At 40.1% G+C, this 72,089-nt stretch overlaps 1 protein-coding gene and 1 pseudogene across 1 annotated transcript; one reads left to right on the forward strand and one right to left on the reverse strand.

The window, feature by feature from the left end:
• The first annotated feature begins 12,580 nt into the window (after positions 1-12,580).
• Positions 12,581-21,574, forward strand: LOC124993625 (receptor-transporting protein 4-like). Its single transcript, XM_047565473.1, has 3 exons — positions 12,581-12,889; positions 17,873-17,993; positions 21,515-21,574. The coding sequence occupies exons 1-3, from the start codon at positions 12,735-12,737 to the stop codon at positions 21,572-21,574; spliced, it is 336 nt and encodes a 111-aa protein (XP_047421429.1). The 5' UTR covers positions 12,581-12,734.
• A 21,328-nt stretch (positions 21,575-42,902) lies between these two features.
• Positions 42,903-43,357, reverse strand: LOC124992496 (ubiquitin-40S ribosomal protein S27a-like; annotated as a pseudogene).
• Positions 43,358-72,089: the final 28,732 nt, after the last annotated feature.

A 72,089-nucleotide genomic window follows, 5' to 3' on the forward strand; every position in this document is an offset into this window, starting at 1 on the left:
TATTGTGGGGGTGGGAGTGACAATTTCTAAATTCCTTGTAAGTCAGACTGGAAACTCCCTTTTTCCTCCATAAAAAGGAAATAAAGAAAAACAAAATAAGTTGCTCTTTCTTGGTTACGGTTCTTTTAAGGGCAGAGTCTATGACAAGTAGTCTTGGTACAAGTAGTTTGAGAGGCAATCTTTGGCTGCAGAGTAAGCAGTTGACAGAGTGAGCCAGGGACAGAAGAAAGCTCGTTAAAGGGTATATTTGGCCTGCTTGTTTCCAAACACTGGCCTGGAATTGAGGTGATTACAGACCCTGCTCCTTTGCCGGGCATATGTTCACCACAGCCTTGGAACAGAGTTCAAAGAGTTCTGACTCTGGCTTTTTAGATCAGCTGTGCTGAAAAGGAGAAAGTGGCTATCATGAACAAACTTCAAGGCTCTAATTGCAGTGGCTGTTATGGTTTGGATCTGGAATGTCCACCAAAGTCTCATGTGTTAAAGCTTTAATCCCCAAGACAGCAACCTTCAGGAGTGGGGCTTTGGGGAAGTGATTGGATCACAAGGGCTGTGACCTCATCAGTGGATTAATCCACTGTAGTTTTAATAATTTAATGGGAGCAGCTTTCCTAATGCACACCCTTCCACCATGATGTTCTGCCTTGCCTCAGGCTGACCCAAAGTAGTGGAGCCAGCTGACCATGAACTGAAATCTTTGAAACTATGAACCAAAATAATTTTTCCTCTTTTAAGTTGTTTATGTTCAGTATTTTGGTCAAAGTGACAAAAAGCTAACACAGAAGCCTCAGTCAGCTGGGCATCTCTGGATTGGCCATCTCTGCTCTCTGGGTCTCAGCTTTATTCAGATGCATGGAAGATTTTTCTACCAATATCCACATGGTTGTCTATTGGGTAGACCCCAGAATCCCAGTGATGGATCTCAAGAGGCCTGAAACTCAAGTAGGTTTTTGTAGAAAATATGAAACAAATTGTCCCTCTGAAATAGTATAAATTCTTATCTTAATTCTTTTGCATAGGTTTATTTTAGGATGATATTTGCTTTCTTGTTTTATTTATTTATTTATTTATTTATTTATTTATTTATTTATTTTTGCATACTTAACCTCAGGGCCTGAGCAGTACTGGCTCTAGATGTCACACCTCCTTTCCCTTCTTCACTCCTCACAGTGTGTTTGGCCTTTGTTAAGGGTCACTGGCTCAGTTGTGGCTCGCAGGTAGCTCCCAGAAAAAACGCTCGCAGATAGGAGATCTCACGCAAAAGACGTTATTTATGGGAACGGATAAGGTCCGCTGGGGTGGAAAAAAGAAAAAAGAAGAAAGAAATGGCTTACGGCTTCTCCCAGATATTGGAACTTCACGGGCTGGGAGGAACCAATGGCGGAGGAGAATTCTTGCAGACTGACTGACGGACCAATAACATGTTAGGACATAATGTGGGAGGCAGGAAGATGACGGCAGCATAAGCCGGAAATTCCTGTAATGTAAGAGGCGGGCAGAACACAGATTGACAGGTGGTGGGGAGGCCGGAAATTCCTGTAACGGAAGAGACGGGTGGCTTTATACCTTACAGCCTTGAAAACAGGAGTTGAGCATGTGTCCTGGAGAAGGAACTGGCCTTGCCCAAGGAGGTGCACAGAGCTGGGCAGGGGTAGAAAACATGGGATGATAGGAATATATCCGCTCAGTCCGAATTCCTAAGGAATATTGGGCTTTCTGAATACTAAGCATATTACACTTTTTTTCTTCCCACACTCTAATTTTTAAAATATGCATCCATAATTTTATCTTGTATTTTCAATGTGTTTAAGAAAGATGTTATGGTAACTTCACAGAAGCATGTAATATAGCAACAAGAAGAACAAACACTTCTATTTGCTTGTGCTGGCAGCTACTTCTAAATCACTCAATCCTCATAGCAGCCCCATGAGGTAGGTAAGATTTTTATCCCCATTTTTATATAGGGAAACTGAGTCACAGAACAGTTCATGGTCGTGGCCAAGGCCACCAAGGTGGTAAGTGGTGTAAGTAGGACTCAGCCCAGGTAGTCTGGCTCTAGATCTGTGCTCCTAACTCATGGAATAAACTCACGACAAAGTGACAGGGGGAAAATGAGAGACAGCTGGAAAGGAAGAAGAATCCCTAAGGGAAGAAAAGCACTGATAAGCTCTGAAAGAGGGAGTAGAGAGATTGATTCTCAGAAGTTCAGAGTTGAAATGGCATGTGCCCAGTGACCCCAGAGAGTGAAATCCATGGAGGAGCAGTGTAAAGATGCCCACTCAGATTCAAAATGTAAATAATATGGTTCCTGCCTTACAGAGCCCCTCTCTCATTTTTGTTTCTTTCTTAACCAAGCTGAATCTCTCCATGCCTTTCTACTCCCAAACTAGAAGAACTTTAGAAACAAATGATCACGTAGATAAGTGCCATAAGCAGGGCCCCCATTTCCTCTTTCAGTCTGATCTCCATCAAACCTTATCATTCATGTCTGTTCTCCTCTCTTCCCAAGCCTACCATGTCTTAGTGTTAAACTTTGTACTAGTCCTCTTTGTGATAGGTCATGTGATATTCCAAAAATGGGTTCATGCTTAAGATTACAAAAACATTAAGCTTTGGTCAAATCAGATATATCTTAGTGTCAGTTTCTGCAATTTGTAAAATAGAATAGCAACTGTAGTTGAACTACTGCAGGAATGGCAAGAATCACCCAAGCAATTGGTAATGGCTTCCTGGAACTCTATGATGTGAGGGATTCTCAGTCATACCCAGGTCCTGAAAAAAAGGTGTAGGCACTGATGACCAACATCTGTGTCAAAAAAGTAGGAAAGGGTATCACTTGCCATCTTGGGATTATTGTAGACTCGTTCCGGCTCTGAACCCCTAAGAATCTAGATATTTCTATGCCTTCTTTTTCCAGAATAGATCTGTGCTTTTCTTTCTTTGGGGATCTTTTCTGTTTTACTGCAATCTCTCAGCAGTTCTTTAATCTATATTAAAGTCACCCACCAACAGTTGAAAAAAGTCTGAGGGCAACCATGATCACATTGTATGACTTGGGTGAGTCAGTTTTCCTCAATGAGTCTCAACAAAATGATCTTTTCCAACTACTGAGTTCCATGATTTCATTATCTTGGAGTTAGAATGCTTGGATATAAAACGTACCTGGAGTGGTGTAAGTGTATCATGAGGTTGTAAAAAGTTCTGTGATTTCCTTTTACTCTCTTCTGCTTTTTCATCTTTTCCTTCTTGGTGTGGGGAAGGTAATGGGTTTGTTCTGGTCCTTAAATTACAAATCCTACTCTTAATGTCCTTCCTGTCTTTATCTTCCATGTCAAAGACCAGGCCAACCAATTGTGTATGTCATCGGGAACACACAACATAGTGGCAGGAGGAAATCATTAAGGAGTGCAGAGGATCAGTCTGTATTTTGAGGAAAACAGAACATAGATGGATCCAGTGATCAGGGTACTCTCTGAAGGCATATTCTGAAGAGAAAAGAGAAAAGAATGGAAAAGGTGGGGAAAAGGTTTATTTTTGGGTGGGGCAAAGGAGTCACACTCAAAGCTGGGGATTGTATTGACTTTACATTGCTGTGTGACCTTGGGCAGGAGACCTCATTCCTCTGGATCCCTTCCCTTCCTTTCCCTTCCCTTCCTTTCCCTCCCCCTCCTCCCCTCCCTTCCCTCCCCTTTCCTTGGCCTCTTCTCTGGGAGTGAGTGGTGAAGACACTGCAGGGTTTGGAATCACACAGACCTGCATTCCAGTCTCACTCTAACAGTGGTCCACCTTATGCTTTGAAGGTAGCCCTTGCTGCTCTGTGGCTGAAACTTACATTTAAAACAGATAGGTTTCTTTCTCTTCCTCTCCTCCTCCTCCTCCCTAATCTGTCCCCCTCCCTAGTCTGGAGAAAAGAAGATTACCTTTCTTCCCCATCCTAGGCAGAGTTATCTGTCCTTGAATTCATACTCACTACAGGATAAAGTAAGTCAGACTTGGGGATGGCACAAGGAGATCTAAGAAATGAGTGTCTCCCAAATTAACAAGTGAATTACAACTCCCAACAGAGAACACCCAGAATGTAGCCTTTGGTTCACTTGTTAAGAAAAAAAAAAAACCTGTTCCCTCCGATGGGAACAATCACAGTCTCTGGGATAGGAGTTCCCTGAGTTTCTCCTTTGCTAGTCAAAGAATAAAATTTCTTTTTCCTTTTTCTCAAAACTGCATTTTCATTATTGGATTGTTATTGGGGACAAGGACTGAGCTTTGGGGAGCATAAATTCTAAAGTCTCACTGGAGGTGATGTTACTGAAATCTAACAAAAAAGAGGGTCAAGGAGATTTAGGCACAGGTTTTTTCTCTTTATATATGTGTTGTGTAAATTAAGTGTACAAATAACATTCTCAACCAAAGAGCAACAACTTCCTTTGCAAGTGCCTCCCAGGAAGAGCAAATAAAGCCCTCTCTGCTGGAGGTTGGATAAAAGTGAGTAAGGCCATTTGGGCCAAAGGGACCCTAAGGAAGGGGATCAATCCTTAACCAAGATTTTGTTTAAAGAGGAAATCACTTGCCCCGGAAAGAAAAATAAATAAATACCCGCTTAAGGCAAGCATCATTGGGGATTCATTCTCTTCCAGATAAGATTTTAAAACATGAATTGAGTCAGCTTTGCCAGAAACCCCAAATATATATGATTAGAGATATACATACATCTAAAAGCTTAGGGGAGCACTTTATCAAGCGGGTGCTCTCCCAACTAAAGTGATCTGATTTGGGGGAATCAGGTAAGAAGTAGCAACACTCCAGGAGTGGGAGAACGCAAATTTTATTTTATGCCAACAGGTTCAGAGGAGATCAGACTCCGAATTCTGAGCCTCATCACCAGTTTTTCACGTTTATAGGCTATGTAGTGTCATAATTTTCTAGTCTAAAGGATACAAAGTTGTGGAAGGGTTTCAAGAGGGGAGTATGTTTACAGAAGCAGAGTGTGATAAGGGGAAGAACTGGCATAGGCCTGGAGCCTCCATAGGGGCATTGACACTTCAAAGGAAAGTAGTCAGATCCTAGGGGAGGAGTGGATGGTGTTGATCAGGTTCCCTGAAGACAGTTGTCTAGAAATGGGAGCAGAACTCTCCCTTTCCCAGGAGCTAATTCTCACAACAGACAGTGTGTCTTGGTTTACTCTGCATCCAGGCTTGGGTTAGTTACAGTCTGCAGTGGTCGCTTCCTTTAGATTTACATAGAAATAGCAAATTTAACTGGGGATTTATTTATGTCATTTAATGGTCCATAACTGGATAAAAGTAACCTGTTACCAATGAAAGATACGCATAGAATTTTGTGTTACTCTTTACACTGGGGTGGGAATTTAAATGCATTTTTGTCAGGTAATAAAGGAGAATCTGATCTGTTTCAAGTTAAGAGCTCTCTTAGCCTTTCTGTTTGATTTATGTTTCAGATGTAATGTTTATTATGTTAACTGATATTAAGATAAATTCAGGAAATAATATATGAGAACTTTAAAAAATGACATTTAAGAGAGGGCAAATATCAACTTCAGAAATAAAATGCTTTATCTAGAATTTGTCTAGAGCCCCAACTCACCTGAGGTAGGGCTCTGTCTCTCATCCTACCTCATGTTAGGATCGCTAGACTTAAGCTCAGTTAAAGTTATGTTCAAAGGTAGATTTTTGTAGTAAAGATTACTGCAATCTCAAAACTAAACAAGAGATATAATACATAAACTTTACACCAAAAAATGCAAAGAATCAATAAATGGGCTAAGAAACTGGGCAGATACTTCACAGAAGAAGATATACAGGCGATCAACACATATATGAAAAAGTGTTCATCATCTCTAGTAATTAGAGAAATGCAAATAAAAACCACCCTAAGATTTCATCTTACTCTAATTAGAGTAAGAATAAAACATCAAGAACAAAACAATAATAAGTGTTGGCATGGATGTGGGGAAAAAGGCATACTCATATATTGCTAGTGGAGTTGCAAATTGGTGCAGCCACTCTGGAAAGCAGAAAATTTCTCAGAAAACTTGAAATGAACCCACCATTTGACCTAGTGATCCCACTCGTTGGTTTATACTCAAAGGACTTAAAATCAGCATGCTACAGTAATGCGCCACATCAATGTTTATAGTAGTTCAATTCACAATAGCCAGATTGTGGAACCTACCTAGATGCCCTTTAATAGATGAATGGATAAAGAAACTGGTATGTGTACACAATGGAATATTATTCAGGCCTAAAGAAGAATGAAATTATGGCATTTGCAGGTATATGTATGGAGTTAGAGAGTATCATGCTAAGTGAAAAAACCAATCCCCAAAAAACCAAAGGCCGAATGTTTTCTCTGCTAAGTGAATGATGATACATAATGGCGGGTGGGGGACAAGAGAGTAAAGGAGGAACTTTGGATTGTGTAGAGGGAAATGAGGGGGAAGGGGGCTGGGGAAAGGAAGATAGTGGACTGAGACAGACATCATTACCCTATGTACATGTATGATTACACAAATTGTGTGAATCTACATCATGTACAACCATATAAATGAAAAGTTGTACCCCATTTGTGTACAATAAATCAAAATGAAGTCTATAAAAATAAAATAACATTTTAAAAAAGAGATATAATACAAAATTAAGTAAGGATTTAGGTAAGTTATAAAATGTATTCAAGATTATAAATGAGTTTTTAAAGGAGGTAAAATTTATAAAGGATCTTATATGTGATTGATTTAATAAATTTATGGGTCTTTGTGGAGGTAAAATATATACCAAAGATATATTAGTGTTATTATAGAAATTATGTTTCTTGGTTGAAAGCTATTATATAAACTAAATATGTTTTTAGTCTTGTTAATTTCATTTTGTATTCTCCTTATAGAAATTTATAAGTCTTGCCTGTTAATGTTTTATAGAACTACTGCTTCTAATCGAACAACTTGAGTTTATCTGAGACAATAAATCATCACCCACAGGACAGACAGAATATGAAGTTGACTTCCAGTATTAATACTGATCCCAATTAAATGGAAAGGGAAACTATAAGATTACAGACATTGAAGTTTAGAATCCAGTACTCCTATTTCAAGATTGGTGAAACTGACCTGCTGGATGTTTAAAACCAAAACTTGGAGACCAAAGTTAAGGAAGTAAAAGGACCAGGGAAAAAGCAGCCAATATTTTGGTCCTTGCCTTTTAAGGTCAGCAAAGATCCAGGGAATGATGGGACATCTCTAAGGGCCTTGCAACTCCTTGATTCCCAATCAGTAGAATCAAGAGGACCCTAGAGAATAGGAAGCCAACCAGTACACATTCTGCAAAGAGGAGGGCACTGGAGAAGGAAAAGCCCTTGATGCTTCCAAGGGAAGTCGCATGTGGTCAGAAAGACTGACCCATCCTGGCAGATGGCACAAATGTTAGATGTAAAGCCAAAAAGGGACCAAGGGGCTTCTCACAAGTCCCCAAAAGTGATCCCTGACAAATTTCAGCTGATTCTAACAGTAGATAGGACAAAAGGTCAATTTTGGCCAACTTGGTCTTAAACACCCGGAAGGAGAATAGCCAATACAGCCATACATGGACATTTCAAAGGCAAAACAATGGTTCTTTTACTTGATTTGTACATTTGTGTCAATCCTCCCAGAAGTAAGTAAAACAGGGTGGTTATAAAGGAAGGGATTTTATATAGGTGCTTGATAAATAACACAAAAAGTTCTGTCAGAGTCACAAGTTTGTTCTGAGTCAATTTGACACCTCTCTGTGATGTCCTTCTTTCTCTCCCCGCATTTTTTTTTTTTTTTAAATGAGCTGCTGCCAAGAATTGTTGGGAGAAATCCTAGTTCTTGGCTGGCAGCAGTGAATGTCTCAGTGTGTAAACTTGCAGGAAGGAGAATTCCGCTTCTCCTACCTAGGAGAGTAAACAACTGCCCCAAGTTGACTCAGTGTTACCTAGAGAACCCGTATAGGAGCCTGGTGGTCTGATCCTCTGTGGCACATTGTGATTGGGCAAGAAGCCTATGAAATGTATAGCTGTTCCTGCAATAAACGAGTTTGCAGGCTGCTCACCACAAGCCTGCTTCCACCCAACTCCCGGAGTCTGGGGGTCTTGACTCCGCATCCTTACCTGAGCTAGCCTGGCACAACAGACAAACTACAAAGGATCCTCTTCTGGAAGATCACTTCCAGCCTGGCAATTTGATTTTAATCAAGACCTGGAAAGAGAACAAACTTTAACCAAGTTTTAAAGGACCTTACCAAGTACTCCTGATCACTGGGGGTGTCTATTTGAACTGCTAAAAAGGGGGAAACTCATTATCATAGGCAATTTCCACATGGAAATACCAAAGGGTACAAGAACAAAATATGAAAATGAGACCAAAAGGTATAAAAAGAAAAAGGGGGGACTCGTGAGAAATAGAAAGTCCAGTGGTTCATTTTCAGAATATAGTAATTAGCCTTAATTGGGCTATAAGATCCAATCATAGCCATTTTAACTATAGCCTTCTCCTTTGCTCTCCCCAATTTTAAAATTAGCCAAGCTCCTCCTCTCAGAGCAAGGGACAGTGCTGTGTTAGGGATAAAAATGGGCAGACTGCCAGCCCAAGTGTGCTTGCTTGTTCAGTAGCACATCCTTCTGGCAGAAGTAAATTTGCCTGGCTGAGTTACTCTCAGGCTTGTGTTTGATCATTACAGCACCTCGGTATTTCTAAGACCATAAAAAATACTTCATCCAGAGCATTTTTTCCTTCTGATTTTCCAACTAAAATATATTTTCTTACCTATAACTTTCTTATATTTCATTTCTAGTTTTAGATCCTTCCTTAAATTATTATTCTGAAACAATTTTTATAAATGCTACTTATGCATACAATTTACACAACGAATTTCCTCTCTGGAGAGGGATTGGATAACCTGGCATACACAAAATTTGCACCTTAATCTTTTTTTCTCCCAGGTGGCATTCAAGTGTTAGGAAGACAGGATATTGTTCAACCTGATCCATCACCCTTATCATTATCATAATGCTATCAACGTTCAGTTAGTTCCCCACTCTCAATTGTATCTGGAGGCTTTTGGGGTGGGGGGCTTTCTCTTACAGTAGGCATATTGATATTTAAGAGAGCAAAGACTTCTCCATCCTTTTCTTTAGGCTTCCTTGAGTATCCCCTTGTAGAGGCTGCCAAAAAACACAGGTTGGCTTTAGTTTCTGTTCCTCCCACGCATTATATACCATAAAGGTACTATCAGCTCGCTGTGAGGGGTTCATGTGAGTTTGTGCCCTCTGTACACTGAAGCTTATTTTTTTCTTATGTCCAGGGTACTCTGTGTCCAATGCAGGTCACATTGACCATACAGAGATTTTTAGGGACCTCTCTCTGCAGAAATCAGCAGGGCCAAGAGACACAGGTACCTGCGTACATGGGGCTCCAGGAGGTCCTTGTATTTTAACTATGTGGACAATAGGCAGGAGTCACCCAGAAGTGTTGCCTGGCCAAATGGAGCATCCTGTCAAATCCATAAAAGGGGAGACCATTTTTTGTTTCCAGATTATAATCGAATAGTGCTGGAACCCATTCCTATGTCTGTTGTGACCAGTAGCCTTTATCCCTTGAGTAAGATAGGATAACTAATGGTCAGGCAATCAGGGCAATGGGCCTCAAGATCACCCCTATGAGGTTGGTCTGTAGACACATTCTGAACATTCCAGTCCACTCCTTTGTCCCAGAGCAGCAGGAAAATGAAAGTGGGGATGAACCCAAATGGAGGTTATAGAAAAGTTTAGACTCAAGGACTAAAAAGGCACAGCCAATTAGAAAGTCATGGGCCAAGACAGTCACAGGTGTGTTCACAATCGCTGTGCAATACAGATTCCAGCCAATAGCCTCAACATTTTTTTTTTTGTTCAGCATGGACTTCAGTCAATGTCCCTACCCAGACTTGTACACCTAAGTGGAAAAAACCCTCTGCCAGGTTCCTCCTCACATTTTGGGAGCTCCATCTTTCCTCCTGTCTTTCGAATCTTAGTCCTTTCACTTTTGCCCTCTGCCACCATCCACGGTGTTTTTTCAGCTTTTTTGTTGCTATGGCCAAAAGACCTGACAAGAATGATTAGAGGAGAAAAAGTTTATTTGAGGGACTTACGGTTTCAGAGGCCTCAGTCCATAGACAGTCAGCTCCGTTCCTCAGGGCTTAATGTGAGGCTGAACATCATGGTGGAAGAGTGTGGTGGAGGAAAGTGGCTAAGGACATGGCACCAGGAAGCTGAGAGAGAAAAAGATGTCCCTCACCAAAGGCAAAATATATACCCTAAAGCCATGCCTGCAGTGACCGACCACCTCTAGCAACATCCTACCTGCCCACAGTTACCACCAAGTTAATCCCTATCAGAGGATGAACGTATGGATTAGGTTAAGGCTCTTATAACCCAACCACTCATCTCTAAGCTTTCTTGCATTGTCTCACACGTAAACTTTTGGGGGACATCTAATATCTAAACTATCACACATGGATTTCATTTTTTGAAACTGTGAGACAAAAAGCCAGAAAGAATCAGCAAGGTCTGCAGACCACATAGATCCCACCCAACCACAGAAGTGATGTACTGAGCCCTGTTCTCAAACTCGTTTTAACCCATGAGCAAAAAGGGGCTGGAAGGCAGGACAGAGGCAGGTCTTCCTTATCCATTTCTTTACAGCCCAGGTAGCTTTCCTGGGATTTATTTTTTCCTCTTGGCACAGGGCTGGTGTTACTGATCCATGATGAGATGATCTGCAGCTGCCTGGGGCCAGGCTGAAAATCAGTGTTGGGACTTCCAGCACTGGGTCGAAAGAATTTAATTTTTAACCCTTTCTGATGGTGTCCTGTTAACCTTGCACAACAGAGGCAGTGCTGTTTGCACCCTCAGCTTAGTTTCTAACTCCTTATTTTGCAACTGCAAAAATAATTCAGAAAGTCATTTAAAGGCTACATTGTATTATAGTAAAATATCATCTTGTTCTTATTCAGGCTTATACCTACAGGTGGCCCAACACAGTATTGCCCATGTCTTAAAAGGGGCAGTAAGAGATACAAATAAAAACACAGAGACAAATAGAGAGGATCCCCAAAACCATGACCAAAAGACAGGAACCTTTAAAACAGACATACCAGACAGGGGAAATTCCCCTAAGTTGCCTATTCCCACTTAACCATGACTCCCATGCCAGAGGTGCCAGATGTTCCCACAAAGGGGAACCAGATGCATGGAATTAGGGTGACATGCACACTAAGGGATTTACCAGATGGCCTAGAGGGTCACAATGTTACTGCATTCAGTTTCTGTTTTTTCAAAGTAGACCAAGATAGAGCAATCTGTATCATTCAGGGAGAGAAGGCGGGATTTCCCCAAAGCAAAGGGGGTTTCTGGCAACTGCTGGGACAGTCCCTCAGTCCTTCCCTTTACTCACAGGAATTCTGCATGGAAGTGGAGTTGCTTGGAGTGCCAGACCTGACCAACAAAGCCAGAGCAGGGAGCCACTAGCGAGTCCCATCTGGGTTGCCAATTTGTTATAGAAAGCCTGGTCCCTGGTGCCAAGTCTGGAAGGACAAAGCTTTGAGAAAGAGGAAAAAGAAGTTTAATTGCTTTGCTAGCAAAGGGGTCTCCTGTTCGAGAGGCTGTGACTCTCCCATGGGGAGAAGAGAGGATTTCTTTTTTTTTTTTTTGTGGTGCTGGGGATCGAACCCAGGGCTTTGTGCTTGTAAGGCAAGCACTCTACCAACTGAGCTATCTCCCCAGCCCAGAAGAGAGGATTTTTAAAGAAGTGATCCTTCCCAGGTTTCTCTGGAAGTGTGTGTGTGGGTATGTGTGTGTGTCGGGGGTGGGGGGGATGATTCACTTGTTAATTTGAGAGATAGCCATTTCTTAGATCTTCTTGTGCCATCCCTGAAGTCTGAGTTATTTGGTTCCTGTGGTTGGTGTGTGCTGTAGGACAGATAATTTTGCCTAGGATGGGGAGAAAGGTAATTCTATCTCCCTAGAGGTCAGGGAGGGGGAGAAGAAGAGGAAAAAAAAAATGTCCATTTTAAAATAAGCCTCAGTGACAGAAGAGCATGGGCTATATTTAAAGCATGTGGTGGAGCACTATTACATTTACTTGCTGCGTGACCTTGAGCAAGGTGCCCCCAGCTCTCTGTGTGTCTTACCTACAAAATACTAGGAAAATCCTCTTCTGGGTTACTGCATAAGGACAGTGTTGAACATACCCTCCCTCTACCTGTTCTCTGGGTCTCCCCTTCCGTGGGAGTAGGTACTGTTTCTTAGCTACAAGCTCCTCCTTTATCCTGATGACAAAATTAGTGCTTTGCCTTTTATAAAAATGAGAGAAAAGTAAAATGAAAGCTGACTTGTAGGTGCCACCAGAGTCTAGAACAGATCACTGTAGTCAGCTCTTTAGCAAGGCCTGTTAACGAAGTAACAAAACTCTGCTGCCCTCTGTCTTCAGAACAAAGAATTGTTCTGTTTCGTTTTCAGTTGAAAACGGAAATTAAAAAAAAAAAAAGTCTGTGTTCAGGAAAGGAAACTGAAACTGAACTGAACGGGGAAACCGAAAGTCTCCTTTTGTGGGGAATTGAGCAATACTGAAATCGTGTTCACTAAATCCTGAAGGAAACTCTTTTGTTGGGAATTGAGCAATACTGAAATCGTGTTCACTGAATCCTGAAGCTCAACAGAGAAGGAAAATGTATTTGGATATCAGTACATGGGAGCAGACGTTTCAATCACTGATCCAGCAGGAAGAACCCTGGGCCAAATGGACCCTGAAGTTGGATGAGAACATTCAGCCGGGTGGCATGGCCCGAGGGTGGAGGCAGTACCTGCAGAGAGCATTTGGCAGGTGAGTGTGGTTTTGCTCAGTATTAGGCCTTCCTGAGCAGAGAGGCTCAGCTCAGCCTTGCATTATCCCTTTGTGAACTTGCTGAAACAATAAATGTCACCAGGTTCTCCAAGCTACTGTGGTTACAGTGCTCTTTAAGGTCTAACAGACTCTTAGCCTCCCTTTTGTTTAAATGCAGGAAGTTTCTTCTTTTACTAGGTTTCCTTCCCTAAATGTTTTTGGAAATCTTTGCAAAATTTTTCCAAGCTCTATAAATCTGCCCTCCTAGTCTCTTATCACTCATCTGGTGCAGTAACCCCTAGATTCCTCTGCAGTCTCCCTCATCAGTTAGTCCTGACCAACCTCCCAGGCTTCAGCAACACTCTGTGCCCTGGCACTGATTACTAGTCTGAGACCTGATCCTTGCTTCAACATTCTAACATTCTACTAAGATCAAGCAGTCACTTTGAACATTAATAAAGACCTGGGGATAATTGGAAATAATGATGCTACAAAATCTAAATCTAAAACCTAGTCCATGGAGCTTCAATAATGCCCCTCCCTATTAGATATCCCCTCTTTCACCCCCAGCAAGCCTCCAGGTTGCAGGAACCAGCTTCCTTACCCATATCAGGAGGGTGAGCATGACCAACCTAGACAATCAAGTCCTCTATATGACACCTAGGACCTCAGTTTACTTATCTCACCTATTACCCTGCTGTCTGCCCCTATCCTACCTCAGGCATGCTCTGTGCCAATCCTTATGATCTAGCAGCAGGACATGCACTCTTCGGCTTCCATACCCTGTGACAATGTTGTGCCTGTTTGGCAGGCCCCTTTCCTCATTCCCTCCCTACTCACCCTTCAAGGAACACTCAAGGGCTGTGCCTCATTAAGGCCTTCCCTGGTCCTCCTAAGCTGAGTAAGTTCCTCCCTCTACAGTCTCATCAGGAAATGGTTATGTATATAATAAAAGTAATATATATTTTTAAATAATATAATTTATTAATATTATATAATATTTATGTTTATTTTGAGCTACAGAATTCAATTTTTAAAATGAAGCCTTCTACAGCTCTGAAGAACAATTTTCAAGCCACTTGGCAGAGCCCATGTGCACCCATTCTGTTCTGCTCCGTAATTCAGTGACATGTGTGTCTCTCTTCACACCAGACTCACAATGTCTCTTGTCACTTTGACACTAGATAAATCGATTTGAAAGTCATTTTGAGATGGGAAAAGCAACCAAAAGCATGCTTTTGGAAAATATCAAATCAACTTTTGAAAAGCATTTTGTATTTTATATTTTCACATACATTTTCTCATTTGATGCTGACAACATAACCCTTGAACATTTTCCTTTTTATATATTTAAAAGTTGAGGTATAGAAAAGGAAGGTGCTTTGCCAGTGTCCTCTGATGCAAACCATGGACTCGGATCTTCCACCTAAATATTATGGTTCCAAATCCTAGTCTGTTTCTCTAGGTGCAAGATTGGCCGCTTGCTCATGAGAATGCTGTGGCATAGTAGAGGGATAAACGAGGTTGACTTCAAATGGCCTACGATTGGAAAACATGTCTTTACTTTACCCTGTATGTCATGAAGAGGTTGTGTAGACCTTTTATGACCCAGTTTCCTTATCTGGATATTGGGCTCAATAATGCCTAATTCACAGGAATGATTTAAAGACAAAATGAAATGACATCGTAAGACACTGATGACAGTACTTGCCTCGAAATAGTTACTTTATAAAAGTTTTCTGTCACCGTAATGGGGAACAAATTTAACTGCAGATGGTAGAAATTATTTTCTCTCTAAGGCATCCAGAGATGTTTTTACTAGTAAAAGAGGCAGATTTGGGGACAACATGTAGGCAGAAACCCAGACAATCACAGGAAAAACCTTTTTCTAATCGTGCTAATTGAAAGGGATCTCAGATCAGGGCCATTTTCCCTCAGGTCAGCATTGCCAGCTGAGGACACAGCTTCTTTCTTCTGCTTGCAGGTTCTGGTGTTCCTCATGCCATCGAAGTTGGGCTTCTGCTCAAGTGAAGATCCTGTGCCACATGTATAGGGAGCGCCGGACAACCCAGGGCCAGGTCCTTATGCGGGTTTTTGCTCAGAGGTGCCAGAAGTGTTCCTGGTCCCAATTTGAGAATCCTGAGTTCTCCTCAGATAGCACCATGAGAATTCTGAACAACCTGGCTCAGTGTATTCTGCACCACTACTATGGACATAACTTCAGGAAGATGCCGGTTGCTCCTGTCATGGGGTTGGATGGGCCCCATGATAGGAGCAATTGTGAGGCATGCACGCTGGGTGTCTGTGTAAGGGGCTCACAGGGAGACATCAAAAAGCCAACTGAATCCCCACCCTCTATCCCGAAGCCAGGGCATTTCTTAATTCTATATGGTAATGCGACTCCTGGTGAGGTACCCTCAGAACTTACTTCAGAAGACATTTTAGTGATTGGCTGTATTGCAATATTTTTTATACTATTTATAGCCATATGGTGGGAACAAAATAAGTTTAAGTTTAAATTGTAGGTTTGCTTTGTTCTCTTGTCTTGATTCCATGTTAATCAATAAAGCGGTGACCATTTTAATATGACAGCAGATTTACTTTGAGATCATGCAGGGTTAAGCATGTGAAAGCAGCACTGGTTTCCTGAATATACGATGAAGATAGTCTGAAACATGGCCATGCACATGATGGACCCAGTAATAAATATGTATTGAATCATTAAAAGGTCTTCATTTATTTATTCATGCCCTCATTCGCTGGTATTAGTACATATTGATCAAATCTTGACAAAAACTAAGGTTTATGAGTGCAGAAAGTTATTGTGTTGCTACAATACTGAATGAAACTCCCCTGTGAATATCCATGTCCTATTCCCCAGGAACTGTGTTAACTGTGTTAATTTAAGGATCTTGAAGTAGACAGATTATTTTGCTTTATCAAAGTGGATAATAACAAGAGTCCTACTTTCTCCAACTAGACACCACCTCCTACAGTTTCCATCCCTCCCCATAGTCTATTCACTATGATAGATTAATCCTTTAATAAGTTTAGTGCCTTCATGATCCAGTCACCTCCTAGAAGTTCTACCTCTGTACATTGCTGCTTCTACTGGGGACCAAGCCTCTAACACATTAGCCTTTTGGAGACATTTGATATCCCAACAATAACAGGAGGCATGTATGAAGTTACTGATACTGAAACCCCATAGTACAAGGCTATGTCTTTCAACTATTTTTCACCTGTCCCATCATTTCTGTGTGACTGTCCGTACTGACTTCTCTACGTTACCATGTTTGAAAACACACTCATCTGTGTGTCCGACTTTCTGTTTTAATTCGCCCCAGTCACCCAAGCTTATGACCTTGGAGTCATGTTTAGCTTCTGTCACCAACCTTCATTATCTCTTCTTTTATCAGGTTGCTCCCATCTCTTTCCTCCATTTTTCCCTGTAATTCCACTGTTAACCACTTAATTCAGGGTTACTTAATAACTAAGAGTTTGGATTTCATCCCACAGGTAATGAGGAATCATCATGAATACTTATGGATCTGGGCAATTTGAGTAGAACCACATTGTAAAAACATATTTCTGGAAAAGGATACAGAATAGAAATAGGACTATGTTTTGCAACAGGACAGCAGTAAACAGATGGGGGCTGCTGAAGACAATGAATAATTTGAAGGAATTTGAAGATAGTGAACAAGAAGCCTGAATATTGAATACAGAGGCCAAAAAATTCAAGGATAAAAATATCTTTCCTTGATTTTCTTAGTCTGGCTTATTTCACTGAGCATGACATTTTCCAGTTCCAACTGTTTATCAACAAATGCCATTATTTTATTCTTCTTTATGGCTGAGTAGAACTCCATTGTGTATATGTACACTGCATTTTCTTTATCCATTTATTTATTGATAGACATTTGGGTTGGTTTCATAACTTGGCTAGTGTGAATTGCGCTGTTATAAACATAGATGTGCCTGTAACACTATAGTATTCTGATTTTAGTTCTTTTGGATAAATATGAAGAAATGGGATGGCTGGGTCTTATGGTGGTTCTTGATTAGTCTTTTGAGGAATCTTCATGCTGCTTTCCAGAGTGGTTATATTAAATTGTAGTCCCATCAACAATGTATAAGTGGACATTTTTCCCTACATCCTTTCCAGCATTTATTATTGTTTGTATTCTTGGTAATCACTACTCTAACTGGAGCGAGATGAAATCTCAGTGTAGTTTTGATTTGCATTTCCCTGATTTCTAGGACAGTTCAACATTTTTCATATATTTATTGGTCATCTGTATTTCTTTTTCTGAGAAATGTCTGTTTAGTTCTGTTACCCATTTATCAATTTGGGGTATTTGTTTTTTGATGTTAAGTTTTTTGAGTTCTTTATATATTATCAATATTAATCCTCCATTAAATGAGTAGTTGGCAGAGGTTTTCTCCCATTCTGTCAGCTCTCTCTTAACACTTTTGTTTCCATTTTCATGTAGAAGCTTCTAAATTTGAGGAAGGGGATTGAGGGAGAGGGAGGAGGGATGGGAAAAAGGAGGAACTGCAGAATGAACTTGACCATATTATGCTAGGTACATATATGAATATACCACAATGACTTCCACCTTTATGTATATCTATAAAGCACCAATTATAAATAAATAAATAAAAATAAATAAATAAATAAATAAATAAATAAATAAATGGAAGGGCAGTAAACTAGAGGAAAGGGAATAGGGAGAGGGAGGAGGGGAGGGAAAGAAAAATCACTGGGCACTAAAATGGAGTAAATTATATTCCCTGCATGTATGATCATGTCAAAATGACCCCACTATTGTGTATAACCACAATATACTAATAAAAACATTAAAAATCTCTTTCCTTTTACTCTCAGCCCACCCTTACAGTACTTTATTCCTCTCTCCAAACCATCCTACTGAATTTCTGCATTCTTCCTATTTTCATACCTTTTTGGTTCTTTCACAGAGAATATTGCTCTGAAGACATGCCTGGAGAATTCACTTGTGGCCTGGTTATGTTTTATAACTTGGTACAAACCATTGTCTCTTCTTGGACCTCAGATTCTCCATCTAAAAAATTGGTTAAGGTAAAACATAGAGGATTGAACGTTTGCATTTACCTCTGATCTCTCTTGAAATCACACTGAGTGACAGTAAAAGGGGAGTAAAGACAGAATTCACAAGGGCAAAGAGAATGATTAGAAACTAGAAAACAGATGAACTAGAGACAGGTAACTGAGCATAGTAGTGATCTGGAATATATGTAAATATGGGAAAACCATGGCACAATTTCAGAAAGCCTCCAAAACTGTAGTCAACCAATAGCTCTGAAAGTAGATAATAGGAATGTTGAAGTAGGAGGATTGACTGATAGCCTTTATAACAAGTTTCTTTCCTCCTATTCCCATGTAACCTGGTAACCGCTTTTCACCCAATCCAAGAGGAGCAGAGTTTTATTCTCTGAAGACATTTATTACATGTAGTTGGAACTCAGGAAATCCTCTAATGGAGAGGGTGCCAACCAGCCACCAAAAAAGTAAGAGTTCACCTTCAGGATTATAAAACTCTTATTACCCACTGTTAAGCCTAGGACACTGTCTTACACCCTACCTGCTCACCCTTCAATACGCAGAGGGAAGATTTCTCTTTGGCAGTACTAATGGAACGTAAGATAGGAAACACACAAAACACAACTAAACTAATGTGAGTAATGGTTAGCAGGCCATTCCTACTTCTACTCCAGAACCATATAGTCTACCTACTCGGGTAGCAGCATCATATAATGGTCATTAATTCAGGGTGTGCTATGGTAGATGGTGACTCAAGAAGAAGGCAACTCCTGATGCTGCATGTTTAAGATCATTGATGTATCAGCCTGACAGATTATGATTGATAAAACCAGGAAGTCCCATGGTTATATCACCACTGCTGTTAATATTTTTGATACAAATTCAGTCCCTTGGTCTAAGGGATATTATGTGGTGTATTAGTTGGCTGGGCCTCTGAGAATGTTGCATGCCCAATGCCCAGCTTCTGGGGGTTGGTTTGCAATCTTTGGAGTTACTTGGTTTGTAGATGTGTCACTTTGATCCCTGCCTCTCTTTCCTATGGTATTCTCCTGTGTGCATATATGTGTCAAAATTTCATGTTTTTAAATAAGGATACTGGTTGTATTGAAGTAGGGGCCTGCCGACTCCAATATGATTTCATCATAGTTAAGATGATTTCATCTCCAAGGACCCTATTTTCAAATATGATCACATTCTGAGGTATCAGTGGTTAGCACTTCCACATGTGAATTTAGGGGCATGAGATTCAATGCATAAAATCTGAGATCTTGGGTTTGTGGATCAAGTGCCCATAAGCCCTGGGAGAGGTGCCAGTCAAAGCCCTGCAAACAAGAGTTGCAAGCCCATATCTGAAATATGTGCTCATTTTCAATCAAAATAAGTCACTACCCTATCCATGATGGAAAGAGTATAATGTAACCAATTTGCCACCAAGGTGTTGGTTTTTATACTCAAGGGATGAGACCATATTGAGGGCTTACACACTCTTGGCAGATTGGATACTCAGCAGTGATATTATTTATATCAGTCTTAGAGTAGACTTACGATTTGGGGCCCATTTGTAGTCTACCCCCCACCTCTGTGGCTATTCCTTTCACACAACCATAATGCTAGTACTAGAGTGGCCAGTGACAGAGGCCACCATCATCAACTGGCTATGTCACTCTGTCTACTTGATTGTTTGGTGCCTCTTGTATGGTGGGTGCTTTCTGGTGGGTATTAAAAGAAGACCAGACCTTTACATTTTGTGTTCATTCTTAAAAATTCATTCACATTTCTCCTCCCTAGATCTCATTGTCTCTTAATTTTCCCATATTTTTCCTTCTAGGCCTCTGACCAACCAGTTAAAACATTTGCCACTGCTTATGAGTTCATGCTTATTCTCACTGGGCTATTTCACATTTAAAATGAAGTGGATGACCTGGTGCACCAAAGTTTTACCCATTGGGAGTGTTACTCCTCTCCACTGCCTTTCAAGGTCCCTCTATGGGACTGTAGTGCAGCCACAGTCTACTTTCAGCTCTCACTACATATTGAGCTAAATCATTGGTAAATCAAGATTGGCCTTTCCTTTCCTCTGTTGGCTGGTGATAAGTGACAACCCCACATTGCCACCTCTAGATAAGTGTCTTAGTCTCTTTTGATCACAAGGTCAAGGTCAAACTGAGCAACTTAGTGAGATCCTGTATAAAAATAAAATTTAAAAAGGACTGAGGATGTAAAATGCTTATTTAGCATGTGCAAGGCCCTTGGTTCAATCCACAGCACTCCTCCCCACCCCTACAAAAAAAAAAAAAAAAAGAAAAAGTCCCACCTCTTATTGCTGTTGCATTTAGGATTAAGTTTCCAACTCACAAATTTGGGGGGAAATGTTCAGGATGGAAAGGAATGCATTTGCCAGGTCAGTGTGCAAATCCCATGTATCTGAAGCTATCTGAATTTACCCTAGGCAAAATTCCATTGCTGGCATAGCAGTTGCAATCATACCTCTGCTTGGTTGAGGGTGAGATAGCCCACTGTCATATTCCAGGATCTGATTGGTTTTTCTAGGGGCCATATTGGTGAATTGAATGATGATACCCTGGAGATTACTACCTCTGTATTTTTTAGCTTCTAAGCATAGCACTAATCTCTGCCATTCCCCCGAGAAGTGATATTTTTGTTTTTATAATATCATATCTTGACTTTCAGGGAGGGTCCTAAGAATTTCTCATTATAGTAGCACTTGTGTGTCTCTGTGTGTGTGTGTGTTGCTGGGGATTAAATTCAGGGATTTGCATGTGCTAGGCTATACCCTGGGTATACCATTGAGCTATACCTCAACCCATTATAGTAGCTGTCAATCCACAGAGTAAAGAATAAATGAAGGCTTCTGTCATCTACCACATGTATTCATTCCAATAATGTATTTGGGGAGTAGGGAAATCACCACTGGGTGGGTCCATGGAAGCAGTGGACCCATGGTGAGCCTGACCTGACTCTTATTACTTGGTTTTTCCTTTCACAGAAGGCTATGATTTGCTTCAGATGATTAGGGGTCAATATCAATTCAGACCTTGAATTCAAAATCTCTCTAACTTTCTGGGTATTTGCCTTTCTCCAGCATACAGTTACCTGAATACATGACCATGTATACCCTTGGGGAAGAACTGGAAGTTCCTTGTAGCATTCTTCCTCCTGGGGACCTGATCTCTCTTTCAGAAAATGAGTTGAGTCTGAAAACTGGATGAGATCTTGACTGAGCAAGAAATCCTAATTGTTTCATTGGATTTGCTGTTTGCAGTCTCCTGAGCATTTATTCTTGGTTTCTCTTGATTGTGTAAATTGAAAAATACCCTTACTAGATGCCCAACTACTTGCCCACACATAGAAAATAGGAACTACATAAAAGCAGTGGATTGAGTTCAGAGACCCAGTAACTGAAGAATGCAAGCTCCAGAAAAAGAAAATAGATGATGAGGGGAAGGGAATTATGAAAGGGATTTAAAAAAATTCTTTCCTAAAATAAATATATAATTAATTTAAAAATTCTTTCCTAGAACCGAAGGAGACAATTTCTTGATGGAAAAATTTTACCAAGGGGCTTGCCTACACAATGAATGAACAAAGACTCACACCAAGACACGTTGTTGTGAAATTTCTAGCACCAGGTATAAAAAAAAAGGCATTAATGCTTTTGTTTGTATCATTTTCTGGTTCTTGCACTGACTTTTTCTTCTGGCTCACTTTTCCCATGTTGATTTTTGTCTCTGCATTTTATCTTAGAGGATTTCCTCAAATATCAAAGAATTCTTGGCTCTCTGTTTAATTTCAAGCTCTAGACGGTAGCTGATTGGAAAACTGGAAGCTGAAAGACAATGGAACAAACTTTCAGCCTTCAAAGTTCTGAGGGAAAATTATTTCCAACATAGGATTCTATGCCCAGACAAAACTTTGTCACACATAGACATAGAATGACTTTTATTTTCATATTCTCAAAGTCTTAAAATTTTACCCCCTTCTCTCCATGCATCTACTAGAGGATGCGCTCCAAAAAGGTAAGATAGTAAAAAATGTATAAGGAATGTATGGAGCCTTGGGATAAGAAAAGACTAAGAAAGTTCTCAGAATGCAGGAGAAGCCTGAGGAGATACCAGAACACTGGCAAAGTGATCAACCTAGAAAGAAACCCATTCAGGTAGGGGTTGCTGAGAGAAGGCTCCAGGAGCTAATGTTCCCACCAGAAAATCAAAGGTAACCCAGAGGCTACCTGATGCATTTGAACGTATAGAGAGGAGTTTACATTTTCAACAGAATTTTGGGATGAACTAGGTATAAATGAAAAAGTAAAAAGAGAAACAAGAAGTAAAAACCTAAGCAAGCATTAACTTCATGGGCTGAAAGAAAGGTTGTACCAGACAACAAATTCAGTAGAGTACTCTACATGGTGTAGCTATGAATAATATTGAAATAGTCATAATATTAAATATTAGGAGTGAATATTGGTTTATCAGAAATATGCTTAAAAGTATTTGAGGGGAAGAGAAGTATACTTTCGTAGGGGCTGATGGTGTAAGAAAATTAAATTCTTATCTTGATGATAGGAAATCAGTGGAATATTACCAAAAACTAAAAAACCAAGAAACAGAAACATGTAGTTAAGTACCAGAAGAAAAAGTTTAAAAGAGTAAACAAATTGCTGTGGGGCGTGAAGATAGAAGTTGGCAGGGACTGGAAAGGACTACTTTTGTAATAACCGTTATAGAACTATTTCATGTTTCTTAAACTATGTACACATATAACTAATAAAAATTAAGGTAAATGCCACTTTATTTATTTTGCTTTTTCTAATATGCCCATTTCCCCTTTCTTTTCTCATATCTCCTTCTCTTTTCTTCTTTACTCTTTTTCTCAAATCACAATTAGATATGGTCACAACTGCACGATTTTCAGTTGGAAGAATATTTTTTCTTTATGAACAATGAGACAGCCCTAGACTAACACTACTTCCACTACTAAGACCCAACTCTGTGAGCTGCTGGTGAATACAAGGTGGGGGGTGGTAGGTGGGCACTGCCCTAGGCAATGGAGGGGTGCGTTGAGTGCAGAAAAATTTTAATTCATAATAAAATGCATGAAAACTTGTCTATTTTTTCCTCGCACCAAGTACCATTGACCCTGAACAACATCCGTCCTTGGGTGGTGAGGAGATGGTCAATAGCCTGGGAACATCATTCTATTCTCATGCCAAGGAACACATGGAAAATTTATTTCTGAAATGGATTGGGATATTATTGAAGGGGAGAGAGTTGAGAAGAGGAATTCAGCACCTCCCACTAAGCCTTGAGTGATCTGTATTAGCCATGCCAGGCAACTAAATAGGACTCAGAAACGGAAAGATATTTATTTTGTGAATGCTCCAAGGCCTGAGATGGTTCTTAGGTAGAGATCTGACCTGAGAAGGCTTGGGAAAAACTGCTGTTAACAGAATCAGTCATCCCCTGTAATGAAAATTTTCCATGTGTTGCTTACTAATTGCAGCTATGGATTTCAAGGGAAATGAAATACAATGCTCAACCTTTCCTCAAGTACCCCTGTTCTCTGCCCCCAACTACACTTCACATCTTTATCCTGGTGAACAAGGCACCTTTAGCCTTCAGCATGATGCCCTGAACATCCTCAGGCCAGGAGGGCAGAAGAAAAGATGCCTCTGGAGGTTTGGAAGGAAAGATTCGTCTGAGGTCAGAGCCAGAGTGATTTTAGAGAGGAATACTGACCCATCCCCTTCCGCAGAGTGAAAGGAGTAGCTGTTTGACCCCTGGGTCTCTGCTGGAAACAAAGACACAGATTTCCACTTAGGAATGTCAAAAAGGTGAACACTCAAGGGTAATGTCCTGACCTCTGGATTAAACTGAAAGCTGTAGATGCAGAACTGGGGATTTTTCAAGGTTTTAAAGAGAAGCAGGGAGTGATTGGTGGAGGAAGAGGTAGAGCAATGAGGTAAACTGGACCAAACAATGTATTCTGACTCCTGAGAACTTCTAAACCTCAGAGACACTGAAGGCCGAAAGCTTTCTAATGCAATTTGACCACCGCTTTGTGGGGCTGGGCATGGCAGGAAGCAGTACTGTAGTCACTAATTCTTCCTCCAGAGAGATAGGATGTCCTTTTCCCTGGAGATCCCAGGATGTTGGGAAAGAGAGTCCCAGGTGGCTTAGTGGCTCAGATACCTTAGAGTAAGCTTTTAGAGACCTTCTTGTCCTAATGCATTTTTCAACAGATAAGGACCCGGATCCTTGGAGGCAGAACTGAGTTGCCTGTTAAAGTATAATTTTTAACAAGGTAAAATCATGTCTCTGGTACAGATAGTAAATGAACACGTTTCAAAGATTTTTACTGAAACTCTTTAATTAATGAGGAAACAGTAAGATTTAAAACTGGCCCGAAGTACATCTGAGAAGCTATAGACATAAAATCAATTTAATAGCTCTTGGGTTACAAGCTATACAAAAAACTGGTTTATGTTTAATGGGATCATAAACTGTAAACTTTGGGACTATTAGTTTCACTGGGCAGAAATTATTTCCATTTCTACTGAATAAAAATTTTAAGTGATACTTTACAGTGAAGTAAAACAGTCTAGTAAATGGAAAGTTAAGTCCAGCACTAGAAAAACACCCAATAATCTCTGGTTTGTATCCAAGTTTCAGATGCTTTTTAAACTTGTCCAAGGTCACAACAGTATTGCAAGCAAATGTAAGATGACAGTTGGGGTCTCCTATAACTAAACCAATACTTTTGCTCTTGTAACACAATTCTGGAAGACGAAGCTGTTCAAGAGTCAAATTGTCACTCATGGAAGCGACCGGTTGGAGAAATGGTGGATTCCCTTCTTGCCTGCCCAGGTGGAACATTCTCTCTGTTACTCCTTATGCAAACACTGACTTGTGAGTAAACCTGAACTGGGGCCCTGCTCCATGTTCCCCCAAACTAGGTCTGGAGACCTAGTTTCTTCCTTAGAGCACTTTACAGGATTTCTTGACCATTCTATAACCCCTTCCACACACTCACTGGGTTTTCTTACTAAGCTTCTCTGGACTCCCGATTGGGCCCTGCAACTCCCTCTCTGAAATGCTGAGTTCTTGCAGCACATTCAGTTGGAACCCTCATTAGAAGCCTTCAAGTGAGGCCTGAGGACACTCTGGCTGTGATATTTAACTAACTGGATTGAAGTAATGAGTGTGCTTGTTTGGCATAGTGTCCTTGAACATTCTTTCAGAGCTTAAATTCAAGGATTCTCTAATAGCTCATTCCCAAAACGGGAGTGATAACTTTCATACAGGACCTAGAAAGCCTCAGGTGGGTTTATGGAGCTGGCACTGCAGTTTGGGCTTTAGGACAGATCTAATTTCCTGACTCCTCATCATAGTAAATGCGATGCCCTTCCTTTGGGAGGGCTTGTGGCTGAGTGAGTTACTCTTTGCTAAGAGATTTGGGAGCCTGAGGCAAATGACATTGAGCAGCTTACAAACTATGACAAGGCATCTACACAAACACCCTTTTGTTCTTTTGTTCTTGCCAGATCTGTGTGGGTGGCAGAGGTTGGAATAATTTCATTACCAGAGTCCATCAGCCCTGACAGTGTCTCTGTGAGATTGCCTTTTTCATGATCGTTTTGTTTACTTGTCTGGAATGGAATTCAGGTAGATAAGGAATAGGGTAGCACGGGGTAGCTATTAACCGTTCAAAAGATAACTCGAGGAGAATGAGTCATCTACCCCCACGCCCCACTCTCAGGTTTGTTTTTGCATTCTTTTTATCCTCTAAAATAAGAAAAGTTCCAAGAAGGCTAAGTTCCTTATAGCTAGTAAAGTTCAGAACTATTATAATATCAAGTTCAGAACACAATCTGGGATGGAAATGGGAACGTTTTGAAAGTGTGAGGCCGAGATTTCAATGTTTTTTTCTTTGTCGTACACAGTATATTAGGGCCGGAGGAATATGACAGATGAGTAATTTACAGATTGGAAAAGGAAAGCCCTGATAAGCAGCAGGACTGACCCAAGTTCATGCAGTTGTGCGAAGGCACCCTTGCTGTGTGTGTGTGAGGTACGGGGATAGGAAGGAGAGCAGAGCTGTGCTCTGGGGAAGCCAGTCTCTGCCTCCTAGCCCAGCTGAGTGAGGGATAGCTCTCTGAGGCTCTACTATAAAACAAAGAGAGCAAAGTTAGATAGGAATGACTGCAGTACATTTCCCCTTCTCAAATCAAGCCTCTCTCTCCAGGCTAAGAGTCAAGGCAGGCCATTGACTCTACTCTTCGACATTTTCTTTATGTACTGTTTCTCAGCCTCCCTCCATCGAATAACAATAAAATACCAACATTTATGGAACATCTGTTGGAAGTGGTCTTTGCATTCCACTTCTAGTATCTCAATTAATCTTCACAGCAAGAGTAAGGCCTGTACAGTTAGCCTTATTTGATAGGTGAGGAAACAGGCTTAGTGAGACTAGGCATCTTGCTCCAGATCCCAGGCTGGCAACCACAGAGTTGGAAATCTTACCCCCAAACTTGTCCTTAAGTACTATGCTTAAAGTTCTTCCCCACTCTACTCTCCATGTCTTCTCTCTACCTTCCAGGTCAGTAAATTCCACCTTTAGACAAGTAGGGACCACTGTCACTGGTACCATGCTGAAATCAGAAAAATTAGGACAGGCAAGGGAATGGAGCAGATGAGTTCAGAGCCCAGAGAGATGTCAAAATTGAACTCAGTGCACATTGTAGTTTGCCTTCCCAGCTTCCACTTGCCATTCCTCAGTGTCTCTTGGCATCCACCTCTCTCATAAAGCTTCCATACCTCACCCCTAGTTCCAAGGGATGGCCTGGTTTATTCAAGGAAAATCATGTCCCCTGGTCAGCAGATGGTTCATAAGGAAGCACAAAACCAGTCAATGGAGTGCAAGAAGTTTACAATGGGTTTCTGAGAAAGTCCTGACTAACTTAAAACACAGAATTTCCAAAGAGAAGCCCTCTGATTTTCTCTGCACAACCTGTGCTCAGGTTTGAAGTTTGGAATGTCCACAGCTGTCTCACTAGTGAGCTGAAGATGCAGTTTCATGGGGCATTAGAACCAGGGCCACCAGCCTATGTGGACCTTGAGGTTTGCCCTGCCACTGGACTTGGTTTCAAGAGCTGATGAATTCTGTTTAAAACACATAGAATCCATGGGTGAAGACCAAATGCTTTGGTTTGAATCTGGAATGTCCCCCAAAGGCCTAAGAATAGAAAACATGGTCCTCAATGCTGTAAGGTTCAGGGGTGTGGCTTTTAGGCAATGCTTAGAGCATGAAAGCTCTGACCTCACATTAATCCACTGATGGCTAAAAGGACTACTGGGACATAGTTGATCACTTGGGGCATTCCCTGGAAGGGTTTGATTCTCCCTAGCTCCTTTGTCTTGGCTTCCCAATTAGCATGAACCAAGTAGCTTTCCTCTGCCAGGCCCTTCCACCATGACGTTTCTGCCTTGGACCTGACTGACCATGCACTGAACTTTTAAAGCCCTAAGCCAAAATACATCTTTCCTCCTTTAAGCTGTTCATGTCAGTAGTGAAAAACTAAATCAAGATTCAACATCTGGGTTCTGTGGTACACACCTGCAATTCTAGTCACTTGGGAGGCTGAGACAGGAGAATCATAAGTTTGAGGCCAGCCTCAGCTACATAGCAAGATCCTTAGCAACTTAGCAAGACTCTGTCTCAAAATAAAAAATTTAAAAAAAAAATGAAAAGAGCTGGGGATACTGTTCAATGGTAAAGTGCTCTTGGGTTCAATCCTCAGCAACCCACCTCTTGAAAAAAGTCAAGCAGATGATCCAATGGGAGCATTAACACTAATCTGAAATTAATCTGAAAAAGTTGGTTAGGAAAACAATAGCTATGAAACAACAACAGAGAAGGTGAAGATACCAGCGCAAAGGGAAATTCTGAGAACATGGAATCTGGCACAGACCCTAAGGAGGTTCTTAAGAACCTGGGGGATTATTATTTTTTTCTTTGTATCAGAGATTAAACCCAGGGACACTTAACCACTGAGTCACATTCCCAGACCATTTTTTGTATTTTATTTAGAGGTAGGGTCTTGCTGAGTTGCTTAGGGCCTCACTAAATTGCTGAGGCTGGCCTTGAACTTATGATCCTCCTGCCTCAGCCTCCTGAGCCACTGGGATTACAGGCCTGTGCCACCATGCAGGCTCTGGGGTATTATTGTTGGGCTGTTTGTTCAGGAGATGATCTAATGGATACCAATAGTGACCACAGACTTATTGACTTCTGGAATCTCCCTGTTTCTCGTCTCAATCCAAATCCCACCCATCCTTCAAGACTTAGGAAGTCTTTTCTATCTGGGCCTTATTTGCTTCCTTCTCCTGAGGTTTCCATGGAATCTCTCTTTTCTACGAAATAGAGAATAATTCCCATGCACCCATGGGTGAGAATTTTGTCTCGTGATTTCAAAGAAGCAGTATGTTTATTTCTTCTCCCACAGGAGAAACCAAAGTTACTTCCAGAAATCAAGGGAAAGCAAACACCACTCCACATGATATTGTGTGTATAAGTCTGGCTTCTCTACAGTATCAGAATCAACAAGAAGTATGTTTATAAAAAGGGATTTATTAGATTGGCTTACATGACCAGAACCTGGATAGTCCACCATGGCCATCTATAGGCAAGAGAGACAGAGCACCAGAACAAGAAGAATCAACAGTTCTACCCTAATCTGAGACCAAGGCTTCTGGAAACCACCTGGAGAGTCACTGGCAGAGTCTGCTTTGGAAGAGTGAAGAAGGGAGTGTCTTATATCCTCAGATGATCAAAGCAGCAATCAAGAACCTGTTCAAGAAGAGTCGAGCTTGCATCCACATCTGCTTCCTTGTTCTAACAACTTTTCTTCCATTCAAGCCACCATCCTATTGGACAGTGCTGCCCACGCTTAGGGAGGATCTCCTGTTCACTATCCCACATTCCAATCACTCCTAGACACATACTCATTGACACACCCAGAAGCCTCTTAATCAATAGCATCCCTTAATCCAATGACGTTGACAATTCAAATTCACCCTTAGAGTGTGCTAAGGCTCACTAGAGAGGGATTATGAGTGTTCATGAGGAGGCCCTTTGTAAGTACAGCCCTTTGTAAGTATAGCCCTTTGGTGTGTTCCTCCCTCGGTGTCTGCTCACATAGGACTGTTTCATGGTTGGGTTCAGGTGCAGAACTCCTGAGCCATTTTCAGATTGTGCAGGAGAAAGACCATTGTCCTGGCTCATGGAGAAATTCCCAGAAGTGGGGGGAAAGGTGAAGAGCAACATGAACAGGTCTGACCTTGTTAAATGCTTGGAGTTGTGAATTATCTAAGCTGAAAGGAAGCTTTAAAGTCACAGATGCACATTCTTCTTTTCAGTTGGGGAAAGTGAGGCTGAGAGATGAATCTACCCAAGGCTCTACCTGTTTTAGAATATTAAAGTGACATTTAAAAATCGCCTTTGGGGTCTAGGTATGTAGTTTAGTGGTAGATTGCCTAGCAAGCATGAGGCCCTGGGTTTGGTATCCAGCACTGCAAAGCACAAATGAATGAATAAACATCACCATTGAATGAATAGGAAAGCCTGGGCAGTTAGTTCATCATTTTCTTAAACATAACTCTTTATTTCTTTCTTAGGTCTCTATCACTATACAGGTAGGAAATTTGATGGAAACTAAAAAAATTTTCTAAATAAGTGACTATTTTAAAGTGAACTACCACTCATATTTATATATAGCTCTGCAGTTAAAACATTTTTATATGCTGAATTTCATAAAATTGCGTTCTGGAGGTAGGGATTATTGTTTCTATGTTTAGAAGATAGAAGCAAATCTCAGTCCCTATTCTGGTTGTTGCTGCAGATTCAGGCCTGGAGTTATCATCTCCTTTTTCCTGTTTCCATGTTTTCTTTTGTTGTTGTTGTTGTTGTTTTAACATGGGATGAGAAATATCAATTTGATTTCTCTGTAAGTCCAAACCCTTTGCTTTGGGAGAGTCCCTGCCTTGTCATTGGCTCAGCTGTAAGTCTAGACTCTGGGTTCAGAACTCCCTCCTTGTTTTTAGTTGACTGTGGAGTTTCTTTAATGAGGTGACCCAAATTACTACCCATCGTCGTCAAATATTAATAACTCCATTTATTTCTAAAACTTAGAGACCCGTGTCATGAAAATTAATGAGTGTGCTGGTGGAAATCAATTGTCTTCTACAAAAGATTCTCTGGAGTCATTGTGTAAGAAATTATGTGGGCTGTTTTATTTTCTTTTGGCATCTGAGATAATCTATTTCTAGCTAAAGGGTATGTTTTGATTATATTTATGATGCAAAATAATGGAGACTTCATTGAAAAAAACCCTTCTGGCCCTTCATTTTGTAGAAATAGGACTTTTGAAAAAAAAAATCCCAAGGAATGAAAACCCAAAGATATGTCAATCCAGTCTTCCTCATGACTTGGTCTTAGGTATCTGAATTCTTTTCAGTCCTTATATTTTCACGCTTGTATCTAGGATAAGGTGGATTTTTACTGAGCTGAGGACACAGAATCGAACTTGGAGAGGAAAAGAGATTTACAATCTCTCACAGTCCAGTTAGTGGAAGAGGTTGCTGATCTGGAGACCATAATTCTTGCTATACTTTATTGCCTGCCTTTCTCATTCTTTCTAAAAAAAAAAAAAGTCACCCTCTGAAACAAAACCAGGCATCAGAAGTTAGCAATGTATTCATTTGTTCTTGTAAAATATCAAAATTAAGATATTTTAATTACCTTGAATTAAGATTGAGATATTTTTCCACTGTGACTCTGCTTTCATCTCATATTTAGTAGGAAGGTGACATAAACTAGGTTGAAAGCATTTTGGGGTTTGAGCCATGAGAAAGTTGAGTTTGGGAACTAGTTAGTCTGGATTTAGTGGGGTATATTTGTGTATTTAATATATATAAACATGATAAAGATGCACAATGGTATGCAGAAAGTTGGCAACATTTAAATACACCATTTCCATGGAAAAGACATTGACTATCTCAATAAATCAAGTGAGAGGTTACTAATACTCAATATGAAGAATCAAGATAAATATATCATTTTTTCCTCAAACAAATGGTTTATTGAAGAATTTAATGACAATCAGATAAAAATTAGTGGATATTTACTGTACCATTTTTTCAATATTTTTGTGTGTTTGAAAATTTCCATAATAAAATGCAGGGACTGTATTAAAACTTAATGGAACATGAAATAATAAAGATCAGGATGAGTAAGGAAATTTATAGAAGTTTCTGATGTAGAAAAGCAAATTGTTACAAAACCAAAAATAACCAAAGGAAGTAATTCATTAACAGGAAAAGATAACGTTTCCATAACAACAGTAGATAGGCTCTTGGGTTGTTCGATAATCTAATTAATGAGTGAAGTGAATCATACAAACACTTGGAAAATTTGAAACTATTCTGTAGATTTGGCATGGAATACTTGTATCAATGATGATAATATAAAACTGATAACAAACCACTACAACAAAGATATCAATGACAGACTTGTTAACAAAAAATGCTAGCAAACTTGTTAATGAAGGTGTTACTCATTGATTCAGAGTATTTATGATGATTCACTATACTCAGAAATGTGAAATGCCCCCTTGGTGGCCTAATGTTTATGTATGAATGTTATAAAGTTTTCCCTAACAGGACAATAATCCTAAGATTGTCTGTGACATTATTAACAAAAAAATTGTAAACCTAAAAGAAAGGGAGACTGAGGAGTAAATTTGGTGATTTTCAAAATCCCTCAGTAACAATGATAATAGCAATTGCTACTATTATTGAATTCTCATTATTTGTCATGCATTATATCAGAGGTCAGCAGACTATAGTCCCTGGACCAAACCTGTCCTGCTTCTGCTTTTATAAATAAAGGGGATTTTTTTCCTTTTTCTTTTTCTTCTTTTTATACTGGTATGGAATCCAGCAGTACTCTACCTCTGAGCTATACCCCTATCCCTATTTTGAGACAGGGTCTTCCTAAATTGCTGAGGCTGGTCTTGAACTTGAGATCCTCCTGCCTCAATGTTCCAAGTTGCTGGAATTATAGGACAATTTTATTGGAATCCAGCAATAACCTTTGAGGATCAACTGTGACTACCTTTGTGCAGTAAAGGAGGAATTGAGCAATTATGACAGAAACCACATGGCTTTTAAAGCCTAAAATAATTACTCTTTGGCCCTTACAGAAAAAGTTTGCTGGCCCCTGGACTGTGTGCTGATCATTTCTGTGGCACATTGTAGTGTTTCCAGATAGTATGTCCACATAGGATTCCAGTCCACATGCTCTTGAGAAAATGTGACCATGTCCTGCTCCCATCAAGAGGCAGTCTGAGTGGGTACTGTTATCACCTCGACCAGTAACATGTCATAGAAGTGAAGTTGAGTTGTGCCAGATAGAAATTTTCCTTAACCTGGCTGCAACATCTGCTTCCTGAAGTCCTGCTTCAGCTGCCAGTTAAGAAGTACCACTATCTGAGACGACATGCTATGAGAATCTCAAATCTCATAGAAAGGGCCTGGTGGATGAAATGCCATGTCAGGAGAGAGGACAAGGCTCAAAGGAGAGCCAGACATATGAATGAAGAAGCCATTGTGGAAGTGGCTCTTGCAGCTCTGGCTGCCCAATGGTGCACTGTGGACCCACACAGATCACCCAACAAGCCCTTCCAGCATTCTTGACTCACAGAATCATCACTGTAACAGATTGGTTGTTTTTATCATTTGAATTTGGGGTAATTTTTAAAGCAGCAATAGTTAGTTGGAATGATCCTATATAATCCTCAAAATGGCCACATACGATAGGAGTCCAAATAACTATATACCCACAGTACATCTTTGGTACACTATACCCACAGTATATCTATGGAATACTGCTGGAAAGGAATTCAAGAGTATAGCATACATTATAGCATACATTACATTATAGTATACATTATTAGAGAAAGAACATCAAGCACCTCCCCCCAAATTGCTCAGAGTCAAAAAGTTTGACCAAAGTTTGAGGAGAGCTGGAGAAATGTCCTGTGATTATTTTGATCTTGGGGAATCTTGATCATCCAATGACTTATGTCTCTAAGAGTCTCAAATTAGATCTTGGATCCAACTCTCATTTTAGATGGCTAGGGCTTGTGAATGGTATAATTGAAAACGCAGGCTTTCCTTGACAACTCCATTTAATTACGGACTTTTTAAAAAGGGCTATGCCTAAACCCTTAGAATCAAAGAAGACATTAGGAATAGGATAGTTCATAATTATGATAGTTGATACTACATCAACTCACCACAATGCCCTTGAATGAAATATGCCAATAAAACTTCTTTCACTTAATTATGGAAATAATTTTCCACAATAGAAGGTAATCAGACTAATCTAATATTTGAAAAAAATATTTTAAATGAACTGGATTTTTCTTAGGGAAAACTAATGCTTTATCTTCTGATCTTGAGTAATCATGTCTGTTTCATCCAGCAGCCTCTTTTTCCTGAAAGTCAGGACTTATCTCCTTTTTATCGGCAGCTCCTATACATCTAGTACTGTGCCTACACACAATGAAAATTCAGAAAATATTTTTACAGACTTGCATCATCATCTGCTGTTTTTACAATCTATTGATTCATATACTGCTAGCAATGATGTTTCAATACGCTGTCACCCTAGTCTCTACAAAGGAACCAAGCCTAAGAGAGGGAAAGTGATTTGCCCAGGATGGTCCTTAGAAGAAGGCAAGGTCAGGATTCAGTCTTGGTCAGAGTTCTGTGGAAACAAGAGACAAAAACAATCAAACACAAGGCATTTCATTGCTCTCCTGCTGTTGTAAATCCCACTATTTTCTCTCCTTTTTGCTCCATTGACTTACCATATTATGCTTTTCAATTACAGTCGTCAACTTCCTCCCACAATTGCTCAGTATTCTGGGCTGTAATTGCTCCTCAAAGAACCTCAATTCACATGCCCACAATTTCCCTATCAACTCCACAGCCCTCCCTGCCTCCACAGCCCAAGGCTAATGCAGTCCACATAGGTATAGACACCTGTGATTACTGCCATTTTCCACTGGTTTAGTTATCCTAGAAGTGTATTCTAGAGTGACTCTTAAGTGCTGTGTAGTGACAATACTCTGATGTAGGTAGGTGGCCAAGAATCATCATCCCATATGCTATTATCAAAAAGTGGTCCCTTCAAGGTGGGAGCGAACATGTTCACTCACACGACTGAGGGGAGATACAAAGGTGAGATCCTCTGAAATTAAGGTCTATTTCTTGTCCTTAAGTTAAAGGTAAAATGCTCCTTCCTTGATAATATATTAAAGTCTTCACTTAAGTGATAAAAATCTTCAGTGAATAAATGACTGACTTGTGCTCTACAAGAAAATAAGTAGTCAAGAAATAAAGGATTCCTCCAATTTCTTATGTATAAATTAAAAAAAAAATTATTATTATTACCATGTGTTGAACCCAGGGGTATTTAAGCACTGATCCACATCCCTGCCTCTTTTTATTTTTTTATTTTGAGACAGTATCTCATTAAGTTGCTGAAGGCCTTGCTAACTTACTAAGTCTGGCCTCAAGTTTGTGATCCTCCTGCCTCAGCTTCCTGAGTCCTTGGGGTTCCAGGTGTGTACTACCATGTCTAGCTTCTTAGGAATTCTTGAAATGTGTTTCAAAAGAACTTGAGCAGGTCACAGGACCTGAGAACTTAAAAGGACCTTGAGAGGATGAGGGATTGGGGGTCTGAACAGGGAGCAGGCCTTGGCCAAGTCACCCAGCAATGGTTCTAAAAGACTGCTAAATGCGCAACCACTCTGGAAAGCAGTATGGAGGTTCCTAAGAAAACTTGTAATGGAACCACCATTTGACCCAGCTATCCCCCTCCTCAGTTTATACCAAAGTACTTAAAATCGGCATACTACAGTGACACAGGCACATCAATGTTTATTGCAGCTCAATTCACAATAGCTAAAATATGGAACCAATCTAGATGCCTTTCAACAGATGGATGGATAAAGAAAATGTGGTATAAATACAACATGGAATATTACTCAGTCTTAAAGAAGAATGAAATTATGGCATTTGCTGGTAAATGGATGGAACTGGAGAGTATCATGCTAAGTGAAATAAGCCCATCCAAAAAAACCAAAGGCCAAATGTTGTCTCTGATAAGGAGATGCTAATTTATAATGGGGGTGGGTGGATGGGGAAGAATGAAGGAACTTTGGATTGTGCAGAGGGATATGAGGAGAGCAGAGGAGGGGAGGGAGTGTGGGGATGGGAAGGACTGTGGAAAGAGCATTATTGCCCTATATACATGTATGATAACGCTACACATGACTCTTCACCATGTTCATTTATGTAAAATGTGTCAAAATGCATTCTACTGTCATGTATAACTAATTTGAACAAATTAAAAAAAAAAAAGACTTGCAGATGACCTTCTTCACCTTGGTTAAACAGGGTGGACACTGGTGTTGGGCAGTGGTGCACTTCTACCTTCATGCTGCTAGGAACTTCTTTCAGGGGCTATTATAGAAACACCAGGCCTCTGGACTAATGGCTCCTGCCATTTATTCATCTATAATATGCCTATGTGTTATTTCTAGGATACCCAAGTCAAGAGCTTGAGTTAAACACTTTGGCCAAGAAAGGCAAATATTGTTGAAGAAATTAAAAAATAACAACAACAAACAAAACAAAAAAGCAAGTAACAATGGAAGTGATCATGTGAGATTCAAATCCCCTCTCTCCACCTTAGGAGTGGGAGGAACTGGCGGAGAAGACCATCCTGAGGTCATGAGATGCTTCGGGGAGAGACAAAGAGATCAGGTGCAAAGACTTTTCCAGTCTGAAGCCCAGGGGGACTATAATCACTCCCAGAAGAGGGAACCCCTTTCCTCAGGGTTAGCTAGAAGTAAGGAGCTGGGGGTGGGGGAGGCTGAGGGGTGACTCTGGGCCACTGCAAGCCAGCAACACCCCAGAGTCAGCAACAGCCCAACACTGGCAAAGGCAAAGCAGAGCTGAAACCACAACAGCCTGAATAACACCAGCACCACAGCCATGCAGCTGAGCTAGGAGCTCTTACGTGTGGACCTCTCCCAGGGTCTTGGTTTCGTCCTCAGCACAGTCTTAGAGCAAGAAGCAGAGAATGTGAGAGGGCCAGTGTGAGCAGTTCTGAGAAAGAATTACCTACTGTACAGGAAGACACTCTGCTAATAACATTTCATAAGAGACCAGGGCTATGTTGAGATCCCCACAATTTCTCTGCATATATATAAGCAGTATTATTTTTTGTACATATTAGTTTGAACCGGGGGAAACTGCCTGTTCTGTAGACCAAAAAACCGTCAAGTAGCAGACATTCCATATGCCTCAAACTAATGTATATAGTATATATTCTTTGGGAAAGTAAGTAAAAAGGTAATCAGAAAATACAATTATGTAGGATATGGGCTACATAAAGAGTAAATATTTTACACTCCAAGAAAAGAAATGAAGGAGAGTAGTTGGGAGAAACCTCTAAGAAAAGATGACATCTGTGTTGGGACCTGAAGGCTCACAGAGGAAAGTAATGGAAATTAATCACTGTGAGTTGGATTTAATAAGTCAAGGAGGCTTTGGGTGATGGAGAAGTAACAAGTAAAGGACTTGTAATCTCACTGTCAACAAGTAGAAAACTGAATAAAATAAATGAGACTAAACTACCTTCAGATGTTGGTCAATAGGCCTCACAGGATCATAATCATTGGGAATAGAAAATAAACCAGATGAGTCCTTCAGTGAATTAAAATGGATACATTTTAAAAGATTATAATGATAAGCCAGGCCTGATTACATACCTGTAATCTCAGTGGCTCTGGAAGCTGAGGAAAGAGAACTGTGAGTTCAAAACCCATCTCAGAAACTTAGTGAGGTCCTAAGCAACTCAGTGAGACTCTGTCTCTAAATAAAATAGAAAAAAGGGCTGGGGATGTGGCTCAGTGGTTAAGTGCTCCTGCGCTCAATCCCCACTACCAAAAACAAAACAAAATTAAAATTATAAGAAGTATGTTCTCTGATTATACAAAAGTACATTAGAAATTTAAAAAAGAGACTGAAAATAGTTAAAAATAAACATAGTTTTAAGTACCTTTCTTAAGTAAAAAGAAGAGAGGCCTATACTCTACTCTGGAAATTTCTATGATTTGAGTGTGTTCCCCAAAAGTAAATGTGTTGGAAGTCTAATCCCCAAATTCACGCTCATGGTGTTTGGAGGTGAGGATTTTGGTAGATGATCAGGATGTTAGGATGGGACTCCTGTGATGTCATTAGTGGCTTTAACCTCATGACTGGATTAATGCATCGAACACTTCCTAATTTGAATGGACTATTTTGGGAGGTGATGGAAACCGAAGGAGGTAGGACCTGGTTGAAGGAAGTAGATCACTGGGGGTGTGCTTTGGGAACCGTTTTGTCACTAGCCCCTTCCTCTCTCTTTCTGTTTTTTGGCTGTCAGGAAGTGAGCAGTGAGCAGCTTTCCTCTGTCGGACACTTCTGCCATGATGTTTCTGCCTTGTAGTCAACCAACCACCAACTGAAGCCTCTGAAACCGTGAGCTCAAATAAATCCCCTAAGTTGATTTTCTCTGGTATTTTGCCACAGTGGTGAAAAGCGGGCTAACACAAGTGAAGACAGATTTTGTGATGCGGAGTTTATAGTGACCTTCCAGAATATGGATTTGGTGGAGTTTTGGAAAGAGAAACCAGTTTGTAGGCCTCCCTCAACTCCTCCTCTCTGCTCCACATCTATTCCCACTCTTGTCCACATTCGTTCTCCTCAGTCATCAGGGGAATTGCGTGGATATGAATAACAAGGACGATGGAAGCAGTATCCTAACAGATGCAGGAACTAGAAGATGATTTCTATGCCCAATGCTCTTTTTTTTTTTTTTGGTGCCACTAATCCCCGAGGAACCTGGCAGTTTATTGCTTGGGACCCTTCCCAGAAGAGGAAGTTGTCACCTCTGTGTTTGATAATTCAATTTACCATTCTTCACATTCACCCTAACCCAATTCCCATCACTTTTCACTGCACCGGTCATGAAGAGCCCCAAGAACCTAGGCCTAGCAATCACAGAGAGGGAGCACACACATGTGGACAAGGTACTTCAAGTCTTGGCTAACAGCAGTACCTGCTTCAGTTGTCTACGTCATCAGGAGAGAACATAGTATGGGAGGGGTTGCTATAGTGTTCCATACTTCTCTGAAATCTAGAGCAAATCAGGGCTTCTTAGAGCAGTTAGTGGTACATCAACCCTGCTTCTATGTAGTCTTTTTACACAGACTCTGGAGTAGATACACCTCTTTGTTTTCAATATCACACATTGTCTCCCTCAGCAGATGTAAGAAATCCCCCACCTCTCTAGAACTGAGCAGTACAACACCAGCATAATTTCATGTAGCAGCTCTGGCTCTGGCTTTTTGAAACTCTTGGCAGATGAACCAATCCCTAGGTCTCTACCAGGTAGAAGGAATTTGGACAGAAGGAACTGCAGAAGGTTGGGGAGAAAGGTCCACCCTGCAGACTAGGAAGTTCACTTGGTGGTGATGTGGAGGATAGATGAAATAGATAATTAAGGGGGGAGTAAAGGATTTTATTGTAATGAGTCATTGCTTCTCACTGGGGGCAATACTGCTCATAGGGCATGTTTTGGAATTTTGTGGAATTGTTTGGTTTGCTATTGGTATTGGTGGGCAGGAACAAAGAATGATGTATTTTTTTGGTGCCACCAACCCCTGATGAACCTGGAGGTCTTTAGTTTGGGACCCTTTTTACATTGCATAGGCCAACTCCAAACAACTTAGAATTGTCTTCTATTTCATGTAAAAGTTGAATATATATTTTAATGATAGAGAAAGTGTAGAATTTAACTCTATTTTACATATGCACACAGTGTTAATGGTATTTTAATCCCAACATAAAACACCTGTGCTGGCCACATTTAGAACTACAGCACTCAGTGATTCCACGAAGAGACTACTTGCTGTGTGCTCTAGTGAAGATGCACTTAGCAATTACATGACTCAAATATATCATTATTTCATCATAAATTACTTTATTTCTGTGTGTATTAGGCATTATATTGTTGATGAAAATGATATACGTTGATAGGTTATGTTATCTATAACTTCCATTTCAGGTACTAAATAAGGCATCACAAAATATGTTTTGCTTTTGTTTCTTTCCTTTTAGAAAAAGGAGCATTAGATCTATTGATGTTTAAGATGCCTGGTTTAGATGATAAACATTGAGAGCCTAAAGAAAGACCTTAAGAGTGAAAAAGAATGTCATGAATGGAGAATTAACAGAATTTGGAAAGTGTTGGGACTCAGTAGATTATAATTAAGCTCTGTGTCAACCTTCTCTTCTGCAGCCTAAATAAACCCAAAGCCATCATCCTACTTTGGCTGCTTCACAAACCCCTCATTATCTCGGCTGCTGTCTGCAAAAGCACTTCCCTGGGTCTCCAAATGGTGTTTAGTTGTGGATTTCCAAATGGAACTTAAACATATTAAACAAGGAGCCAAGTTTCCCGATCCCCTCACAAATGCACTGTGTACTAGCCTGTAGATCTGACCACGTATGTGAATATCCACATACAGGATATATTATCAGTGGTCTAACCCTGTTCCTCCATCTTCTGCATATGCCAAGTGACTTGAAATTGCTAGCACCTGCATTTCTTTGATTAGGAGTCTTCTTTGGCCACCAGAGCCCATCATGAGGGATGCTGGAAGTGTTGTACTTAGTGTCCTTTCCTATCTCCCAAAGAGGTTAGCTTCCTTATCCCTTGCATGGGATACCTTTAAGGTCTGTGTCCTGAACTGCTTCCCAGAATAATAGGATTAAGATACATTCACACAGTCATAGCCCATTTGATTAGGAACCCTATATCCATTGCCATCCCTTTCTCATTTCTTCCTCTCTTCACTACTACTTCTTTCACCTCCAAAATAAACTACTTTGCTATCCCATCTTTGTCCCAAGGTCAGCTTCTGGGGTAACCCACACTTCAAAGATGTTTCATCCATTGGGCTGGAGTCCTCTCGTTGAAGAGGAATGCAGTCAAGAGTACAGGCCTGGAATCCACTGTAGCAACTCACTCTCTGACTTAAGGCATGTTATTGTTATTTTTCTCTCTCTCTCTGGGCTTTAGTTTTCTTATATTTAAAATATAGCCTTTGGACTGGATTAATATTTCTCAAAATGCACTCTTTAGAAGAACATTAAATTATTGCAATGTAATAGTTGTCATGAAGAAAAGAGGAAAGAGAAAAGAAAGGTGCTGTTCTGTCAAAGGGTCCCTTTATTTCTCAGGATCATGCTGAAGCACAGGTGGCTATATGTCAGTGCCTGACATACAGCAGGCTAAAATGAATGAACGGCAATTGACCCGAATTCAAATCAGTTAGCTTATGTTCCACATGCAATAGTCATGATTGGGCAGGGGTCCTTAACCTGAAGTCCATGAACTCCCTAAAGTTGTAATAAGAATTGCATATGCTGTGCCCTGGTGCCTTTGTCAAGGGTAAATTCCTTTTAAATCAATTAGGTTCTTAGACACCCTAAAAGTGTGAAGTCATTTTACCTTTATCAAATTGTTTTGAAACATAACAGCAACTCATTTCTTTTGAGTTTTAATGATACATCAATGAACACTTCCTTGATAATAAGATAAACATCTCTCCTTTTGGGGGAATACTTCCCAGGTCTTTGTGCAATGGTCAATTGGAGAAATTTATTAGAATTTCTTATATATAAATGCAAAATGCATTCTAAAAGAATTCAGAAAAATAAATGGGTTCAAAAAATCCTGTGTTTCACAGAAAAGAGCATTGATATTTGGGTAAAAATGAAAAAAAAAATATATAACCTGGCAGATTTGATGGATTTATGCTGTATGTTAGAATAGGGGTGAAATATGCCCTGAATGGATCAGGACAACTGGGCTTCCATTGAACATTTCCTTTGATGGAGTGACAGATCCCATGTCTTGAATTCAAACGCTTTGTCTCACTGTGTGCCCTTCACTGCATCAGTGTGTCTTGGTGTTTGCTTGCAGTGATGTTTCTGTCTGAGATGGTTTATGCAGTCCTTTCCCACTTGTAAGACCTTCATAAATGTTCTCCAGGCCCTTGGAGATTTGCTGTTATCTTAAACCATGAGCGGCAGGGCACTTTCTGCTTGAGTTGACCTCAGGGAGTATGGAACGAACCCCTGCAGGTGTTTCCAGCTCCACCAGCTCCAATTTTTAAAATCTTTCTCGACACACGAAGCTTAATCTTTGGTTGTTATTGACAACTGTTGTCACCACATTTGAGAGTGTGTGCAAGGGACCATGTGGAAGAAGTGTGGGCAGGCAGGAAGGAGAGAAGACAAATTGGCAGAAATGATTTTAAAAGAGCCTGTTTTCCCAATTATTTAAATTCACCTGGTTTGATCTACAGCATAACATTTTTGTTTTTTAAAAATAAATTGTGAGTTGGTATGAAATAAATGTATTATTATGGGTAAAGGAAAACACATTGTCAAAATAATTGCTATGTGAGATAGAATCTGGTTTTAGCAAAATCTTTTTAGTGTTTACAGGCAGGGAATAGGCTTTGCTTAAACTAAACTAACCTAATGCATTAATACAATGGCCTCTGCTGTACTTTTCTTTATCAGTTAAAATTCCTAGCTCAATGAGTCTTCACATTTTTTGTGAATGTGGGGATTCCTTTTCATATTTTTAAAATTGAGGGCCTGAAGCAGTAGTTGTACTCCTAATAACCACTAAAGGGAGAAAATGTAATGGTCTAGCTGTTGATTGCTGATTAACAGACTGTCTCATATTTCGTGGCTTTAAGAGACATTGATTTGTTTGACTCTTACATTAGCATTAAGGCAGAAATTGTCAGGGACCATTTGTCTCTGATTCACACATTAAGCTGAAGTTGCTTGAAGACTGGGATCTGGAATCATTTGAAGCCTAAGGCACTCACCTATTAAAGGTTAATACTGATATGGGACTGAATAAAATCTATACTTGGCCTTTCCAAGTGGTTTCTTTGCTTTCACCTGGCATGGTGACTGAGTTTCAAGAGCAAGTGCCCCAAGAGGACCAGGTGCCATCTGCATCACCTTTTATAATCTGAACACAGGGCTCCTAGACTCAAGTTGCAAAACTCACTTCTGCTCCAGTAATAAGCCCACTCAGACTAACTGGGAGGTGAAGGTCAACATTGCTGTCAGAAAGTCTATTACAAAATAAAACCACAACACCCAGAAAACAAATGCTGGCAAGGATGCAGAGAGACAATTGTTGAGTAAAGTCTTCTTTATATATCAAATATACTTGAGTCAAACCATCAATCAATGTACCTAATTGGCATTTACAGAAGACTTCATCCAACAGCTATAGAAGGCACAGATATTTTTTCAAATGCAAGATTTCCCACATGATGGGCAAACATCTAGACCTTCCTAAATTAAGTTTTAAAAAATCATGTGAAACATATATTTTTAACCACAATGCAATAAGTTGAAAAACCACAACAGAAATATGTATGAAACCCCCACAACAATTTAGAATTAATTAACACATTCTAAAATAAACAATGTGTCAAAAGATCAGAACTCAGAAAGGAAATCAGCCAACATTTTAGCTGAATGATATGTAAACACAACAGATCAAAATTTGGGAGATGAAGTCAAAATAGTTCTTAGAGGGAAATTCATAGTTATATGTGGGAATGTTTTAATAGCAATCTTGTATCTTCATTCTTTTTTTTATGAGTTCATGTCTTTTATTAACTCATACACACTACTTGTCTTCTGGTTTGTTGAAGCAGTAAGTCAGACAACACTTGCCACAATAATGTCTGTCGAAGTGGCTGAAAAAATCCAGCACCGTATTTGTCTGAAGGCCACTCCCAGCACAGGAAACTGACTTGGCCATTGTCATCCACCTTATAATATTTCAGGACAGCCCACGTAACCTTCTTTCACTTATGGTTATTCTTTTGGGGAGTGGTCTAAGCCTTCTTCCTTTTCTTTGCACTGCCACAAAGCCTCAGCACAAGATGAAGGGTGGACTCCTTCTGAATGTCGTGATCAAGGTACATCCATCTTCCAGTTGCTTACCAGCAAAGATCAGTTTTTGCCAATAAGGAAGGAACTCCTACTCTGGATCTTGACCTTTACATTTTCTATAGTGTCCAAGAGTTCAACCTCGAGTGTGAAAGTCTTCCCCCTAAGGGTTTTTATGAAAATCTGCATCACAGTGGTGGTCCCACTTGAAGCCAAAGAAAAGGGAGACATGGATGAGACCTGGGGACACAGTTTGGGTGACTCATAAGCCACTGCCAGAGACTGGATCAAAGCATACACTCTGCATGATTCATTATTTTTTTATAAAATTATTTATTTACTTTTTTTTTTTTTTTTTTACGGACTGCATTTTGATTCATTATACACAAATGGGATACATCATTTCGTTTCTATGGTTGTACATGATGTAGATTCATACCATTTGTATTATCATACATAAACATAGGGTAATGATGTCTGTCTCATTCTACCATTTTTCATACCCCACCACTCTCATTTCCTTCTACATAATCTAAAGTTCTTCTATTCTTCTCTCACTCCCCAACTCCCCAGCCCCATTATATATCATTCTCCACTTATCAGGGAAACATTTGGCCTTTGGTTTTTGGGGATTGGCTTATTTCACTTAGCTTAATATTCTCCAATTCCATCTATTTATTTGCAAATGCCATAATATTATTCTTTTTATGGCTGAATAATATTCCATCGTGTATATATACCACAGTATTTTTTATCCATTCCTCTGATGAGGGGCATCTAGTTTGGTTCCACAATCTAGCTATTATGAATTGAGTTGCTATAAACATTTATGTGGCTGTGTTACTGTAGTATGCTAATTTTAAGTCCTTTGGGTATAAACCGAGGAGTGGGATAACTGGGTCAAAAGGTGAACCAATTCCAAGTTTTCTCAGGATTCTCCATACTGCTTTCCAAAGTGGTTGCACCAATTTGCAACTCCACCAGCAATGTAAAAGTGTGCCTTTTTTCCCACATCCATGCCAGCATCTATTATTTGTGTGCATGCTTCATTCTTAAGAATCTAGAAGAAAAAAGAGCAGATTAAAGTAAAAGTAAAAAGAAAGGAAGTAAGAAAAAAGGAGAAATCAATGAAATAGAAAATGGACAAACAGTATGAGACATCATTCAAAAGCAAAGCTAGTTTATGAATAGTTTAAGACTGCTATGTCTCAGGCAAGTAACCTTGCTTGATCAGATAGAAAAAAAAATGAAAAAAAACCCCACGAATTACTAATATTAGGCAAAATGCCATTTTTTAGCATCTGTAGACACTTAAAGAAGAAAGGAATATCTTAATACCTTTATGCTGACAAATTCAGGTATTAGACAAAACCTGCAAATTCCAAGTTACCAAAGAAAGGCACAAACTGTTGATTAAAGAAATGACAGACATTAATATAAATGGACTCCTGTAGTAGCTATGCTATTTATTGTAGAGCTTCTTTTATTCGATGCAACATTTTGTATTAAGAGTTGAGTATGTCACTAGTTTATACTTTTTTATAGATGATATACAATGCTGCATGTATTGATAGGTGTTCCTTTTTTATTGCTGAGTAGCATTCTACTAAAATGAATATATCACCCAAGTATGGTGGTGCACACCTGTAATCCCAAAGGCTTGGGAGGCCGAGGCAAGAGAATGGAGAGTTCAAAGCCAGCCAGAGCAATGGTAAGGCGCTAAGCAACCCAGTCCAGTGAGACCCTGTCTCTAAATAAAATACAAAATAGGGCTGGGGATGTGGCTCAGTGGTTGAGTGTCCCAGAGTTCAATCCCTGGTACCAAAAAAAAAAAAAAAAAGAATACATCACAAATTCACAAATTTGTTTCCAGTTCTCTTTTTTATGGACATTTGGTTGGCTGAAAATGCAGAAGAATTATGATTTCTTTTGCAAACGGATATGTGTTTGTAATGTCATTTGAAGAGTAAACTGGGAAATAAAATTGATCAAAGGAAGGGAATTAGGGAAGAGAGGAAGGGAGGGAAGAGGATAGTACTGAGAATTGAAATGGAGAAAACCATGTTATATGCATTTACGAATATGTCAAAATGAACCTCACTGTTATATGTAACTATATAACGCACTAACATTTAAAAAAATTAAAAAGAGTAAACCCAGGCTGGGTGTGCTGACAGTACCTGTAATCCCAGCTGTTTGGGAGGCTGAGGAAGGAGGAGCATGAATTTGAGACCAGACTTAGCAACTTAGTGAGACCGTGTCTCACAATATAACAGGGCCACAGATGTAGCTCAGTGCCTAGCTTGCATGAGACCCTGGACCCAATCCCCAGTACTATATACATAGAAAAAAAATTTAAAAACACAGGAAGAGATCACCTTCTCTTTTATTTGTCTGTCCTTACAGTTATGTTTTTTTAAACTATCATTTTATACTATTCTTTAGTTGACAGGGTACTTCTCTATGCATGTTTTCATGTTAACTTTATAGCATTGTTTGATAAGATAAACATGACTAGAGATTATTTTTCCAATTTTACAAGATAGAAACAAGGCTCAGAGATGGGTGTTTGCCCAAAAGAACTGGAACTAAATCCTGGGTCCTTAAGGTGCACAGCTCTCCACACTGCCATAACACCAGCTGCTACGTCTCACTTAGATCCACTCTGATCTGCTTTCCCCTACAGACTTGCCTCCCAAGTAGAGCAGCCCTGGCATACTCTAAACCTCTCTCCAAACCAAACTTCAACTTGAAGCTTCTTGTCTTTCCAGTTCTAGGTTTCAGCATGGAATTCTGGCTGAGCCTGAGTCCTATGTGATCCTATAGAATCCTTTCCAGATAAGAAAACCAAGAGTTAGATGATGATTTATTAATCATAGCTCAGCTGTCTCCTTGGGCAGTTCATCCGACTCCACGCTGCCTTAGTCATAGGCTACACCTCAAGCTTGGGTGCCCTCCCCGGGGCCATGACAGCCCAGCCTCCTCTGACCCTGAATGCTTAGTTATCCTCTCATTGGCTGCTCCATGTCCCAGCTTCCAGTGTGGAATAAAGGAAGCTCCTTTAAGAATGTCAATGAAAGTAGAAGCAGAATGGCGTGTAGTCACATCTCACATGTGTTTTCTGGTGAGCTATATCTAGGCCTGTGGGAAGCGGGGGGGCCTCCCCTGACTGGCCTTGTCCTCTAAATGGCCCACCTATAGTCACAAACTGGGAGTCAGGCTGAGGAGACGACACACACAGATTTCACTGCTCATGAATCTGGAAGGAAATTTTTCACTTTATAGACAAATGATCAGAAGTGTGACTTGCCGACCTTCACCCAGTGAATTAGTGGCAGGGTGGGGCACAGATTCTTTTATTTGCTCCCAAAGTGTCTCTCCTTTCTCAGGCAAATTTCAAGGTGGGAAATAATCAGTCTGGTTGAGAGGTTTTATCTTAGGTAATATTCTTGTGTGTGTGTGTGTGTGTGTGTGTGTGTGTGTGTGTGTGGTACCGGAGATTGAACCTTGCAGTACTTAACCACTGAGCTGAGCCACATTCCCAGCCCTTTTTAATCTTTTCTTTAGAGAGAGGGTCTCACTGAGTTACTTAGGGCCTCACTAAGTTGCTGAGGCTGGCTTTGAACTTGCAATCCTCCTATCTCAGCCTCCTGAGCTGCTGGGATTACAGGTGTGTGCCACCGTGCCTGGCATTAGGTAATATTTTTAAAGAAGCAAGAAAGATCTACCTTCCCTCTGGTAGAACAGACTGTTTATGCAGAGAAAACTCTATAGTTATGTACTTTTAAGGTTTCTTTCCATTGAGAAGGTTTGATTGTATGTTCCTCACTCATTACCTACTGTTTTCCCTTGGAATTACTTTTCCTGGGTTCCATTTTCTTTGCATTAAAATACACATATAAATATACACTCTCTATGGTTGGGCCGTGTTTCTCATGGACGCGGCTAAACCCTAATGAGTTTGTGAGTGCAATTTATGATTGTCCTTTTCCACGTGTTTTCTAATTCAGGGCCCTCCTCAGTCCAGTGAGGATGTCGATGTGGAGCTCAGAATGTGGACACTCAGTCTTGAGAGACTTACCACATTCCTTTGCAGTAAGTCTTTGCAGCAAGGAAAACCAAAACGACCTTTGACAAGCATGCCACAAGGCTTCAATGCCCCTTAGCATGATCGTGATGGGGGTTTGATGTGCACACATCAAGCCTTCATGTGGCCTTATGAGTGGTCTACCTGCTTCTGGAAGGAGACAGCACTTTGCTTAAGAGCTAAACACACCCTCTGGCGTTTCATGAACACTTCCAGAAGGGAAGAGAGACACGGCTCACCTTAGTGACAGATCTGTGGCAGGCAGTAAGAGGGCAGTGGGGAGCTGGAGTGTTCCTATCAACGCTATTATTATTGCTGTTGCCATCATTATGCTCGTGATGCACATTCACTTAAGGTAACAACAGGGCCTAGCCCCAAAAGGAGACTCAAAAAAGACATAGTCTCTTTGTTTGTGTGTGTGTATATGTGTGTGAACACTTGCGTGAATGTGTTTGGGGGATGGAGATGGTTCTGGTAAAGGGAATTTTTCTAAATTTAGAATGGAACCAATTTGTTGATTAAAAGTAGAGTCAATGGGATCCTCATCAGTTGTTTCTTCATTACTCTGCTTTGGTCCCTGGCTGTCACAATAGTCTTGTGCCCCAGACTATTAGTTCAGTGAACACCATCTCCAATGACACATACACACACAGACAAACACACGCTGAAGGGATGTGCTGACTCCTCACACTGTATCTTGGAGGAAATCTGCCTTTTTGATAACCTCCAGCCACTAGTAATGATTTTCTGCTGAGGACACATGGGCAAAGTCTAATTCATTTTTTTATGAGAGGCTTCCGTGTATTTCAAGATAATTATCATGTCCTTCACAAATGTCTTCTCTTAGCTCAACAATGAAGTTGGCTTAATAAGATGTTACCTGACAAATGTTACTTGATTGATGCAAAAATGCACTCATGCTTATTATTGTTATTCTAGATATTTCAGTAGTTCATCCAGCAGAAATTCAAATGATTAGAGATAGGATAAGATGATAGATGGGTTGTGGAACATAGGATATTAAATCACAAATTCTGTTCCTATTTCCCTTCTTTTGTGTCCAGCACATTAAAAAAAAAAAAAAAAAGGAAGAAGATGGTGAAAACAGATCCTAAGCTTAACCTAGCAATTCTTTTCCCTCACTATACAAGCTCTACAAATCCATCGAATAAGTATTTAATAACATTGAATAGTACTTATTAAACACCCGCTTATATATGTCACAGTGCAACTGGCACTTAGAAAATCCTTAGTAAATTTAAACTGGGTGATAACAGCTATCACTTAATGCATAGAATGCTGCAAAGCAGATATTATCTTAATTTGTCTAGACTAGAAATTTGGAGTTTGAAGATTAAATAAATGGGCCAAGTGTTTACACTTAGGAAGTATAGAACTAATCTAAACATTTTGTCAAGAGATTTCTGCCTTTGTATCTTTGTATCTTCCTTTCTGTGTGTGAGGAGGAATAGTCAGGATTCAATTCAAATAGAATGGGAGCATTGAATGGTTCTGGATAAACAGTGGGGTAGAGGTGGCATGAGAAGGTCTAACAACAGAGGGATCCCTAAAGCCAAGATATGGAGAGGATGTGCTGGAATGCTCTGCAGGATGTAGGGAGGTAGGTTTGGAACTCACAGCTTAGAGTAGAGGCCCAGGAAGCAGAGAGACAAGGTAAGAGACATTACACTACTTCAAGCAAGTTGTGGGAAATCTGTCAGGAAATCTAAGGAATCTGTCCATTTATTCATTCACTCATTCATTTACTTGTTTATTCACTCAACACTTATGTAGACTGAACCTAACCTGTGCTAATCTATGGGTTAAAACTCTGAAAATCAGAAATAAACACACCAGTCACAATACCTTTCTTCAAATAATTTATAATTTAATTTCTAAATGAATAATTCTAACATTGTTATGCACTGTTACTGTGTTTCTGGGTGATGGGATACTACAGAATTCAAGATATTCATTAAAGAGGAAAGTTACTTGATTCTATAGCAATTCCTTCAACTTTGGGGATAATTACCACACCATGTAGGAGTCTGAATTAAATATCTACTGAAATATCTTCCAACGCAGGAAATATAAGCATCTAGAATTCATGTTTATTGATTATATTTTAGAATTCATGTTGTTAATATTTTCTTATATTCCAAGTATACCGAGTTGTTACTTGTTACATGCCTTCTTCATGAGTTTTGAATCCACAAATTCAATCAAGAACAGAAAAGTCTAAATAAAGAATAAATTATACTGAATAAAGACAGAATTTTTTTCTTGTCATTATTCCCTAAACAATGCAGTATAACTATTCATATAACATTTATATTGTATTAGGAATTATAAATAATTTAGATATGATTTTAGGAGAAAGTGTGCTGGTTATATGTAAATACTGCACCATTTTATACAAGGGGCTTGCACATCCAAAGATTCTGATATCAGAAGGACAAGTGGATATGCATCTGAGCCTGCCACAGGAACTTCTACTAGGAGTAGAAAAGGAGTCAGGGGTAGGGGATTTTTTTCTTCCATCTTCTAGTGTAAAAATAATGTGTGACAGGATAGCGAGCGTCAAGTCCTTTCAGGAAAGTCAACCCAGAATGCAAGCAAGCAATTGTGAGAGCTCTTTCACAGAAAAAGGAGAGCCACCTTCCAGGTTCAGCTTGATTACAAACTCAAACAACATGAGACCAGTCTCCTTTTGCCTGATCTTGGCAATTTAAGTCACTCGTGCAAGGAGAAACGTTAGGAGGAACTCCTGGCCTTGGGACATTCCCTGTCAGGAAGTCAGAGTAAGGTGCATTCTCGGTAGTCAGCATCTTACTCTAGTCCATGCCCTGTGTGCAGCACGTAGTTATGCCGGTCCTTCCACAAATCCCATGAGATTACTTCTGAGGAAATTTGACATGAACCTCAGTTTCCTCATCTGTGCAGTGGTTCTGATGTTATTTTTTGGAGGTTACTGTGAAGAGTAAATAATACCACTTAAGTAATTTGCCAAATATAGCTCCTGGCTGGCACCTGAAACTCACTCATACTGCCACATCTAGAAAAGAATGAACTAACTTTTAAGAAATGGCACATTTTGTGAAAGAGGTTTGGCATGAAAGATAGGAAAAAACTTTTAGTTATTAACATTTTCAGCAGTTGGGTTCCAAATTCCTTAGTTTACTCATACCAAAGTTAGGGGAGAAGAGAAATCTCTGGATGAAGCTCCCAAGAAGTTCCTAGAGAGAGGTGGGAACTCAATAAGACAAGTGGGGCCTTTAACATACATGACGGGAGAGAATTTCAGCACATGTCAGTAGAGGCCCAGAGATTTATTTAGGAAAACAAAGACTACACATTCAAAGGAGAATGTAGGCCATCTCCAGAATAAGAAGTGCATTTTGGGATTTTCAATTTCCCTTTTTAAAGGAGCTTTGGTAAGGGCTGGCTATGGGAAGGTATGTTGAGGTGATATCAGTCTGGTGATCTCAAGATGGCTTATGGTGATCTGGTTATTCTCAGGACCCTTATGCTTACAAAGTCTTTATTAGCAGCTAAGTTATAGGTTTTCTGTCTCTTTGCTTAATCTATTTGTTGGTGGGCTTATTAATAGTACACCAGGTATATTTTCAGATTTTCCATAACTTTGGTAGTGATAGGCCCAGGAGAGAGAGTTGGGGAGTGATAGCCCTGGGAAGGTATGTGGAAACTGTCTTAAATTATATTTCTTTGTCTTTCCTTTATGTTTCCTTTCTATTTTTTAAATTTCTTCTATCCTACCTCATCAAGATTAATGGGAAGAAACTCAAATGAGACAGGGAATAGGAAAGCCCATCGCAAACTGTTAGGCTCCATCTTAAGGGGAAAGAGGGACCATCTCAGGCCTGAGGGGCTACTTCTCCTCATACAGGAGTGCTGGCACCCCCAGACCAGCATCTGTGTGAAGAGGCCTCATTATCAGCCCTACATGTCTGCTAATGATGCCCGCAGCAGCCTTGCGGAGGCTCTTATCCTGTGCCTTGCCTTCTTCCAGTGCAATTTGTGCAGGCAGGAGCTGGCCCCTGAGGCTGTGCAGACGAGGTCACCAGTGGTGAACCTCCGCTCATTCCAGCCAGTGAGTAGTGCAGTTCTGACTTCCCAAGAGAAGATCAGTGAATGAAAAACCCACAGAGAAGGGAGAGAAACACTTCTAATTAACAACCCGGCAGATGACAGAGGGTGGTAAGGATGTATGCAAATGGCACTGCTACCCCTTCAGCTGCTGCCACTCTAATTGCTTCCTGGCGCTGTCAAGGGGCAGGCTGATGACAGCCTGCCTCACTGAAGATGTCTCTGGAGCTGTTTCTAGAGGGCTTCCAGGAGGAGCAGAGGCAAACCCTGTCAGAGCTTCCTGGTATCAACTCTGCTGCTTGTGTCTTCTTCAGCTACAGACCAGAGGCTGCAACCCAGCCATCTCTTAAAATGACAGCCTGGTGGGGGAGCCACCTCCGAGAAGACTCCTTCCAGCTTCTCCCAAACACACACACACACACACACACACGCATGCACAAACACATACTTATTTGTTATGCTATTATTCTCTTGTGGGCAGTGAGTCGTTGTCAAACTTCACTGTGCATCAAAATCATTTGAGAAAACCACCCCATACCTGCAGAGCTCAGGGAATGTCCTGCAACCAGTCTTCTAGGTGATTCTGACATAGAAGACATTTGGACCATACTTTGATATACACTATTCTAGAGATTAAGAATTTAACAGAACCAATTTCCTAGAGAGTTGCAAGCTACAGGAGAATTCGAGGATATCTAGAACAGCTTTTCCTTATACAAATAAGACAGTGGATAAGGGCACAGACTCCACTTGACTATCAAAGTTAAAAATCCTGGATTAGCCTCTTATAAATTTGAACAAGTATGATTTGGGGTAAACTATTTAAATTTTCTGTGCTTATAGTAACATTAAATAACATTATAGTAAATACACATAATATATATGTGTGTGTGTATATATATAACATTGTAGTAAATATTCAATAAATATTCTTATATCACTTAGGATTCAGGGAAATAGGACCATTCTGAGTGGCATAGAATAGGAGACATATTCCATGAATAATTGTGAGAGCTGATATGTTGGCTATTAAGTCTGTAACTTCTACTTTTGGTATTGGACTTGAAGTCAGCAGGCTAGGGATGTGAAAGAAAATAAAAACAAGAAGTAGGGATACAAAGAACAACTAGAAGCTTGACCGGTATCTGTGTCTCACTTCCTTCATCTTCAATGATGCATCTTAGATACAAGATAAGCTGGTACCTCGTACCATAGAGTAATTCTTGCATTGGGTTCAGGATTCAGGGCAGAAAAAGGATGGGACCTGGCAGGAGCTGGAGGAACTACAGCCCCAACTCTACCCAATACCAATCAAGCAAGCCAGGGATACTGACTTACAACCATGCGTGTCCTCGTTGACATTTAGAAGAAAAAGAAAATCAAATGGATTTTTCATTTTCTCCTTCCAAATCTCACATGACTTAGAACACTAACTTGTGCCAATACTAACTCAGAACCATATAGGGGAAAGAATTCTAGGAATTGTAGTTCCAACTTAGCTAAGTGAGTAAAATACAAAACTACCATATTATCAAATACTCAAGATATTATGGTTTGGATGTGAGGTATCCTCCAAAAGCTCACATGTGAGACAAGGCAGGAAGGTTCAGAGGAGAAACAAAAAATTGGGTTGTAAGAGTCTTAACCCAATCAGTGAATTAATCCCTGATGGGATTAATTGGATGTGGCTGGAGGAGATTGGAGACTCTCTCTTTCTCTGCTTCCTGATGATGTAAGCTGCTTCCCTCTGCCACACTCTTCCACCATGGTGTTCAACCTCACCTTGAGCCTCCAGGAGTGGAGCCAGCCTTCTATGGACTAAGACCTCTGAAACCGTGAGTCCTCAAATAAACCTTTCCTCCTCTATAATTGTGCTGGTCAGATCATTTAGTCACAGGAGTGAAATAGCTGACTAAAACACAAGATGAATCAGTAAACTAAAACAGACAATAAATAATTTATGGAAGGAAAAGATATAGAAGTGAGACAAGGAACAGGCCTCTGCTTTCCCCTTCTGCCATTGAAGTATCCTAGTTACCACAAAGAACCTAAAAGGAATCACTCTGAATGTTTTTTAAACCTACAGAAGACCCTAGGTGGTGACAGATCCATTTCAATGATACATTCCTATGCATATAGGAGTTCCTTCATATTGCTCACTGGGCAGACAAATGCACTGATAATTATAATAGAACGCTGTAGAGTCACATGGTTTCAGAGAGAAAATTGTAGTGTTTTAGGGTGGGGCTCATGAAAATTATTTGTCTAATACCCAAATGTCATCAATTTAGCTCTTAGTTCTCTACTCTTTTGTCCCTTGATACTGTGCCCTAGGAATCAGGACATAGGGAATGATTTACTTCGAGGCTTCTCGCTATAATGATAGAACTGATACTGTGGATTTTCTCCCACATCATTCTAAATAACTCATACTAACCTTGACCCCCTTGCTTCAGTGGTTACTGCCCCCTAAGCACATGACATTCCCCTGGCCACAGGCAGGACAAAGGAATCAATAGGCAAAAATCAGGGTTTTTTTTTATTAAAATATTTTTTAATTTTACAGACATTTTGATTCATTGTACAGAAACGGGGTACAACTTTTCATTTCTATGGTTGTACACAATGTAGATTCACACCATTCATGTAATCATACATATATAGGGTAATACTGTCTGTTTCATTCTAGTTTTCCCATTCCCACCCCCTCCCACCCCTTTTTCCTCTATACCATCCAAAGTTCCTTTATTCTTCTCTTCCCCCTGCCATCCCCATCATTCTATATTGTCATGCACTTATCAAAGAAAATACTCAGCCTTTGGTTTTTTGGGTTTGGCCTATTTCACTTAGCATGATATTTTCCAACTTCATCCATTTACCAGCAAATGCCATAATTTTATTCTTCTTTATGGCTAAGTAATATTCCATTGTGTATATACCACAGTTTCTTTATGCATTTGTCAGTTGAAGGGCATCTAGGTTGGTTCCACAATCTAGCTATTCTGAATTGAGCTGCTATGAACATTGATGTGGCTGCATCACTGTAGTATGCTGATTTTAAGTCCTTTGGGTATAAATTGAGGAGTGGGATAGCTGGGTCAAATGGTGGGGCCATTCCAAGTTTTCTGAGGAATTTCCATACTGCTTTCCAGAGTGGTTGCACCAATTTGCAACTCCACCAGCAATGTATGAGTGTTCCTTTTTCCCCACATCCATGCCAACACTTATTATTGCTTGTGTTCTTGATAATAACCATCCTAATTGGAGTTAGATGAAATCTTAGGGTGATTTTAATTTGCATTTCTCTAATTACCAGGAATGATGAGCACTTTTTCATATATTTGTTGATCACCTGTATATCTTCTTCTGTGAAGTGTCTGCCCATTTCCTTAGCCCACTTATTGATTGGGTTCTTTGTATTTTGGGTTTAAAGTTTTTAAAGTTCTTTATAAACTTTGGAGATGAGTGCTCTGTCTGAAGTGTGTGTGGAAAAGATTTTCTCCCACTCTGTAGGCTCTCTTTTCACATTATTGATTGTTTACTGTGCTGAGAAAAAACTTTTTAGTTTGAATCTATCCCATTTATTAATTCTTGCTTTTATTTCTTGCACTAGGGGGTCTTGTTAAGGAAGTCTGGCCCTAAGCCAATGTGATGGAGATTTGGGCCTACTTTTTCTTCTGTTTGGTGAAGGGTCTCAGGTCTAATTCCTAGATCCTTGACCCATTTTGAGTTGAGTTTTGTACAGGGTGAGAGATAGGAGTTTAGTTTCATTTTACTGCATATGAATTTCCAGTTTTCCCAGCATCATTTGTTGAAGAGGCTATCTTTTCTCCATTGTAAGTTTTTGGCACCCTTGTCTAGTATGAGGTTACGGTACTTATGTGGGTATGTCTCCGTGTCTTCTATCCTGTACCGTTGGTCTACCTGTCCAATTTGGTGCCAGTACCATGCGATTTTTGTTACTATTGCCATATAGTAGAGTTTAAGATCTGGTATAGTGATACCACCTGCATCATTCTTCCTGCCCGGGATGCTTTGGCTATTCTGGGTCTTTTGTTCTTCCAGATGAATTTCATGATTGCTTTCTCTATTTTTATGAGAAATGTCATAGGGATTTTAATTGGAATTGCATTAAATCTGTATGGTGCCTTTGGAAGCATGGTCATTTTGATAATATTAATTCTGCCTATCCAAGAACATGGGAGATCTTTCCATTTTCTAAGGTCTTCCTCAATTTCTTTCTTCAGTGTTTTGTAGTTTTCATTGTAGAGATCTTTTATCTCTTTGGTTAGATTGATTCCCAAGTATTTTATTATTTTTTTAAGGATATTGTGGAATGGAGTTGTTTTCCTCATTTCCCTTTCAGATGTTTCATCACTTATGTATAAAAATGCTTTAGGCTTATGCGTGTTGATTTTATAACCTGCTATTTTGCTGAATTCATTGATGAGGTCTAGAAGTTTTCTGGAGGAGTTTTTGGATCCTCTAAATAGAGAATCATGTCATCAGCAAATAGTGACAACTTAAGTTCCTCTTTTCCTATATGTATCACTTTAATTTCTTTAGTCTGTCTAATTGCTCTGGCTAATATTTCAAATATGATATTGAATAGAAGTGGTGAAAGAGGGCATCCCTGTCTTGTTCCCGTTTTTAAAGGGAATGGTTTCAGTTTTTCTCCATTAAGAATGATGTTGGCCATGGGCTTAGCATAAATAGCCTTTACAATGTTCAGGTATGTTCCTACTATCCCTATTTTTTCTAGTGTTTTGAGCATGAAGGAGTGTTGTATTTTGTCAAATACTTTTTCTGCATCAATTGAAATAACCATATGATTCTTATCCTTAAGTCTATTGACATGATGGATTACGTTTATTGACTTACGAATGTTGAACCATCCTTGCATTCCAGGGATGAACCCCACTTGATCGTGGTGCACAATTTTCTTAATATGTTTTTGGATACGGTTTGCCAGTATTTTGTTAAGGATCTTTGCATCTATATTCATCAAGAATATTGATCTAAAATTTTCTTTCCTTGATGTGTCTTTTCCTGGTTTGGGTATGAGGGTGATATTAGCTTCATAGAATGAGTTTGATAGGGTTTCTTCCTTTTCTATTTCCTGGAATACTTTGAGAAGTATTGGAATGAGTTCTTCTTTGAAGGTCTTGTAGAACTTGACTAAGAAACCATCTGGTCCTGGGCTTTTCTTGGATGGTAGACTTTTGGTGGCTTCTTCTATTTCATTGCTTGATATTCATCTGTTTAAATCGTGTATGTCCTCCTGGTTCAGTTTGGGAGGAGCATAAGTCTCCAGAAATTTGTCAATGTCTTCGGTATTTTCTATTTTGTTGAAATATAGATTTTCAAAGTAGCTTCTCATTATGTTATGTATTTCAGTGGTGTCTGTTGTGATTTTCCATTTTCATCACAAATTTTAGTAATTTGAGTTTTCTCTGTCCTTCTCTTTGTTAGTGTGGCTAAGGCTTTGTCTATTTTGTTTACTTTTTCAAAGAACCAACTTTTTGTTTTGTCATTTTTTGAATAGTTTCTTTTGTTTCAATTTCATTGATTTCAGCTCTGATTTTAATTATTTCTTGTCTTCTACTACTTTTGCTATTATTCTGTTCTTTTTCTAGGGCTTTGAACTGTAATGTTAGGTCATTTAGTTGTTGACTTTTCATTCTTTTCTTGAATGCACTCCATGCAATGAATTTTCCTCTTAGTACCACTTTCATAGTGTCTCAGAGAGTTTGATATGTTGTATTGTCATTTTCATTGACCTCTAAGAATTTTTTAATCTCCTCCCTGATGTTTTCTGTTATCCATGCTTCATTCAATAGCATATTATTTAGTCTCCAGGTGTTGAATTAATTTCTGTTTTTTATTTTGTCATTGAGTTCTAATTCCATTCTATTATGATCTGATAGAACACAAGGCAGTATCTCTATTTTTTTGCATTTCCTAAGGGCTGCTTTGTGGCATAAGATATGGTCTATTTTCGAGAGGGTTCATGTGCTGCTGAGAAGAAATTGTAAACTTGTTGACGAATGGAATATTCTATGTATTTCTGTTAAGTCTAGGTTATTGATTGTGTTATTGAGTTCTATGGTTTATTTGTTCGATTTTTGTTTGGAAGATCTATCTAGTGGTGACAGTGGTGTGTTAAAGTCACCCAGAATTAGTGTGTTGTGGTCTATTTGATTCCTAAAATGAGAAGGATTTGTTTGATGCACATGGATACATCATTGTTTGGGGCATAAATATTTATGATCGTTATGTCTTCCTGATTTATGGTTCCCTTAAGCAGTATGAAATCTCCTTCTTTATCCCTTCTGACTAACTTTGGCTTGAAGTCCACTTTATCTGATATAAGGATAGGAACCCCCGCTTTGTTACTGAGTCCATGTGCATGGTAGGTTTTATCCCATCCTTTCACCTTTAGTCTGTGGATGTCTTTTTCTATGTCTCTTTAAGGCAGCATATTGTTGGGTCTTTCTTTTTAATCCATTCTGCCAGTCTATGTCTTTTGATAGATGAGTTTAGGCCATTAACATTCAGGGTTATTATTGAGATATGATTTGTATTCCCAGTCTTTTGGGCTTATTTTGGGTTTTTAACTTGGCTTGGTTTCTCCTTTGCATGGATTTTTCTTTAAGGTAGTTCCTTCCTTTGCTGACCTGCATTGTTGTTTTCATTTCTTCCTCATGGAATATTTTGTTGAGAATATTCTGTAGTGCAGGCTATTTCTTCCTCATGGAATATTTTGTTGAGAATATTCTGTAGTGCAGGCTTTCTATTTGTAAATTCTTTTAACTTATCTTTATCATGGAAGGATTTTATTTCATCTTCCAATCTGAAGGTTAGTTTTGCTGGGTATAGGATTCTTGGTTGGCAACCATGTTCTTTCAGAGCTTGAAATATGTCGTTCTAGGCCCTTCTAGTTTTTAGAGCCTGGGCTGAGAAATCTGCTGATATCCGTACTGCTTTCACCCTAAATGTAATCTGATGCTTTTCTCTTGCAGCCTTCAGAATCCTATCTTTATTTTGTATATAGGCATTTTCATTATAATGTGCCTTGGTGTTGATCTGTTGTGATTTTGTGCATTTGTAAGTTCTGTAAGCATCTTGTATTTGATTTTCCATTTCATTCTTCAGGCTTGGGAAATTTTCTGCTATTATGTCATTGAATAGGTTATTCATTCCTTTGGTTTGTATCTCTGTGCCTTCCTCAATTCAAATAATTCTTAAATTTGGTCTTTTCATGATTCCCATAGTTCTTGGAGATTCTGTTCATGATTTCTTACCATCATCTCTGTTTGGGCAAATTTATTTTCAAGATTAAATATTTTGTCTTCATTGTCTGAGGTTCTGTCTTCCAAGTGGTCTAATCTGTTCATGATACTTTCCATTGAGTTTTTTATTTGATATATTGCTTCCTTCATTTCAAATTTCCATTTTTTTTTTTTGAGAATCTCTATCTCTTTGTTGAAATGATCTTTTGCTTCTTGCAGTTGCTCTTTGAACTGCTTATTGGTATTATCATTCATTGCCTGCATGTGCTCTCTTAACTCATCCTTTGCTTCACGAGTCATCTTAATCATGTATAATCTGAAGTTCTTTTCTGACATTTCTTCTACCATACTGTCACTGGATTCTATTAATATAGAGTCTAGATTTGTTTGAATCATTTTCTTCCCTTGTTTTTTCATGTTGTTCATGTATCTTCCCCTCTAGCAGTGCAGATCTGGGGTATTGCAAATTCCCCACTATAGGCTTATAGTGACCCTATAGGTTTCCAAAACCTGTTCTTTAAGGGGGAGATCAATATTAGCAGTGCCCAGTTCAGACAGTATGCAACCCTAAACCAAATAGCCCCTATGAAGATGTTAGCAATGTTGATAATAAACAGAGTGAGTTCAATCATTATCTACAGTATAACAAATAGGTTTGCAATAAGTCCGCAGTTTCTAATGGAGGACAAAGAGGATGGGGAGGAGTGTAGGATGTAGCTGTTAATGGGATAAGAAAAGAATATATTTGAGTTCTTGATCATAGAAAGAGTGAAAGTTTAACCAAAGAAATTGGTTGTTAGCATGAGAAAAGGGAGAAAGAAACTCTGAGGAAATAGGTAAACAAAAGGAAAAGAGAGCAAGCAAAGTAAAGAAATAAAAACTTAAAATTTTTCAATAAGGAGAAAAAAGAAAATCTACACTATAAGTCATATAGCTTTCAAACCTTCCAGTCTTCAGTAGACTGATGTATGAGAGTTACCTTACAATGAGCTTCCAGTCTCTAGCAGGCATCTCAAGATGGAATTTGTGCCACCTAAAGATGGAAGATGCAGCTTCCAGGATTATCCAAGATAGCCACTGTGGCTTCCAAGTGTGTTGGCAAATGGGGAACTGCAGCTCGGCGTGGTTGGCTGGAGGTCCTGGAGGCAGGGTGCGGTTGGTCAGTCAGGGGTCCTGGAGATGGGGTGCAATTAGTCAATCTGGGGGTCCTGGTGTTAGGGTTCAGTCAGTCAGTTTGGGGGTTCTGGTAGCGTGGAGCAGTCAGTTGATGTGAGGGCCCTGGAGGCAGGGAGTGATTGGTCAGGCTGAGGGATCCTGGAGACGGGGCTCAGTCAGTCCAGCCAGGGGTTCTACGAGGCCTGGCTGTCATCTCAAAATGGCGGCAGCCACGTGTAACCAAACCTGCAGGTACTGTGAGAGTGTACTTCCAGGCAACAGCAGACAGCTGGCACTCCACTGGTTGTGGTCAGTTTGCTGACTGCTGTCGGCCGAGGAGGTGAACCTTCAGCAGTGGGTGATGGATACGTGAAAGGCGGGTGATGGACTTGCAAGAGGCAGGCAAAAGGTGGATGATAGGCACCTGACAGTGAGCAAGCTACACTCAAAAAGGCATTGATATGCTGGCAGACAGCAGGTGATCACAATAGACAAATGGGGTAAACAGCAGGGGATTGATCAGTAGCAAAAACTGCCTCACCAAGAAACAGATATCCTCTGCTTGAAACCCGAGTTATGAAACGACAAGGAATGCAACCTCCCTCTAGTCCACCATCTTGGATCTCCCCCAGGGTTTTTATTTAATGGTTGGAGCTAACATCTCCCACTAGATGGTAGAAGGAGGGACAGCACTGACTGCTACCGGAAGCATCACAGCAGACACCAGAGAAACCAGTCATAGGATGGAGTCAACTTCCTGAAATGGAGAAACACTACTGAGTCACTGAATCAACCACCTCTGGAGCTGCTGAAAGCCTGGACTGCCCAGTGAACTGAATCAGTGAATTCTCCTATATTTGAAATGGTTTGAGTTGGACTTTGCCAATAGTTTCTATTAAAAACATCCTTATTTGAAAATGTGGTATTTTTAGTTTTGGTTAAAATAACAGTTCCCATATTGTACCTGAAAGTTTCTATTCATCTTTGAAAACTCCCTCTATTATTTCACCCATAAGTCTTAACATTAATTTTCAGTACCTAGAACAATTCTGTCTCCCTCTGGGGTGTTTTTTTCATACATATGGACATTTGGGGCTGATGGGAAGCAACACATGTGAATGGTCCAGTGTTGGGGCCTACACAGATGTGGGTGGGGTGCCTTTAAAACTATCATGAGTGAGTTTTAGTTTTTCTATTCTCTGAGAACACAGATTTGAGTGATGGTTTCCAGGTTGCTCATAGTAAATCTTTTGGCCTTTGATCCCCAGGCTCCCTCCCCAGGATTAGGCAGTTTCCACAATGCAGTGGCACCTAGCTGGCCCTGTTCTGTCACTCCTCTGCATATATGCCCATGATTCATTTGGCCACTTATTGGACAAAAACTGGGCATCTACCATGTTCCAGCTCTGTGCTAGATGCTCTAGATAAAGAATAAGAGGTAACTGTGTTCTCAAGGACTTTACAGTCCAGCTTGGAGGACAAATATGCAAATAAGTCATCAACACATGTAGCAAATGCCATTGAAGAGATATGCACAGAATGTAGTAGAATGGAGCCATTAAAAGCATGGCCTCTGGAGCAAGATCACTAAATTCATACTCCACCTCTGCCACTTAGCCACTAGAAGATCTTGGCCAACCCACTTAACAACCCTATCCTGTTTCCTCATCTGTAGGCATGAATGTGCATTTAAAACCTCAAAGAATGAGTTAGAGTATTTTGGAAAGAGAGGTGGAAAAGGAAATTTCAGGAAGGAAGAAAAGGCAAAGAAAACACCAAAGAACATACCATGTCTGAGGCGTGATGAGGCTAATATTTGAGTAGGATGGAAGAGTTCCAGAGATGTGAAACTCACTGGCTGTCGCGTTCCTTCTGCCCGCAGAGAGAAACATGACACCTCAATTGTTCATCAGAGCTCTTTATCCTCAGATGATGATGATGATGGTGGTGGTTTTACAAGGCAGTTACAGTTATATATATATGAATTGTGAGACAATCAGGTTACAGAGTATAATAGTAAGATTACAGTATTACATATCAAAAAGGTACATAGTGGGCACAGATACAAGAAGGTACAGAAGAACAATCAGTTATAGAATATGTGGGGAGAGCAAGATTACAATATAATACAATCAGAGCAACTAAAGGGCGCGTGCAAGCACGAGTCACTTTTGTCTAATCAAAGCAGTTCTTTTTGGCCCTGGCTCAATGCCGGGGCCACTTTCTTAGATAGCATCAGCTGCTGGCTTAGTGCCGGGGCTAGTTCTTACGGCAGTATCAGTCATATGTTGCAAACCAGGCTGCCCCGGCTTAGTGCCAGTCCTTAATGTTGCAGATCATGCTGCCCCGGCTCAATGCCAGTTCTTGATGTTGCAGTCTGTGTTGCCCCGGCTCAATGCCAGGGTACAGTCCTTGTTGCAATCTATGTTGCCCCGGCTTAATGCCAGGGTACAGTCCTTGATCAGTGTTAGCCTACTGGCTCAGCGCCGGGGCTCCTTCTTCAAGCAATGTCAGCTGTTTGTTGCAATTCTTTGTCTCAGCATCAGGGCTACACTGATGTCCTGCATCAGGGCCACACTGAAATCCTCAAGCCAGGCTAGGATGGGATCTGCAGCCCCCGACAACTGGCTCTAAGAATGCTCTTGCCAGAAGAGTCTTAGAAGTTATCTAGTAAATCTTATGTCCCCAGTGGAGATTATGGGGCTCAGGAAGGTGACCAACCATCCTGGTTTGTCCAGAACGGAGGGGTTTTCCAGGATGCAGGACTTCCAGTGCTTAAGCAGGAAAAAGTGGCAAACTGTGACGTGTTGGTCACCTGAAGTCACAACAAGGCAGAGTGACCTATTTCAAGTAAACAAACAGTAAGGTAGCAGGAATGGCTTAGAAATCAGATATGATATTCCCTTAGCTATTATGACAGACTATTTAAAAAGGCACTGAGCTTGTAACTTTCAGCTCAACAAGTCCAGGTACCAATCACAAGCACACCAATAAAAGAATCAGGACATCCTCAACTTTCCTCAATAGTTTTTAAAATTCGACTCCCACACAGGTTCTGAATCCTCTTTACTCATGTCTGTTTTCCCCATAGATGTCCAAGACCCCTGGGCTTGGGTGTATTATGGGGTCTCTATGTCTTTGGATCTTTCCCTGTCTTTGGCTTCACTGCTGCCTTCCTGACTCCTCCCAATTAAGAAGTAGCAGAGGAGGATCCCCACACTCAAACACCCAGCACTACCAAGACAGAAGGCCCATAGCAGAAAAAAGGGTACTGATGTCCACATTGAGATGGCCACTTAAGAAGTCATCCACCTCCTTGTAAGGAAAGTTGGAAATAGTCAGGGGTTCCTGTTAAGACCTCTAGCTTCCACCATGCAAACATCATATCAGATGAATCACCTTCCGGATCTACCAACCAGGGTCTTTGTTTGGCTTACACAACTAAAATTAGCAGCCTATTCACAATCTGTGATGGCTGGAGAATTATCTCATACACACAGGACAAAGGAGAGGGAACTGAAGAGGGGCGTCTTCCCTAAGTCTCATCCATGAGATTCTTCTTGTTAAACAGGCTCTCTCAAGCGTCCAATTTGCTGCAATTATAGCAATCAAAAAAGCATTCAGCTTCCTTCCGCACCTGACAAGCCAGCTCATGCATTCATTCTCCCAAGTGGTGGGGTGGATGCTAATGCAGCTCCCATCCCCCTGGTTCCAGCTACAGCCACAGCTACCAACCTTGTCCATACCCCTAGAGCAGAAGCTGGCTTACAGTCCAAGGAACTCAGGCATGTTGATGCCACGCGATAGACCTGTAGCTGCCAGACCCCAGGGGCTTACTTGTTCTCCAAAAAAAGAGACTGACTTTGGTATTGGTTTGCTTACTTGCCTGCAAAGACTAGAAGAGAAGTGATAAAAGACAACCTCCTCCGTTTTGTAAGTTTCTAAGGGCTGATAAAGAAGTTCCTGCCATGATAACAGGTGCAGGTGTAGCACCATGGAGAAGCCGGGGCCTGTCTGATTGCTGCATTGTGCCAGCTTCCATGGCTCTTGAATGGGCACTTTGTGAGTATACAGGCTCCCCAGATTGCAGGGACCGGCTGCTGCTGGCGGAGGAGCGGAGTTCTGTTGATTCAAGACCCATTAACCAAACACAAATAACCCTCAATTTCCTCTTCTCACCTGTTTCTTTGTTTTAGTCCAAGAGCTCTGAGGAAAGCTGAAAACGTTATTTAATTATTCCTAACCCCCACACTGCTGCTACTAGGAGTCCTTCTAGAGCATGCCATTCCCAGCAAGGCATTTGTAGTCATTCTTAGGAACCACTCTAGGCTTGCTAATGGATGAAAGTCTGCAGTCTCTTCAAACAGAGTGGTGTTGAGTCATCTACACAGACTGCCACTGTATCACTCCCTCCGAACACTCTGACTGGCCCACCTGGGTATGTGTTTCCATCTTCTGTGGAAGCCAAGCTGACCATGGCCCTTAGATTACTGCTGGCTGTGTTTCTCTGAGTTCCTTCTGAAAGTCTTTGGAGAGTAATACATAAATGTTTATTGTAGTTTAGGATGGTCATGCTGAGTACAGTGAGAAATTGTCTCAGTTTTCTCATCTGTAAAAGGAGGATGATGGGGATAACCAGACTTTCTTCAAGGATTACTGTGAGTCCCAAATGAGATATTATCTGTAGGATACCTGCTATCTTTATTATGGTTTGGCTCTGAAATGTCCCCAAAAGGTCGTGTGTTTCCAGTGCAACAATGTCCAGAGGTGGGGAAGTGAATGGATTATGAGGACTCTGACCTCATCAGTGGATTAATCCTTTGATGGCTGACTGGACTACTGGGAGGTGGAACCTGGTTGAAGGAGAAAGGGGAATGCCCCTTAAGGGTTTATTTTTTCCCTAGCCCCGCCCCCTCTCTGCATCCCAGTTGTCATGAGCTGAGCAGCTTCCTCTGCCATACTCATCCACTATGATAGTTCTGCACTGGAATCAGCCAACCATGAACAAAGACCTCTGAAACCATGAGCCAGAATAAATCTTTCCTCCTCTACATTGTTCTTGTCAGGTATTTTGGTCATAGCAATGAAAATCTTACTAACACAACTGTTAGTTTTAAATAACTAGTTCAGAATATTTCCCAATGTGATGATAAGTTATCCTAGAACGGGATGCTTCTAGATACTGTGATTCATCCACACAGTTTATGAGTCAGCTGGGACCTGGAAAGAGTACTTGAGTGGGAGTCAGGAGTTTCAGGCTGAAGTCCTGACATTGCCCATTATTAGTATTTTCTTTCATCAGGTGTCTCCCCTTATGTGTCCTTTGTCTCCTCTCTGCCTCTGCTCATCCTCCTTTCCTTGGTTCTCTTTCTTGAGATCCTACTGCACCTTCCAGCTCAAATCAAATACTGTATTTTTTCTGAGTTCCTCCATGACTGATTCAGACTACACTAACCTCTCTTTTCCTAGACTTCAAGTACTTGAAGCTCAGTAAGCAGTTGCTTTTTAAAAGACAGACATTAGTATTTTTAAAATATGGTCTTCTTCACATTTTTGCAAAACTTCTTTCCCTATTGCATTTTGCACATTTGTGTAGCACTTTCGGGTGGAGACTGACCCACTGGCCAAATCTGGCCTGCTTTCTGTTTTTGAATAGGCTAAAGTTTAAAAGATTGAAAAAGATCAAAAGAAAAATAATTCATGAAGTGTGAAAATTATATGAAATTTAAATTTCAGCATTCAAAAATAAAGATTTATTGAAACACAACTGCTCTTATTTGTGTAGCAGGTTCACTGTTTTAGGGGTTACCAACTTGTCTGAATCTGGTGAGAACAACACATTCATAAGCAACAAGTTACATGAGATGAAAATTTGTTATTTGTAGATTGGCAACCAGAGACAACCGAATCTAGGATTCATTGCAAGTCAGCACCCCAAGGCTCAGGAAAGCTGCCAGGGTAGATGGAATCCTCCCTGCACATGCCTTACTTGCATCTCAGCTGAAGGACCCCAAAAAGCAGCCCATCCTGGGTATAATACCCTCAGGAACTTGAATCACTGGGCTGAAGTAGTGAAGGAAACTCTGTTTCTCGGGCCCAGGCTATTCCAGCTGATCTTTCCTGATGTTGATATGTTGCATCCTCAGCATGTTCTATTGTTAATTCTTGAGAATGACAAGCTAGAAGAGAGGAGACGGGGCCTGACAGGAGACCTGACTTGCACTTTTGTCATGTATTACCTAAGGCTGTCTTCATATTATCACAGCTAAGTTGGGTAATTGCAAAAGAGACTATACAACCTACAAAGTTCAAGTTATTTGCTACCTGTCCATTTACAAAAAAAGTTCACTGACCTGTGCTTTCAAGTATAAAAACCCATTCACATTTACACATTTATTTGGTACTCAGTATAAGTCTATGGTAACATCTTCATTTTCAGAAGCTCAGAAAGTAAGGTGCTGTCCAAGACTGCACAGCTTCAAGGAGGCAGAGCTGGTAGTCTCTAATCCACTCTCCTGACACCTAGACCTGCCCTTTCTTCAAGCCAGCTAATGTGTCAGTAACTCTTGTCTTATAACCCGTGACCTATCAAGTGTCTCACTTAGCATCACCAAGGAACTCCTGCAAGAATTCTTGGTATATGGAAATGTGACCTTGAATCAGTGGCTCCTGAACTATCTGAGATGGGGAATAATTGTTAACAAATGAAAGCCATCAGTAACTGCTAATTACTCTGCTCTTGGGTGATGGAGGTGACCCATAAAAGCTGCCTCCAGCAACCATAACTTCTTCCTTGGCTGATGGGTAAGGTGTAATTAGGAGGATATGTTGCTGGTGACCACTGATTTAAAACTGAGCATCAGCTAGTCTCTGGGAGGGAGAGATGGAGATGCTAACCCCCATCCAAGTCATCCTCAGGCAGTACCTGCCTGCAAGGCCCCCAGTCCTAACCTGCTACAACCCTCCCTCTTTACCCAAGCCCATGTGGGTGTTCAGTGCTGTCTTTAATTTCTCCCTTGATTGTCCTTGTCCTTTGGCCCTTCTCCTTCGCTAGGGATTTCATTCCTTTCCCAGGGCTGGGTGATTTAAAGCAAGCTACTTTCCCTCTCTGAATCAGTTCCCCTATTTTGAATGGAGATGATTTAGCTTTCAGCATTGCTAAGATTATCACATGATAATTGATGCCAAGCATACTGAGCACAGTTCCTGACACATTACTAAGCAGCACTGAGTAAGGGATGTGATAGTATTTTCCATGATACTTCTACACCTTCACTGTGAGCCTCAGCAAAGACAGTCACTAGGCCTCATTCTAGGAGTGTGTTTCTTCTTCCAGGAGTTTTACGACTTAGGTTTACTCTACCACTATCCTCGCTCTATAGTTCTCAAGTTCCGACACTTCCCCATAACTCCCTTGTCAGGAAATCGAGGAATATCTACTGCCATGATTCCTGCCTAGGTGGGGGTAGGGTGGGGAGATGTGAACTAGAGCTGAGGCTTCCTGGTGGGGAATGCCAGGTCCCATGGGACTCCATCCATGGTGACTAGGGCCACTAACCAGGCCTTGCTCCCTCCCAGAAATCAAGGTTTCCAGGTTTTCATTGGGAATTACTTTCCCGAGATTTCACATGAGTGGAGTAAAAACTACCCACTACTAAATCTGTGGTGACTCCCATTTGGGTGGTGAGTGTGTGTTAGGCAGGGTTCTCCAGAGAAGAAGAGAAGAAACAGAACCAATAGAATGTGTGTGTGTGTGCGCGCGCGTGCATGCAACTGATGAATCCAGGATCCACAGTGTGGGGTGGAAGGCTGGAGACCAGGAAATCTGACGATGCAATTGTAGTTCAAAGACCAGCAGGTAGAGAGCAGGCGCGCTCACGTTCCAGTATCAGTCTGAAGGCTGGCAGCTGAAGACCCAAGAGACTGGATGGCACCCATGAAATCTATGGATGGTTTGCTTGAGAATTCCCTTCTGCTTGGTAGACTGGTCATGTAGTTGATCAACTGGTTTGGATGAGACCCATGACCCACTAGCATTATGGAGGGCAAACTGCTTTACCCAGTGTTTACTGATTTAAATGCTATTTTCATGCAAAACACTGTCTATGTTGATGCATAAAATTAACCACCGTCATTCTGCATTAGCATTTGTTAATACTCTTTCCATTTTCTCTTCCTGGCAATTCTGATTTTATCCTTCTAAAGAAGTGTCTTTAGGAGATAAAGCAGTTGGAAAGCCACATGACATTTCTTTCTCTGCTCAGAGTGGTCAGATAATAATAATAAAATATTCCCTCATGGTTGGAGGAAGGGATGGTAGTGGTAAACTATCTTAATTATATGAAGAATTTTTTCAGTCTACTGTCTCATTAATGAATGAGTTAAATAAAATCTTTGGCATGTAGTCTTTTATATCTGTACTAAAGTCATGTTATATTCTCTTTCAGAATGTATTCTTCAGTAGGTCTTGATGTGAACCACATATACACCTTATTTTCCCACCCTGTGTTATAGTCCCATTATGTTCAATGAATATCTTTAAGATCCTACGAGCATCTGAACATTATGAAAAATAAACAGCTCATACTGTAGAGTGCTTTAATGCTTGCAAAGCACCTTCACTTTCACCATCTCACTTGAGTCCTACAAGCTGCTTGGAAGAGCACACATCATTCTCATTTCACAAATGGGGAAAATGAAGCTAGAAAACATGTGCATTATAAAACCAAGTTTTATAGCTCTGTATGAGGCAGAGCTATGACCTCCCCATGAGCCTCCTGTTTCTAAGTCCTATGCTCCTCCCCTTCGTCAACCCATGTCTTCCTTTTGGGTAAAGAAATACTGTGGACCCAGCTGCAAAGCCTGCCATGGGTGAGCTGCTATTTCAGAAAGCAAGGGCCAAGAATTTGGATGCAATGGAAGTTCTGAGAAGTCAGAGTTCTATCACTGAGGATGTTGTTTAGCTCCTTTTTTCATTTTTCCCCTTGAGAACAAAAGCCAGTTTTACATGTTAATGGATTTAATTACTGCATGGAAATCTGAACAGATAGCAAAGTAGCAGGCAGTGATGACGCAGTGATGGTCTATTGAGCAGCATTTGAATTAATTTGAGTTTTCATTCCTCTGATTAGGGTGGTTATTAGTGTTAATACTTGAAGTTCGTGTTAACAGGGCGTTGCTGTGAATCTGCAGCATTAAAACAGGTCTGATTTCCTAGTATTTGTTTGCCTATTTATTAATCAGTCCATTCATAATTGCTGCAGTGCTGACATAAAACACCCCCTGCATTCAGTTTCTCAGCTTGACTTCATAAAGGATAATATCGGGTCTCATTTCGCCACTGTTTAGTGCTAATAGGTTGTCCTTATCTATTTTGGTATCTTCCCCACTGTGGACGTTCCCTCCTGTGTCCTCAGACCACCACTGAGAGGCAGATAGAGCCTCAGAGTTTATGGAAAGAGCCTGAGCTGGGGCTCAGGATCCGGGATCTTTGTTCAACTCTCACAGTGACTCTGGGAAAACACGTCTCCTCTTTGGGTTTCAGTTTTCCCTCTATAAAATAAGAGGTTTAGAGTAGATCATCCCTGTGTTTCCTTTCTGCTTCATGATTTAGCAAGCAAACAAAAATGCAGAGATGACTAGAGAGTTATGAATATGTACAGTTGTGACTAAGAGATTATTTACCCTGATGCATTATTTCTACAATAGAGGACAACGAGACACCAACAGGTCAGGGATGCCCAAGGTCAGATGAAAGGTTAAAGTTGGGCCTGAACATGATCTGTACTCCTAATTCCTAATCTGGTGCTATGTACTTCTTTTTTATTTTTTTTTAGCTACAAAATAGTGAGTCTTTTTAAATTTTATTTTTATTGATTAATGAATTTTTTTGTGTGTGGTGCTAAGGGTCACACCCAGGAAGTCACATGCTGGGCAAGCATTCTACTACTAAGCTTAACCCCCAGGCTACAAAACAATTCTAAAACAGAGTAAATAATGCACAGACTATCAGAAACCTCTAGTTAGTATAAATGCACCTAGTTAGTATAAATATTAGCTTTTTTGGTCATATTATCCTTCCTTTTAATTGTATTGGGCATATATAACAATCCAACATTAAAATCAAGCAGAATTCCAAACCCTCTAGCAGTCGTCCCAATAAGTAACAGACATCCCGAGATTTGTGTGTATTATCCTTATGTTGTTAATATTTTAATTACGTCTAAAGTATTCATTTTACATTTGATTCATTGAACTTTTTTTTTTTTCTGTCTACTGGTTTGAAATTATACTTTCTATCTCTTTTCTTTTACGTTTTACCCTTAAGTGTTTAATATGCCTACCTGACTTTAAAATGATCTCCATTTAATCAGAATCTCTGCCCTAAGCAAAACCACCAATAATCTAATAACTTTCATTCTAATTCCCATATAATTGATATTGTTAACAATTTAGTACTGTCTCTTTTAAGTATTCCAATTGATTACTTTTTAAAAAATAGTTTGTACTATTTGGATTTAGACTAATGCTATTTGCATATTTTCTTATTTTTCTTATCTATCACTACTCTGACACAGTGAAGATAATAGTCTGTTGCCTTCAGGTTCCTAGGTTGGCTACTAAGAAGTCAGTTGTTAGCGTAATTTATGTTTCCTGTGGGTAATTTTTCTTTCTCTCTGACAGCTTTTAAGATCTCCTTGCTGTGGTGTTCTGAGCATTCATTTCAAAGTATCCAGATGTGGATTCATTTTTTTCTTTTGGTTGCTCTGGGTACAATCTCTAATTTTCAGGTTCAAGTCTTTCTTTGGGCATGGAAAATTCTCCTCCGTTATCTCATTGAATATTGATTCTTTCCTACCTCTCTCTTTTTCCTTTAAATGCCTACTAAAATAATTCTTCCAGAGATCAGTACAGTACAGGAAGGGGAATGAGATGGAGAGGGGAAGGATGGGGAAAGGGAGGAACTGTAGAATGAAATTGATCAAGTTTCAATATGTACATATATGGATATACTACAGTGATCTTCACTTATATGTATATCTATGAACAGTTTAAAAAAACATGAAATAAATAGAAGGAAGACCAATAGAGTAGAGGCAGGAGAATGGAGTGGAGGAGGACAGGGAAAGAGGAAGTACTTAGGATCAAAACGGAGCAAATTATATTCCGTGCATGTAAGATTATTTCCAAATGAGCTCCACTATTATGTATAACTATAATGTACTAATGAAAACATTTGAAAAAAGAATGCTGTCTGCATTCTAATATCCAAAAATCTGTCTTCCAGTCACTGATTCTCTTTGTAACTGTGTCTAGTCTGCTCTCTAAACTATGAGGAAAGTTTTCAATTTCAAGGATTTTGGTTTTTCATTTCTTAAAGTACTATTTGGCTCTTTCTCAAGTCTGCGTCTTATTTTTTCATTGAGTATTATTTTTATTATACTTTGATTGTTAATTTTATTTCTTCAATAATTTTAAGCATTTATGTTGTAGTCCCCCTTAAATAGATTTATCTTAAGTACTTGACGTGCAATCCTACCTGTTATATTTTTGCTCTCACGTTTTGTTATTTTATTTGCACTCATTTTTTCTTGTGTATTCTGGAAGTTTTGAGTGTGAGCACATTTTTAATGGCAATTTGGAAATGAGTAGAGATTAGATGTGATGTGAGTTGGGGGAGTATTCTCCCAGAGAAGTTTTGTTTAGTTTTTGCTATGTACCCCAGAGATATCATGACCTTAGAAATATTTTAGTGCAATTTTTTAGGTGTAGAAAGTCTCACAATGTAAAAGTGATATACCAAACCCCTGCATGGGGTGGATACACGGAAAGCTTTCTTTGTCAACACAGAATCCCAACAGAGACAAGCCTCCTTCAAATCCCCCCTAGGTTAGTGTGGTAGGCTGAATAAAGACTGATCTCCAAGGGCCTATAATTGAGGCAAGAAAACAAGACAGACCAAAAATAAATAAATAAATAAAAAGAAAAGAGGAGCCAGGCATGGTAGCGCATGCCTGTAATTTCAGCAGCTTGGGAGTCTGAGGCAGGATGATTACAAGTTCAAAGCCAGCCTCAGCAAAAACAAGGCACTAAGCAACTCAGTGAGATCGGGCTGGGAATGTGATTCAGCGGTCAAGAGTAACTGAGTTGGATCCCTAGTACTGAAAAAAAAAAAAAAAGGAAAAGAAAAGAGGAGGGGGGAGTCAGCAAAAAGAGAGAATTCCACACAAGATAAAAGTGACCACCACAAAAAAGGAAAAATAAATCAGGAACTTTGGGA

The sequence above is a fragment of the Sciurus carolinensis genome, chromosome 9 (genome assembly GCF_902686445.1).
Source record: "Sciurus carolinensis chromosome 9, mSciCar1.2, whole genome shotgun sequence".
Taxonomy (NCBI): domain Eukaryota; kingdom Metazoa; phylum Chordata; class Mammalia; order Rodentia; family Sciuridae; genus Sciurus; species Sciurus carolinensis.

Bases quoted from the DNA above. Each gene is read 5' to 3' on its own strand.
- LOC124993625 (XM_047565473.1), top strand. From the start codon at position 12,735: ATGTATTTGGATATCAGTACATGGGAGCAGACGTTTCAATCACTGATC. The intron at 12,890-17,872 runs GTGAGTGTGGTT...GTTCTTTCACAG, and splicing joins CTGCAGAGAGCATTTGGCAG to AGAATATTGCTCTGAAGACA. The intron at 17,994-21,514 runs GTAAAACATAGA...ATTCTTTCCTAG, and splicing joins CATCTAAAAAATTGGTTAAG to AACCGAAGGAGACAATTTCT.